The following is a 71,738-nucleotide window of genomic DNA, read 5'->3' as shown; positions in this document are numbered from 1 at the left end:
ACTGGTTTGGGGAGGTGGGACATTGGCAGCAGCCCCTGCCTCAGAGTAAAGGTAAAGGTAAAGGGACCCCTGACCATTAGGTCCAGTCGTGGACGACTCTGGGGTTGCGGCACTCATCTCACTTTACCTTGACCCAAATAATTACTGCAGTGTTTTTTTTAAAAAATGGCTCCTTGAAGACTAGCAGGAATACTCCACGCTGCAAGATTTTGTTGCAAGTCCCAGTCCCACTTATAAATTAAGCTGAGGCACCAACATGACATTTCTTGGGTGATTTCGGAAACAGCCTTGAGTGAAATGGGTGTAATATAACATTCAGGTACCTTGGCCTATGAATTCCAAAACCTTTTAGATTATTTGCAAATGGACCCCAATGACTTCATCCTAAAATACTCATGTGCATCAGCCACCTCTCTCCAATTTCTACCCTGTAGTCTTCCGCCATTCCCTTCTTTGCTACTGCAAAGCAATGAAGTCTTTTATTATTTCTTAGGGCCCTTCCACGATGGTGCAGATGTATTCTGCCATGTGTTCTTGACACAATAATAGTGTGTGTATGTTGTTGTTGTTGTTTTAAAAATTTGTATACTGCCCTTCATTTGAAAATCCCAAGGCAGTTGACAACAGAAAAATACAAAACGAGAATACAAAATACATAAAATAAAAGCAGAAACAAAAACAAACCAATAAACCCCCCTAAATAAAATTGATTAAGGCACCAGGCACTTCTCCCTAGCAAAAACATTCCACAAATGGGATATATTCCATTGTGCGTTTATTCTGCTATATTTGTTGTTCTGTGACGATACCATATTACTGCTCTTCGAAGGGACTATAGCATAAGAAAATCATGACACATTCATACACCCCAAGCGTTTGTGGTATGAAAAGTTACAGGATTTCAGCAGGAAGTTACAGGATACGTACTGAATGGAAAAGCATATGTTAGTGACAACAAAACACAAAAATGCATGATATTATGGGAAACTGATTTGTAAAAATGTGTCTGTTAGGGGAAATTGCACAGAAAATTGTGTATCCTGCATTAGGAGAAATTTGTACTACAAGGCTGGTGAAATAAATTACAAACTGATGTGAAAATGTAGAGAAGTGGAAGAAACAATAAAATGAGAGAAGTGGAAATGGAGAGATTCACCCATTCCTGATAGCGGCGTGGAAAAGCCCTCAGGCAGAGGCTGCTCCAAGTTTGCACTGGGTGAAAAAAGTAACATGGAGACAAGTTCCAACTTCCTCTCTAGAAAGTTACAGCTATAATGAGAAAGAGAACAAGGAGTCCTGTGAGATCTGAGTCATGGGCTTTAGCCCATGAAAGCTGATGCCGTCATGAATATATCCTTCCCTTCTTTAACAAGGGCTGAAAACCATGTACACCCTTGGCCAACTCTCCAGGGTAGTGGGTGTGGCTACACTATGCTCTCTTATGCACACACTCACAAGGCACACACACACACACACACACACACAGTCAGTGTCTCCCTTCAGCTCATCTATGGAGGCATCACCCACCTCCAACTTGACCAAATTACTAAACAACTGTGAAAGGGGTGGGCTATGCACTTAAATATACATAGTTTTGCCACTACCTTAAAAATCAGTGGGCTCTTGGGGTGGGTGGCAGGAAAAAAATGCCCCTGAATGAGGGCTTAGTCACTTCTGATCTTCAAGGTGACAGAAACCTTAACAAGGGCCCACAAAATTGAGATAGAACATCTGCAAAGTTGCAATTGCTAGTGACAGTAGTTCACCAGCAGAGTTTATGATGCTGGACACAACCATGTATAATGACAAAGACCTGGTGCTCTCAAAACAGCAATTGGGCAGGACAACCCAAATCAGAGAAGGGCAGAGCAGGGAATGATGGAGCTGTAGAGCAGAAAGTGGGGACAGGCCTGCAGCTGGTACAGCAACTAAGTCTGGATCAGGCTTAGTGCCAGCAAGTGATGGCTGTGGGGACAGCTCAGGATCTAGCAGAACTTAGGCCAGCTCAACCCCTCGCCAACCCCAGAACACCCCAGGGGGCTCCCACTGGTGATTCTTCTGCCCACACATTTGAGGGGTGGAATGCAATATTCATCCAGGTGGAGTGGCTTTGGCATCACTCCATGGGTGGAGGCTGGCAGAGCTGTGGGGGGCAGGGCCACCCAATCTAAGCCCCCTTCCACCAGCCCAACACGAAGGTGGTTTGGATTGTGTCTTGAAGTAATACCCATTAATTCTATTATAAATCCTTTATCACCACAGAATATCCTTTAGTAGTTGATCGGGTGGGTCTCCTATTTTCTGCAATAGAGTGATGCAGTTGCCCCTCTGGAAACTATCTTGCTGTAGCTGAACATAATCCTCAGTTCAGGGAATTTATAAAGTTCCTGACTGTGCTTAAGATGCACATGGGCTGCACGGAAGTACGGGCGTACCTGCAACACAGACTTAAAACAATTCATGATTCCTTCTTTTGGGAAGACTACAGTCCAACAAGGGAAGTGAGGTATCAGAGACAGATGGGCTACTTGGCACCCATCAGAATGTAATAAGGCGAGCCTGCTGGGTTGTGCCAGTGGCCCATTTAGTCCAGCGTCCAGTTCGTAGAGTGGACAGGGACCCCGCAAGCAGGATGTGAGCACAGCAGCACCTCGCCCACCTGAGATTCACAGCGAAAGCACAATGCCTCTGGTAGTGGAAGCAGAACAGAGGCATCATGACTAGTAGCCACAGATGGCCTTCTTCTCAGTGAATTTGCATGGATGTCCATGAGAGAAGAAGGAAAACTTTTCTCTATCCCACTTTCTCTGCCCCATGCGTAAGTTTATACACTTCCGCCATGTTGTCCCTTACTAATCTTTCCTTTGAACTAAAGTCCCAAACAGTGCAGCCTTTCCTCACTCCATCCCTTTGATCATTTGGGTTGCCTCTTTCTGAAACTTTTCCAACTGTACAATATCATTTTTGAGGTGATCTACTGGGGAGGGGTAGGAGAGGGGGGAAATCCTTTCCCTGGTTAAGCCATATTCTCCATATTGTTTTGCTTTGTTTTGTTTTGAAGTGCCTAACCCAAGATTTGAGGCAAAACATGCAGACGCTGTTTGTTTCAAGTGAAACTAGCCTCCTCCTGCCTTTCAGTATTTTTACCCAAAGCATGAAGAAGCCATGGCAATAATGACAGTTAGACAAAGAGAAAAGCCAGAGGGACACACCCGCTGCATGGTAAAGGAACGTCTTTCTTCGTTTTAAAGCCTTTAATTGTTCTTTGGTGGTGAAGCGATTGTCGCTCCTAAGAAAACATTTCCATGTACCTGTGATTGTAGCATGGGTGCCCAAAAACAAAAGGTAGTAGCAAAGACAGGAGTTCATCATCTTTCTAACTCAGGTCTTATTGCAGAATAAGTGTATTTAGTTTGGACCCATTAAAAAAAAAATCATGGGAGATAAAGCCTATATTGCAGAGGCAGGATAGGGGAGTTAGAGTAATAGCATATGACAACTGAAGTTTAGTTATCCTGGTGCCTTAATGTTTTCTGTTCTGTTTTACAGAAATTTGCTGTACCGGATATGGAGTACAAAACTGTCAAAAGAAGACAGAGGGTACAAAAAAAGGGGGGACAGCACCCGAAACCTTAGATGAACTTTTTCCAAGGGACAGGGAAAAAGGGTAAATTAATTTATTCCTGTCATGAATGTTCTCAAAAACAACCTAGATAAGAAGAGCAACAGTGTAGGAGAGTAGCTGGCAATTTTTCATTTTTGTATGAACCTGTGAGAAGCCAAGGAACAAATTCACAATGGCATTAAGGTGTTGATGCAAAAGTATCCAAAGGATGTTGACCTTAGTCTAGTTGATGAATTTTTGCTCTTCCACCTGTACGCCAAAGAAGCTCACCCTGAAAAAGAAAATGCCAAACACCAAGGTATGAATCAAATAATATTCCAGGAGAAAATTCAGACAGCTTTTCCAAATGTGGAAACAATGTTCAGGATGTTCCTGTGTTTAATGGTTACACACTGTTCTGACAAAAATCATTTTCTAGACTAAAAAGGATAAAGAATGATCTACAGTCAACAATGTCCCAAGATCGGTTGTCTGATCTAAGCATTCTCTGCATAGAAAATGATAAGCTGTGATTTACTGATTTTAATTATACAATTGCTGGGGAGCTGCACGTGTGCCCGGAGGGTGCTGGCAGGGCGCGAAGGGTGAAGGACCCCGCCGCAGCACCTCAGCCCTCACTGCTGATGTGACACTGCCCCACCCAGAAGTCAAGCAGGGCCGCACTGCGTCCTCTGCCCACCTGACGCAACTCTTGGCAGGCACAAACCAGGCGCCCCCATGCCAGCACCCCCAGGGCAGCCCGCCCCAGTGCTCCTCTTTGTGAACATTGGTTCTTCAAACCTGGGAGAGGAGCACCAGGCTGGGCTGCCCTGGGGTTGCCTGTGTGGAGGCACCTACCTCGCACCCCCTCAAAAATCTGTACCTGGGGCCATGCTTATGAGTAAATGCCTTGTACTCTGTCAGCTTGATTTAGGATCAGACTGCCAAGCCAATAAGTAGTCATCTGCAATACTTTGGATATTATAAAGCAATTATACTGATTCATGAGGAGATACCACCCCCCACTCTAGCAGAATGATATTTGCCTCCTCTCTCTTTTATTTTTTTTACCTTTTTGGAATAAAGAACGCCCATAAATCTGTCAGCCCTCCATCTGGTCTGGACTTTTTACATTCCTGTGGTATAAGAGATTAGCACATTGGCCTTATGTGTCACTACTTGGCCTGTCCAATGTGGGATTCATTACCCCATTAAATTCCCTATACAACTATAGTTCTCCTCCTAGAAGACCGACCACCATTTTTACAAACAAATGGTAGCAAAGTCCAAAACTAGTTCCATAAACTAGTTCCATAAACTTTTTCACACCAATGAAGCTATAAGCAATCCTGTATACCTTTGTCACCCTCTGTGGGGTTGTTAATAAGAAGGCTTACCACATGGCTTATTAATATTATAACATTAATATTATTAAACAGCCAGTATGGAGTAGTAGTTTGAGTGCTGGACTAGGACCTGAGAGATCAAGGTTCAAATCTCCACTCAGCCATGAAGCCACTGGGTGACTTTGGGCCAGTCGCTGTCTCTCATCCTAACCTACCTCACAGCGTTGCTGTGAGGATACAACAGAGAGGGGGAAATTTGGGATATAAATGTAATAGTAAATAAATATATAACGCCGCAACTGAGGTATTAAGAACAGTAAACCTGTCCTAGAATTGTACCACTACTGACTGTAAACAGGAGACCACTTCTCAGGACTGAATGCTTCTACTTATTAACAAAAATAAAATTACTGCACACAGAAAGCTAATTATGAAAGAATGTAATTTATATTTCCCTTTGGCAGGCTACAGGAAGTTGTTTTTGTTTTGAATAAAGCATTCCATATGAAATGGTACAGCCCACAGCTTATGACCTTGGTGAAGAACTAGGCCTTAGTTTTTATTATGTCACATGCTGCAAATCTTTGTCCTTTAGGAGTCCACACCACAAAAGAATGCATAATGTGGGGTTGATCTGGCAGAGGCTCAATGCATGCTCCTTCATTGCCAGACCTTCAAGATAGAAGGGATAAGCGAACATCCCAAACCACCAGCAGTTGTACGTTACAGCATGCTTACTGAAAAGTTAGTTACACAAGCAAAACATATGTAACTATTGCACAAACCTGTCAAAATAACATCTGGCCCATAGATTTTCATGATGAGGAAATGGCAGGGTTCCATTTGGCAGTTCCCTACTCCATACAGCAGTTAAAATGAAGAAATCTAGGCAAAGGGGGAACATATGTCTGTGTTCCTCAGCACTCTTTGGGTGCTGTACCTTAAAAACAAAGGGGCAGCCCATTTCCTTGCCCCACCCTCATGATCACAAGTTGCAATGCAATTGACAGATGTGTTTTTGCTTACAATTTGACTACTGATTTAATTGCACAATCAATTTCCCCTCCACAGCTGAAAAACTGCGCCAGAGATGGAGGAGGCACCTGACTGGCTCCAACACTGGTAGGCCCTCTGGTGGCTCTTCCAAGTGGGAGCCTCCCATGACAATGAATGGCCCCTTTTCCTCCTTACTCCCACTGGGTGCAGAAACAAATGGGTAGGCAAGGAGGAGGAGGGTATCAGAGAAACAGTGTGGGGGAAAGTGAGATGGAAAGAAGGAGCAGGTGGTCACAAAACCAGCTTGGAGTTTGCAAACTGTGGTTGTTAAAACTAGCATTATATCTGCAAAAGGCTACTAGGGCACTTTGATCCCTTGAAATGAACCATAGGAATGTTAGGAAAGACTTAGAGTCAGAGCTTGGAAAGTTCATTTTTAAAAGGAACTAATTAAAATTCAACATGTCCCCCAAAGCAATTTATTCCAGATCATTTTTGTCCCTTTACAAAACGATCTGATTTGTTTCACATTCAGTTCACAGTTTGATCCATCCAAACGATCCTTGGCAAAAAATGAAAAAACAACAACTTTCAGCATGTGGAATATTACAAGCTGCAGTGCTGAAGCATAAAATATACAGACTAAGAAAACAAAAGAAACAACAACACAGAGATACAGAGGAATGCGAATTGTTAGATTTATTTCCCCCAAGAAATATGATATTTAATCTTAAAGGCCCCAAATTTTTAACATATTGAATTTGAAGATGTTGAATGTTGACTATTCTATTAAGTGTTCTAGATTGCTCAAAGTACTGCCCCCAAAAGTTCAGGTCACTCAGGAATTTTGAGAACTACTTTCAGGTGTAGTTCAGAGTTCTGAACTAGGCTGCAAGACACTTAAAACCCTATTATACTACTTTAAAAGGATGTGGCTTCCCTCAAGGAATCCTGGGGACTGTAGTGGCTTAGCAGTCAGTAGCTCATTTCAGGAAGCTCTGAGAATTGCGGTTCTGTGAGGAGAATAAGGGTCTCCTAACAACTCTTGGCACCCTTAGCAAACTGCAGTTCCCAGGATTCTTTGAGGGAAGCCATGACTGTGGTACAACAGTGCTTTAAATGTATAATGCAGATGGGCCCCTGAAATTTGTTAAATGAAACTAGTTCATTACAAGCACTGCTAATAGTATCAGGATGCCTCTGCCTGGATGTGAGAAAGCAGAGCTCGTCACCGAGGGCAGAAGGCCAACCAGCCTAGTGACCTCATCACTGAAGAGCGGAAATTAAATTGGGGAAGCCCCAATGCAATCTCATTAAACATCCAGACATTTCTTGCACACTTATAAATCACCAACACCGCCCATCTTGCTTGGCACATAGAATGCCTCCTAATCACAGCCATATTGTTTAATAGACAAAGCATCGCCATAACAACCATTCCTTGAACTGCCTAATTGATGGTTAGCGTTCACTGGCACAAGAACGCCCAGGCCTATGAGATGCGGCGTGTGCTTCTGTGCAGAGAGCTCCTCTCGCTGCCCTCTGTCGGTTTCCCATGAACAGGGAGGTCCACAAGGCCATTCAATGACCCATTTTCCCATTTCCAGTCATGCACATACAGAGGAGGAAGGAAGGAAGGAAGGAAGGAAGGAAGGAAGGAAGGAAGGAAGGAAGGAAGATCTTCTCAGAATTGGAGGGTAGAAAATCAAGGAGGGAGGACCAAATCCAGTCCAGTTGTTTGTGTTGTCAATATGCATATGTTTGAATACGATTGCCATGCACACGCATGTGCTATGTTAGGATGGGACAATCTGTCACTATCAGTTTCTCCTTGTCCCAGTCATCGGTTCTCCACATCTCCATGTGTTTTTGTGATTTGATAATTTTTTCAAAGCCGTTCTGAAAATTCATTTTTGTGTGAATTTCTCCTATTACACATAGGTCCTGGTTTCTGCCTGCTCGCTATGCAAATATTCACTTTTTCGAATGTAAATAATTACCGTATGTCCAAACTTCACTATACCCTCCACAAATTCAGATATCTGAACAGCGGAAGTTTGCCCACTTCCTTAATCCCTCACTTATTTGTGCTTTGCTGGCCAGTGGCAGCCATTTTGGGGCAGAAATCATGTAGGGAATGGACAAGTGAATGAGAGTGAACTAATCCAGGGGTAGGCAACCTAAGGCCCGTGCGCCGGATGTGGCCCAATCCGGTCCCCAGACGGTCCAGGAATCAGCATGTTTTTACATGAGTAGAATGTGTCCTTTTATTTAAAATGCACCTCTGGGTTATTTGTGGGGCCTGCCTGGTGTTTTTACATGAGTAGAATGTGTGACTTTGTTTAAAATGCAACTCTGGGTTATTTGTGGGGCATAGGAATTCGTTCGTATTTTTTTCCAAAATATAGTTTGGCCTCCCCAAGGTCTGAGGGACAGTGGACCAGCCCACGGCTGAAAAAGGTTGCTGACCCCTGAACTAATCAGACAGAAGGAGAGATCAGTTTTCCTTTTTATCTCTCTTTTGCTGGCTGGCTGTTACTCAGAGGGGCAAGAGAGATCAGTCAAATCCTGGATTAGAAATGTTCTCAAAGGAATCAATAGAAATTGTGGACTCGTTATGTGAGTGTTCACCTAACGACCAATATCTAGAGAATGCATTATGTTTGGTAAGTGGGGACTGCATGTATATACATCTTTCTATGTTGTTTTGCCTAGTTTTCACATTTTACCAAAGCAATTTCCCCGTATATAATGATGCACCTTTGTCATTATTACAATTTGAATATATAATATTCCCCCTTTTTATGTTATTTTTACTAAGTGCATTTTTAGGTAACCTTTCTCCCATTATATGCATTTTCTACACATTACTTTATTGGAGAACTACATTGCATCATTTAGATGATTTTGAATTCTGAAGGACAGCTGTGTTTCACTTTGTGTATTGTTTTGGAAAGTGTGAATTAGGGAGATTGGCCTTGAAATTAAAACCAAATCACATTTCTAACTCATCGTTAGTGCTAAGACCCTAGCACTTTATGGTGTCAATCTAATTGTGCCTAGGAAACTAGATAGGGATGTAATTGGATGCAGTCCAAGAAGACTGCAAAGAAAGAGAAGAAAGCTGGACCAGTTCCTTCCTCTTCACATTTAGTGACCCTTTTGACACCTGAGATATGAACCTGCAGTGCCCACACTCTTTCAGCAATAAGGATTATAAACTCTCCCGTGTGTGTGTGTGTGTGTGTGTGTGTGTGTGTGTGTGTCTGTGATCTGACTTCTGAGATGTCAGTAAGCATTGGCTAGATACTGAACAAAAAAGGACTAGAGACACTTGCTGTGTGTTTTGTCCATGTGTCTGTACACACACACTGATTTTCTGCGATGGGAGAGAAATTTGATTCCTGAAGCAACATATACACCAAAACACAGATACAGCCTTCAAAATTTGAAAGTCTTTGAATTTTGCAATGCAGTTCTTGAGGAAGTAATGCATTTCTTTTGTAAAACGAAAAGCAAAACATATGTGAAGGTAAAGTGTGTGTAAAAATGCATACATTCATGAAACATGAAAAAATGCAAAAATGTGCATATTCAACAAATTGCATACAAATGTGTTCTCAAGGAGAAATCAACACTAGTGTGATGTGCTGGACTAGGACTTGGAAAATAAAGGCTCAACTCTCCACTCACTGAGTGATCTTGGGCCAGCCATTCACTCTTAGCCTAACCTTCCTCATAGGGTTGTTGTGAGGATAAAATGGTAAGCAGGAGATGCGCGTACAACCACCTTGAGCTCCTTGGAGAAAAAGTGGAGTATAAATATAATGTAATAATAATAAAATGCTGGTGAATTTAAATGATGGCTTTCCCCCCTTTTTTTAAAAAGCAAACTGATGTGAAACTTAAGGCTGGAAAAATTGAGAAACTGAGATAAACCAAAATTGACAGGTTTGCCATCTGTTCCCTTTACTTGAACAGAATTCACACAGCCTTATCTTTTCTGAGAGTTCCTCTACCGGTTAGACGGCCCTTAACCCTGCCATCTTCCTGCGATCTGTAGCTTTACTAGCGTCTCTTCTGTGTCCTGATCTGAAGAAGCCCCCCTACTGTTATGTACAATCCAAAATCTCAGTTGTTGGAGCCTGAGTTATACGGGCCTCCTCATAGGCAAAGCCAGATAAACAGGATCTGGAACATTCCATCTTGAAAGCTGGGCACGTTGGAGGCAAACGTCCTCCTTCACAGCAGCCCTTTCATTTTCTTTTCCCCTGATGGAATTGTGGCCTCCACAACTGTCAGTCGAGTTATGCTTTCAAGCAGGTGGAAGAGAAATCCAAATCCAACTGGCAAGAATCGCTCCTGGTCAGGAACACTGTTCAGTGACTCAGAGAATGAAGGGAACGGAAGAAAGGGAACATGGAAAGAGAAGGAAGGGAAAGAAGAGGGAGGGAGGGAAACGGGAAGCCACCTCTCCCTGTCTCGGTCATGTGCAGGTTATGGACAGGATATCAGGCCTTGCTCTGATCACATCTAGGGTTGCCAGGTCAGGAGCATCCCAGACCCTGAGGGGAGCTGTCTAACTGTAGCTGGGAGAGCTCCATAAAATTGGGGCCATCCAAGAGCCACAGTGGAGTGTGCCTCAGGGGGTGAAGTGACCTCCCCAGCGTGCAAGCCTGGGCAGTGTATATGGGGGTCCTGGGCTGCCCAGATAATAAGACTCCCCTCTCAGTCTCGCTGATGGGAAAGTAGTCTATATGTTTGGCACCAGCTTGGCTGCAGGTGGTATCAGAAGGAGGCGTTCAAGATATACAAGATAAAAGTAAAGGGACCCCTGACCATTAGGTCCAGTGGCGGACGACTGTGGGGTTGGGGAGCTCATCTCGCTTTATTGGCCGAGGGAGCCGGCGTACAGCTTCCGGGTCATGTGGCCAGCATGACTAAGCCGCTTCTGGCGAACAAGAGCAGTGCACGGAAATGCCGTTTACCTTCCCGCCGGAGCGGTACCAATTTATCTACTTGCACTTTAACGTGTGTTCGAACTGCTAGGTTGGCAGGAGCTGGGGCCAAGCAATGGGAGCTCACCCCGTAACGGGGATTCGAACCGCCAACCTTCTGATCGGCAAGCCCTAGGCTCTGTGGTTTAACTCACAGCACCACCCGCGTCCCACAAGTATAAGATAAAAGCAGCATAAACTAAGCAGGCATGCGTTGAAAGGGTGCAACATTCTTTTTACCCTTTAACCACTCTGCTTGCATGCTGCACAAAAATGGCGTTAATTAGGGGGTAGCTAATCCACCCATATTAAACCATCTTAAACATGCATTCCAATGTGGCAGCAGGGGGATATATCGTGTTGCCTCTGGTTTGGACAGCGAAGCATATCTTTTACACCCCTATATAACCATACAAAGTTGGAGTGCAACTTTCTCTGGAATCTGCAAGGCAGGAATGGGAGATTGTCCTGCATTGACGTCCATGCAGTGCATCGCTATTCCGCTTTGCTAGTATTCCAGCCTGTGTTAAGCTGTGGGGCGGCCTGGAGAATCTCTTACGCCTTGCTACTGACATGGAGGGCTTCCCCCATTGCCTTTCCATAAGAGGAGCTGTTCAGGCTGTGGGTGCAGAGGTCCCAGGCTTTCCCCCCTCAGCCCTCCCTTCTCTTCTTCTCCATAAGAGGAGAGGTGGACAGGAGAAAGAGAAAAAGGCCCCATCTTGGCACCCCAGCACATTCCATTCTGACCTGTCACTGACAGATATAGTCCCTCGCTTCACTCCCTGCTGACGTCCAAGATGCTGAGGCAGGCCGGAAGGAATTCGGCTGTACTGAGGGAGCCCTCAGTACAGTTCCATGTTCAGGGCCTTGGGGTTGCTAGCTACACCAGTGAGCTCTCTGGCATTGTGTCACTGTAAACCCCACCACCCCCTCACGCCTCCAATTCAGACAACGTTCAATTTCATACCTAAGTTTGCACAGATCTAAACAAGGCTTAAAGGTGTGGAATCTGCTTTAGCGACTTCTGGTGCTTGTCAGGAGACCCCTGCTGTTTAGTTTCTGGCAGCAGCAGCAGCAGCAGGCAGATTCCTAAGCTCCTATACTCTTTTCCCTATAGACCTCTTCAAATCAAGGATGCCATCCCTGGTGCCCACCACCTATGCCTCTGTTGCTCCACCTACTTTTGCCTCTGTCCCCACACACTGCTGACAGAAGGTTGCGAGAAGGGAACATGACCCTCAGTCTGAAAAATGTGCTCCGGCCCTGGTGTATTGGTTTGGTAAGTAGGTTTGCATTAAAATGCAAGCAGAATCAATTTCTTCCTCCATCCCTAGTGGGAAAGGTTGTATTGACCTTCCCTTTTCACCATAACCATGGCTGGATCTAGACACATCAAAGAAGTGTTTCTGTTAAACTTTGTATGAGAAATCGGGTTGGCAAAAACGGAACTCCACAGCGCCATCTGGTGTCATAGTGTTAGAATGCATATACAATGCATATGAAGTGCTTTTTCTTTGCCATTGTAACTGAATCCCCTGTCATGGGCCTGTATGTTCTAGCTGGCCATAAAATGCATGGGAATTAGAGGTGAAGGGAACTACTTGACCCTTTATGCTCTCAACAAATCTATGGGCCATCTCTATTGGCTCAAATATTTTCTCTAAATGTGTCTTGCCAGGAGGCATGAATGCCCCAAAGGCTGGCTGGCAGGAGCTGCTTAGCTGGCTGCTGCACAACCAACGGATTAGGGAAGTGGACAGAAATAGACATGGGGCGTCCTTCAGTGTATTGTGAAAAGGCTATTAATAAGAGATGTGGTCAAGTGTGTTAAACAGTCAGGAGATGAAGCGGTGGCGCTTTTAACCTGTTGAGCATTGCAGGTTCTGTGGCTTTGATCAGTGGCAAGTGTGGGGAAGGGCAGTAGCTCAGTGGTAATCCATCTGCTTTTCATGTACAGTATAAGAAGAACCTGCTGGATCAGGCCAATGGCCCACTCAGTCCAGCATCTTATTCTCACGGTGGCCAACCAGATGCCTGTGGGAAACCTTATGTTCCCTGACAGATAAATAAGTCATGGTAGCCTATAAATTTTAATAAGAATATATTTCCATGCATTGAACATGCAACATTAAATAATTGCTTCAAAAAATAAACCTTATAGTCAATAATAGTTATCTCTCTATGCATAATACACATTAGCTCCTACACACCCCAAATTGGCTTGGGTCAGGAGATGTCTAACCATCAAACAGTTAATAGACCAGGATGCAGGAAGGGAGCAAGGTCAGTCAGCTATCTTAATGTGCAGAGAGTAAAACAAACCGGTTTTCTGAGGTATAACTGGATCAATGATTTGAGGGGCTTAAGTAGAAGTCCCCCTTCATGGATCACTGCCTTGCCGTGGCGAAGGGGCTTGAAGAACTCAGAGAAGCTATGAGCTATGCCGTGCAGGGCCACCCAAGATAGACAGGTCATAGTGGAGAGTTTTGAACAAACGTGATCCACCTGGAGCAGGAACCGGCAAACCACTCCAGTATCCCTGCCAAGAAAACTCCATGGACAAAGACAACAGGCATATAAAAGTTATGACGCTGGAAGATGAGCCCCTCAGGTCGGAAGGCGTCCAACATGCTTCTGAGGAAGAGCGGAGGACAAGTACAAGTAGATTCAGAGCTGATGAAGCGGCTGGGCCAAAGCCGAAAGGACGCTCAGTTGCAGATATGCCTGGAAGTGAAAGGAAAGTCCAATGCTGTAAAGAAAAATATTGCATAGGAACCTGGAATGTAAGAACCATGAACCTGGGTAAGTTGGATGTGGTCAAAAGTGAGATGGCAAGAATAAATATTGACATCCTGGGCATCAGCGAACTAAAATGGACGGGAATGGGTGAATTCAGTTCGGATGACCATCACATCTACTACTGTGGACAAGAATCCCATAAAAGAAATGGAGTGGCCCTCATAGTCAACAAAAGAGTGTCAAAAGCTGTACTGGGATGCAATCTAAAAAATGATAGAATGATCTCGATACGAATCCAAGGCAGACCTTTTAACATCAAAGTAATCCAAGTTTATGCACCAACTACTGGTGCTAAAGAAACTGAAATCGACCAATTCTATGAAGACTTACAACACCTTATAGAAATGACACCAAAGAAGGATGTTCTTCTCATTATAGGGGATTGGAATGCTAAAGTAGGGAGTCAAGAGATAAAAGGAACAACTGGCAAGTTTGGCCTTGGAGTTCAAAACAAAGCAGGGCAAAGGCTAATAGAGTTCTGCCAAGAGAACAAGCTGGTCATCACAAACACTCTTTTCCAGTTACAGATAGGTAGCCGTGTTGGTCTGCCATAGTCAAAACAAAAAAAATTCCTTCCAGTAGCACCTTAAAGACCAACTAAGTCAGTTCTTGGTATGAGCTTTCGTGTGCATGCACACTTCTTCAGATGGTATCTGAAGAAGTGTGCATGCACACAAAAGCTCATACCAAGAACTGACTTAGTTGGTCTTTAAGGTGCTACTGGAAGGAATTTTTTTTGTTTTTACTCTTTTCCAACAACACAAGAGACGACTCTCAGATTGATTGTATTCTCTGCAGCCAAAGATGGAGAAGCTCTATACAGTCAGCAAAAACAAGACCTGGAGCTGACTGTGGCTCAGCTTCTTATAGCATCATCAGCTTCTTATAGCAAAATTCAAGCTTAAACTGAAAGAAAGTAGGAAAAACCACTGGGCCGGTAAAATACAATCTAAGTCAAATCCCTTATGAATACACAGTGGAAGTGAGGAACAGGTTTAAGGATTTAGATTTGGTGGACAGAGTGCCTGAAGAACTATGGATGGAGGCTCGTAACATTATACAGGAGGCAGCAACTAAAACCATCCCAATGAAAAGGAAATGCAAGAAAGCAAAATGGCTGTCCAACAAGGCCTTACAAATAGCGGGGGAGAGAAGGCAAGCAAAATGCGAGGGAGATAGTGAAAGATACAATAAATTGAATGCAGATTTCCAAAAAATAGCAAGGAGAGACAAGAAGGCCTTCTTAAACAAACAATGCAAAGAAATAGAGGAAAACAATAGAATGGGAAAAAACAGAGATCTGTTCAAGAAAATTGGAGATATGAAAGGAACATTTCGTACAAAGATTTCCATATTAAAAGACAAAAGTGGAAAGGACCTAACAGAAGCAGAAGACATCAAGAAGAGGTGGCAAGAATACACAGAGGAACTATACCAGGAAGAAATGGATGTCTTGTATACCCCAGGTAGTGTGGTTGCCGACCTTGAGCCAGACATCCTGGAGAGTGAAGTCAAATGGGGCTTAGAAAGCACTGCTAATAACAAGGCCAGTGGAAGTGATGGTATTCCAGCTGAACTATTTAAAATTTTAAAAGATGATGCTGTTAAGGTGCTACACTCAATATGCCAGCAAATTTGGAAAACTCAACAGTGGCCAGAGGATTGGAGAAGATCGGTTTACATCCCAATCCCAAAGAAGGGCAGTGCCAAAGAATGCTCCAACTACCGCACAATTGCACTCATTTCACACGCTAGCAAGGTTATGCTTAAAATTCTACAAGGCAGTCTTAAGCAATATGTGGACCGAGAACTCCCAGAAGTGCAAGCTGGATTTCGAAGGGGCAGAGGAACCAGAGACCAAATTGCAAACATGCGCTGGATTATGGAGAAAGCTAGAGAGTTCCAGAAAGACATCTACTTCTGCTTCATTGACTATGCAAAAGCCTTTGACTGTGTCGACCACAACAAACTATAGCAAGTTCTTAAAGAAAAGGGAGTGCCTGATCACCTCATCTGTCTCCTGAGAAATCTCTATGTGGGACAAGAAGCTACAGTTAGAACTGGATATGGAACAACTGATTGGTTCAAAATTGGGAAAGGAGTACAGCAAGGCTGTATATTGTCTCCCTGCTTATTTAACTTATATGCAGAATTCATCATGCAAAAGGCTGGGCTGGATGAATCCCAAACCGGAATTAAGATTACTGGAAGAAATATCAACAGCCTCAGATATGCAGATGATACAACCTTGATGGCAGAAAGTGAGGAGGAATTAAAGAACCTCTTAATGAGGGTGAAAGAGGAGAGCGCAAAATATGGTCTGAAGCTCAACATCAAAAAAACGAAGATCATGGCCACTGGGCCCATCACCTCCTGGCAAATAGAAGGGGAAGAAATGTAGGCAGTGAGAGATTTTACTTACTTGGGCTCCATGATCACTGCAGATTGTGACAGCAGTCACGAAATTAAAAGACGCCTGCTCCTTGGGAGAAAGGCGATGGCAAACCTAGACAGCATCTTAAAAAGTAGAGACATCACCTTACCAACAAAGGTCCATATAGTTAAAGCCATGGTTTTCCCAGTAGTGATGTATGGAAGTGAGAGCTGGACCATAAAGAAGGCTGATCGCCGAAGAATTGATGCTTTTGAATTATGGTGCTGGAGGAGACTCTTGAGAGTCCCATGGACTGCAAGAAGATCAAACGTATCCATTCTTAAGGAAATCAGCCCAGAGTGCTCACTGGAAGGACAGATTGTGAAGCTGAGGCTCCAATACTTTGGCCACCTCATGAGAAGAGAAGACTCCCTGGAAAAGACCCTGATGTTGGGAAAGATTGAGGGCACAAGAAGAAGGGGACGACAGAGGACAAGATGGTTGGACAGTGTTCTCGAAGCTACAAACATGAGTCTGACCAAACTGTGGGAGGCAGTGGAAGATAGGAGTGCCTGGCGTGCTCTGGTCCATGGGGTCACGAAGAGTCGGACACGACTAAACGACTAAACAACAACAACAAGTAGAAGTAAGAATCTGGCACAAGATGAGTTTAGCATAGTGACCTGATGAAGGGGAAGAAGGTAGAGAAATAAAGAAAGCACTGATCCTAATTCCTCAGTGGCTTGACCCCAGGAGAGAATAGGTCAGACATGAGGTCAGCCCAAGAGATTTTGCCACTTGGGGAAAGCAGCAGGGCTTGGATGCAGAGCTTTAAAATGTGGACCTGTACCTAGAAAGTGTGAGGCAAAAAGTAAGTGTGAATGAGCTCTGAATGTATAACCTCAAAACACAGCCCCAGTAAGGGAGAAGGCAGTATGGTGTAGTGGTTAGAGTGTCAGGCGAGGACCTGAGTTCGGATCTCAACCTGGGCTCTAGGTCACTAGGTGACCTTGGGCCAGTCACTGCCTGTCAGCCTAACCTACCTCACAGGGTTGTTGTGGGGATTAAATGAGGAGGGGAAGAACCATGTAGGCCACCATGAGCTTCTTGGAGAAAAAGTGGGGTGTGAATGCAATTAATAAAGGAATAGCTTGTGGCCCAATGGCAAAGCATCCACCCGCTAACATCCACTTAACAATAAGGATGGGAGAGGAAAGACAGGTTTTTCATGGGGCTCGTCCGCACTTCCACTTGCCCCACGCCTAGAAAACAAGGGGTCAGAGCGGTTTTCTGCTTGCTCCGTGCTTTCTAGGCACAGGTCTGAGCAGTGTTGCTCTTTCCCTGCCAGTTTCCCTGGGAAAACCTTCTTTAGGAGAAAGCCTGATTGATGTTTGCTCCAATTCAGCAATACAGATCAGGATTTCCTGGGGTGAAGCAGCAGGGCAAGGGCAAGTCTGGATAAGCCCACAGTTAGGGACGGGGGAGAAATTTGATTCACTTCATGTTCAAAGGCTAATGTGTCACACATTTTCTGTGGCAATGATGTGAACTGAAACAGAGCTTCCTTTAAAAATTCGCACTTAACTCTCGTTTTCGATTCACCCAGCAATGTTTACAAAGGGGAAAGTGTGGATACAAATTAATATACTGGTGGGGGGAAAACAATATACAAAAATGCATTCCATTAGGAAAAAATTGTTGCCATAATGTTTATTTTAGGGAAGCTTTTAATGTTTAATAGGTTATTATATTTTAATATTCTGTTGGAAGCCAGCCAGAGTGGCTGGAAAAACCCTGCCAGATGGGCGGGGTATAAATAATATATTATTATTATTAACGGGACGCGGGTGGCGCTGTGGGTAAAAGCCTCAGTGCCTAGGGCTTGCCGATCGAAAGGTCGGCGGTTCGAATCCCCGCGGCGGGGTGAGCTCCCGGCTTTCGGTCCCAGCTCCTGCCCACCTAGCAGTTCAAAAGCACCCTTAAGTGCAAGTAGATAAATAGGTACCACTTTATAGCGGGAAGGTAAACGGCGTTTCCGTGTGCTGTGCTGGTGCTGGCTCGCCAGATGCAGCTTTGTCACGCTGGCCACGTGACCCGGAAGTGTCTCCAGACAGCGCTGGCCCCCGGCCTCTTAAGTGAGATGGGCGCACAACCCCAGAGTCTGTCAAGACTGGCCCGTACGGGCAGGGGTACCTTTACCTTTACCTATTATTATTATTATTATTATTATTATTATTATTATTATGTCAAAAATGCACACACAAAAATGTGTTTATTAGGATAAATTCACACCCAAATGCTAATGAATTTTCATAAGGATTTTAAAGGAAAAGAAATCACAAATTGTTGAAGGGGTGTAGAGAATGAAATTTAAGAATGGAAAAATGAGAACCTGAGAGAACCGAAAATGACACATCTTTCTGTTCTTGCTCACTGTTGAACTATCTCATGCTAGATGGCAAGCAACTCAATTCTGACAAAGGTTACTTACTGAATGTTGATGTGTGGGTGAGACATATAAATATGTAGAACTTTACTGAAAGTAGAACGGCTGGGACTATTGCTAGCTCAGCCTTTTATTCTGTCATCTAAACAAGGTTTTTCCTTGTTCAGGAAAGGAAGCAGAAGGGACTTCAAACATCAACCGCAGGGCTGGGCTGAATTGTCATCATCATCATCCTAGCCCTAATCCCCAAGGCTGTGGGAGGGTTCCCTTCCTGCTTCCTCAGATGTCAAAAAAGGTTTTGCCAGCTATTTGTCTGTAATCCCTTGCTCACTTGTCACCTGGCTGCCAGTGACAGCTGTGGGAAGGTGAACTGAGACAATCCAGGTTGCCGTGGCTCATTGCACAGAAGCTCAGTCGAGGAACTGAAGCTCAAAATTCCTCCCGCATTTGAGCCCCAGACAAAGCACAGGGGCTGAGTCCTTTGTGGGAAAGTATTTGTGCCTGACTTTCATTTACATTAGGATTGCCAACAAATCAAGAGAGACAGGGTAGTGCAGTGGGTCAGACTGCTGGGCCTAGGCCTAGGTGGACCTGGGTTCAAATCCTCACACGGCCACGAAGCTCACCGGGTGACTTTTCTCTCTCAGCCTAACCCACCTCACAGGTTTGTTGTAAAGGGAAAATGGGGAGGGAGAGATTCACCCCGGCCTTCTTCGAGGGAATGTTGAAATTAATGTATTAATACATAAATGCTTTTTAGAAAGAAAGAAAGAAAGAAAGAAAGAAAGAAAGAAAGAAAGAAAGAAAGCCCTGCTCTTGTGCCCTTAATGGCAGCAAACATCAGCTGTTAAATGGTTTTCATAGGACATAGAGGTAAGCACTGCCACTGCCTACAAATCAAGCTGCAATTAAAGGCTCAGAAGCCCTGCCCTCTTTTGCATTTGGCTACCCTAGCACAGGAGCAGGGTTTGGGGGAGAAAGTTGGCAAGCCTAGTTTACATATGTCTTGAAAGCAAGAGAAAGTTTATTTCCCAGGTGTGGTCCAAGTTCCCTGCAAGGTTCTGAAAACCAGACATCACAAATGCAGAGATGAAAATGAAAAGGTACATTCTCTCAATCTTGGATCTGGATTCCTAGCTGGTCTCCAAGTATTCCCCCCCCCCCCATCTCAATGGAAGAAGGATAGATGTTGTCATGGGAGGGGGCAAGTGAGCAAAAGGCTTAATATAGAGCTTGATTCTCCTTTTTTTACTGGAGCCATGCCTTTAACAGCAACCTGAGTGCAGAAATTAAGGGGTGTTGGAAAATATGTTTCATACTAGAAAAATACTTTCTGTCTCAGACTGCCTTGAAGGTGCAGGAGCAGGATCCGTAAAATAAATGGCAACTCCGCTTTAAAGTGGAAGGTGGAGGTGTTGGGTGGGGCCAGGAAGACAACCCATCCCTTAATTCCTTGAATCCTCACACACAAACTGCCTACAAGAAGGATTAATTATTAGAGTCAGGCTTAGTCAGAATTTAGTCTTCCTGGAACCTGTTTCCAGTGCCAACACTCAGCTGAGCTCTAGAATATTTGAGGACTGTCATGAGGACTAGGGCACCCTCAAACATGTGCAGAGTGCCTTTTTCATTTTCGTTGTTTTTTTTTTAATATTGTGTTTTAATGTTGTATCCTGTCCTGGGACCTTGGGATGAAGGGTGAGATAAAAAATATAAATAATAAATAATAAACATTTTGATACATTTTTGGTCAACTTGCTTTTAATGTTTGGTTTTATTTGTAGTTTTAATGAAAAAAAATTGTTTTGTTTTATGCAAGACACTTGGAGGTTTTTTGGTAATTTAAGCAGCATATAAGTCCTGTTAAATAAAATAAGTAGTTATGAGTATTTGCTTATGGTGCCCAGCTAGGATAGCCATGGGTCAAAGTAGACAAGAAGCTAAACACATCATTACATCAAGTTTATAAAGAAAGAGAAGAGGAAGGGTGGCTCCTTGCTGAACAAGAACAAGAGGATTAACCCTCCCCCTCCCAGCAACAGTCCTGATTCAAATTCTTCCTCTCCATGCTAGGGGTGGGGGACAATTTTTTTCCCCAGTTCACATTTAATGGTGAATGTACCTAATTTATGCTTTCTGAAACAATACACAAGCATAAGCACAGCCATCCTTTGAAATTGCACTTGTCTGATTTTTGTAACGCCGTTTTCCGGCCAAATAATATGTACAAAATGCATCTACCAGGGTAAACTGCATTTAAATAGAGAAAATAACGTACAAAAATGCATTATATTCAGGGAAAATATGTCCTCAAAAATGTATACATTAGGCAAATTTGCACACAAAGATAAGTATATCAGAAGAAATTCACACTACAATGCTGATGAATGTTCATGAAGACCTAAAACAAAAAACTGGTGCAGAAATGTGGTGAACTCAACTTAAAACTGGAAAAATGAGGAACAGATGGAAACCGAAATTGACAGATTCGCTCATCCCTGTGCTATGCTGCTGTTAGAAAGGAGGAAGAAGAGACTTCCATTGGCTCCAGTGGGAGGTTTTTCCTAACAGATAATAACAATTCACAGGAGGACAATCAACAGCAAAAAAAGAGAAAAACAGAGTGCATAGGAAGGCAAGGCAACAGTCCATAGGTCCTTTTTTTTCTTTTCTTTTTCTAACCTTGGGGTGCATTTACAGTGGTACCTTGCTTTGCAAACAGTCTGGTTTGCATACGTTTTGGATTACAAACACGTCAAACCTGGAAGTGCATGTCCCGGTTTGCAAACTTTTTTGGGATTACAACCCATGGGGGGGGGGATTACAAAGAATTTTTTTTTGGAGGCCCCATTGGTGAAAGCGCACCTTGGGTTATAACCTGTTTGGGTTTACAAATGGACCTCCAGAACGGATTATGGTTGTAAACCAAGGTACCACTGTATTGTAAACCATCTCAGAGAAATAAAGCACCAGAAAGTGACAAGTTGGGAGGTTCACACTGATGGTGGGGTAGCAGGCATCTCATTTGGACTTAGCTCCACATGGCCTGCTGGACTGACACACAGCTGTCCTCACTTTTGGCACCCGTGTCCCTTCTTGTCCTTGTTTAGGAAGGAACTGAGTAAAGCCTGGGGTGCACCAGGATGTGTCAGAGTTGTTGATTTGAAGTCAGCTGATTGCCCCCTCAGATTAAAGCGTTCTATGTTTGGCTCTTCGTTTCTGGCACGGCTGACAGGTTTGCAACATTTGGAATGTAAGGTTTTTTGGTTCTTATCTGTAGGGTCATGACCAGTTATGACTTTCCCAGTGAGGAGGTCACAGAATGAAGCTTCCCTGAAGACTCTAGCAGTTTGAATGTAATGAGATTGATCAAAATGAGCAGGTGACAGCAAAGGTTGCAAGGTTTTTTAGCTGGGGCAATTAGAATAAGATCCACTATTTGACTATTGAATCAACACCCTAAAATGTATTTTATATAATTGACTTTTTATTTTTATTCTTTGTATATGATATTGTTGTTGTATTGCTATGGCCAATAGCTGACGCAAATAAAGATGCATTCAATTCAAGAAAAATGCGGAGAGCAAAACCAACCCCTGTATATGGCATTTATTGACCAAACTAAGGCTTTTAACACTGTAAATCGTAATGCCCTGTGGACTGTCCTTCTGAAAATTGGCTGCCCAGAGAAATTTGTGAACATAATTCGGCTCCTCCATGATAATATGACAGCAACAATCACAGGTAACAATGGCTCTCAAAGTGAACCATTGGGATCAGGTGTTAAACAGGGTTGTGTTATTGCCCCAACTCAATTCATTATTTTCATTGCCATGATCCTACACTTTGTCGAAGGGAAACTCCCCACCAGAGTAGAAATCATATATAAAACAGACGGAAAGCTCTTCAATCTGAGCAGGCTGAAAGCAAAGAGTAAGGTTATCTTAACTTCCGTCATAGAGCTTCAGTATGCTGATGACAACGTAGTGTGTGCACGCTCACAGGATTACCTCCAAACCATCCTAAATATCTTTACAGAAGCTTATGAAAAGCTTGGCCTATCACTCAACATCCAAAAAACCAAAGCGCTGTACCAACAGGTACAAAATAACCCCTCTGCAGCATCACAAATCCAATTCAAGGGTGTAATGTTGGAAAATGTCAATCACTTCTCCTACCTGGTCAGTTATCTTTCCACAAGGGCCGCCATTGATGCCAAAATCAAGCATTGCCTGAGCTCTGTGAGTGAGGCTTTCTCCCAAAAGAAGTGCAAAGTGTTTGAGGACCGGGACATTTGCAGGGAAACCAAAATGCTTGTTTACAAAGCTATTGCACTACCAACCTTACTGTATGCTTGTGAAACATGGACTATTTATAAATGCCATATCCAGCTCCTTGAAAGATTCCATCTACGGTGTCTCTGAAAAATTGTACACATCACTTGAGAAACAGGCGTACTAATACCAGTGTACTGCAAGAAGCAAAGATCACCAGTTTTGAAGCAATGATTCTTCAACATCAACTTTGTTGGACTGGTCATGTTGTGCGGATGCCAATTATTGGTCTTCCAAAGCAACTACTCTTAAAAATGGAAAGCATAATGCTAGTGGTCAACAAAAGAGGTTTAATGACTGCATCAAGGCAAATCTTTAAAAACGTAGTATAAACACCAACAATTGGGAAACACATGCCTGCAAACGCTCCAATTGGAGAACAGCCTTTACCAAAGGTGTCATGGGCTTTGAAGACACTCAAACTCAGGACGGGAGAAACACGCTAAGAGGAAGGCATGCTTGGCGAATCCAACCGTGATCAACTCCCGCCCAGAAACCAATGTCCCCATTGTGGAAAGATGTGTGTATCCAGAATTGGCCTCCACAGTTACTTACGGACTCATTGTTGAAACCGTGTTTATGGAAGACGATCTTACTTGGCTACGAGTGTTAGCCAAAGAAAGAGAAAGAAAGATTGCTATGGCCGATGGCTGACGCAAATAAAGATTCATTCAATTCAATTCAAGCCTGGGGTACACTTCGGAGCACTGACTCTAGACAATTCAAGCCTGGGGTACACTTTGGAGCACCGACTCTAGTCAGAAGTCTCAGCCTGCGGGATGACACTTGCAGCTGCATTGACTTCTGCCAGTGAGGCCATAAGACAGTTCTGATACTGATTCCGTGTGATCTGTTTTGGAGAGAGAAAGCAATTACTCCAGAAGCATACTGCCAACACCCAGCATGCACAACCAGACCTCACCTATCTATTATTATTACAATTTATTTAATTTGCTAAGCCACCCAACATAGGAGATTTGCAAAGGCCACCATGCTCTCGAGCAAAATACCAGGATGTTTCATTTTCCCCAGGACTTTTGAGGGCTATGCAATGCTACCCTCCAAGCCCTCACTATCTGGCCCTCAGGATTCTCCCCCAGGCCTACGCACGCTTCCCAGCCAGGTAAAAACACACAAGGAAAGTGCAGGCTGAGTGTTTTTGTCTGGCTGTGGTGTATTCTTGAACTCTGGTCATGGTTCTCTCTTGCCTGGATGGAAGAAACAGAGGTGTGTGAGAGAGGGGGGTAAGTAAAAACCAGCCTGGTGTATAAAAGGTAAACATTCACATTCGTTGCTCTGCCCATCACTGGCATGTGGTTCCAATAAAGTTGCCTAGAAGGGATTGAGGCCCTCTGACTGAAAGAGATTCCTCACTCCTGTCTTATGTCAACACAGGTAGTCTGGCCAGAAATGGTGTGGTGGGGGCTGCTGAGGTGGCAGCTCAGCCCCTTCTCCCACAAACTGCAGGCGGCCAAAGAATAAGCTGCAAAGAAGTCAGAAGTAGCAAACATCAAGTTTGCACCCACCTGCACATAGGTGTCTAAAGAGAAGCCTTATCAGGATGGTCAAATCAACTGCCCAAGTGGGAGGAGGCAGTGGCGGAGGAAGGGGGTGCAGGGGGTGCAGCCTGCCCCAGGTGTCATCCGTGAGGGGGTGTGACATCACAGCGCCACCCCCCCCAAAGATACAGCATGTGCGCTGCTCCAGGTGCTGGAGCAGCTAGCTCCGCCTTTGGGAGGAGGGAGACCCCCCACAATTCTGATGACCAGGGGCACATTTGGAAATCTGAGACATGGCCGCAGGTGCCAACAGCAAATGGCTGCCCTGAGCAGCATGGCTAGTTACAAAGCAAAGGTTGGGCCTGAGCGCCAAATGCTAAACCACACCTTTGACCTCCACCTAGTACACAAAAATATTCATTGGTGGGGCTATGGCCCTGCAAAAAGTGAATGCAAAGCCACAGTCTTATGCATGCTTACCCTGGAAGAAGTCCCATTGAACTCAGTGGAACTTATGTCTGAGCAGACCTACATAGAAGTGCTTTAGTCATGCCCCTTGCATCCCATTGCCTTAGAGGAATGTCCTGGGAGACCCAAGTCTTCACACAGGTCTGCTGCCATTACATTCCATTTGCCACTGAGAAAAGGAAATGGCTGTGAATCCAGCTGAAGCTGTCTTCTCAACTGAGGGCAGCTTTGGAATTTTCTAGATCAGAGGTGGGCCCTTCAGATGCTGCCAAACTACAACTTCCATCTTCCCCGATCACTGGTTAGGCTTGCTAGAGCTGATGAGAGTTGTCAAAGCAACTTCTGGGGTGCTAAAGTTTCCCCACCCTTGTTATAGATGAATGAATATACTTAGGAAAGTATCACCCTTCACCTCACCCAGAATCTCCTTTTCGGGGGTCAAACAAATCTGTCGAGGTCTCACCTTGATGTACAGGAGGTCAGTGAGAGCACGGACAGTGTAGTCTGCCATGTACTGTAGGCTGCTGCTGGGGAGGACCTGGTTGGTGCTGGTGATGCTAAAGCATTGCATATTGCTCATGCGAATCTGGGAGCCTATGAATTCCATACCTGCACATGGGGAAAAGTGAAGCAAGAATTGTACACTCCAGCCTGCTCCCCTCGGTCTTTTCCCCAGCTTCTTCCCTTGGCCCACCAAGCCCCCCCCCCCCAGCTCCATCTACTTTTGCTGAACCGCCTTCAACCATGTTTCCACCAACCCAAGGAAGCTAGAAATGCAAGTCACATTTATGTAGCAGGGGAGGGGCTCAGGCCAGGGTCCTGCCTAGGAAAGTGTATCCAAGAGAAAGGGAACAAGAGGGAACACAGAGACAAACAGTTCCAATCTGCAAGAAGCAGCCTCTGGGAACAGCAAGGGTGTGCTGTTGTTTTTTGGGTGGGGGGGAATGGTTCTGCTTTGCAGCTAGCACTGCTTATGCGCATGTGCTCTGTTGTGTTTCAGAGTCTCTCCTTGCCAAGGACACAATCCCTGTAAAGAGGCCACTGAAACAACTTGGGGAACTAGAAGCCATGGATGGAAGGATATAGGTCTGGAACCTGCAACAAAATGTTGCCTTGTGAAGTGCTGCTATTCAATATGCCGCTGTACTCCATTTCCTTCTCCCAGCTGTCAGCCCTCTCCCACAACAGTCAGTCCGGTTTGTCTCTAGGGGATAGATACTAGGCGGCTGCCTAGAGTGCTGGTCACTGAGAATAGCAGATCTGGGGAACAGGGGATGGCAGCAAGTACTGGTGGGATTGTTTTGCCTGCTTCCTTGGTTAAAGCAACATTGTGCTAGACTTTTCATGCCTATGCCTGAGCACTACTTGCTTATAGGACTCTTTTAACCAAGAGGGAGGGAGAGAGCAGAAATGATGAGCCAGAGGGAGTTGTATTGTCTGGGAAACAGCCGCAAGAAGGTCTGGCACCCTCAGGGAAACTCAAGGGCCCTTCCCTGAATGTTGTACTGGGGATGGATGAATTGTTCAGATTAAACCACTAGATGGCACCAGACTACGGCACAAACCAAGTACGCAATTGTCCAGCCTCCAAAAATGCACAGGGACAGATGACTAATCGCTGCCTCAGCAGCTTTGCACACACACACAATTTACTTTTCAATTCCATCACCACCAAATTTGCTCTGTTGTCCTGGCACAACAAATCCACTTTTAAAAACCAACCTGACCTTTTGCAGCCAAGAAAGTGAAGGGGGGAAGTGTGGACTGAATGGTTAATGGCAGGTGTGCCAACTCCAGGGAGCCGAGGTATCTTCGGCCCGCTCAATATTTGTTGAGGAAGGCCAGTGCGCATTACATGTGTGGGTTGTCATGCGTGTGCGGCGTCACAGCTTCAGTGCCCGGCTCCTCCAAAGTGCTTGGCCTCCTCCAGACAATGTGATGTTTCACATGCATCACATGCCAGAGTCCCCTCAGTCTCAGAGGCAACCTGGTGCCTCTGATTAATGAAAAGATTATAAAAAACCCATGAGCAGCGGCAGAGCAAGTCGATCAGGCGCCTGGGGCGGCGTGCGTGCCCCGTGCCCAGGGGCAGGGCCACATGCCCATGGGGTGGGACCAGGTGGGGCAGGGCACTCCGTGAGGCCTCCAAGGAGTCTGCCTGCCTCTTCCCCCTCAGCCACTCTACAGCTGGGGGGGAGGCGGTGGGCGGACTGTTTGGGGCAGCATGGAGCCTGCGGGTGCCCAAGCCACCACGTCACTCCCAGGAAAGATGCATGGCTCGGGCACGCTGCGTGGCTCAGGGCGCGCTGCATTTTGTCGTCCCCCCCCCCCAGTGGTGACACCTGGGGCGGCCCACCCCCACCACACACCCCTTCCTCCACCCCTGCCCATGAGAAAACTAGGATGCATGCTCTTTGTTGTAAACTGTTCCGTAAATAAATCAGACCAAATGCTCATAGGGCTCACCCATACTCCCACTTGTCCTATGCCTGGAAAGCATGGATCCAAGAGGTTTTCTGCTTGTCCCACATTTTCTAGGCATGGGTGAGAGTGGTTTTGCCTTTGCCCTGCTGGTTTTCCCACAGAAAACCCTTCTGTGCTCTGCCAACTGAACCTGGGATGTACTTGTGTTTCTTTCAGTCTGCAAATCATGGATACTTATCATTTTTTCCTGCCATCTGCATTGTGTTTCCTTTGACTTGAAATAAATGGGGTGGAATAATGTAATAGCAACGTAATTTATGTAATTTTGCTGCAGCAGAAAGGCAAGTAAGGCACTTTTTAGTGCAGAATTAACTGCTGTGGAATGGAAACAGTGATGCATGAGACAAATAGAAGACATAATGCAAAATGATGTATTCTTATCTCCTTACCTGGTAGTAAGCCCTATCGAATTCAGTAGGACTTGCTTCTGAGCATACGTGTTTAGGATTATAACCTAAACCATGGGTAGGCAAACTAAGGCCCAGGAGCCGGATCCAGCTCAATTGCCTTCTAAATCTGGCCTGCGGAAGGTCCAGGAATCAGCGTGTTTTTACATGAGTAGAATGTGTCCTTTTATTAAAAATGCATTTCTGGGTTATTTGTGGGGCCTGCCTGGTGTTTTTACATGAGTAGAATGTGTGCTTTTATTTAAAATGCATCTCTGGGTTATTTATGGGGCATAGGAATTTGTTCGTATTTTTTTCCAAAATATAGTTTGGCCTCCCACAAGGTCTGAGGGACAGTGGACCACCCCCCTGCCAAAAAATCTTGCTGACCCCTGGCCTAAACTATAAAGTGGGGAGAGTTTCTGACTGTGGGAGGAGAAGGAATGCAGATTACCTCCTTGGATGGGTGTACCCAAGGCCATGACTCCATAGTAGGAGAAGGGTCCGTTCTCAAACTTCATGTTTTCCTTGCACGCTTCAACCTCCACCTTTCCCTGGAACAGAGAGGCAATATTAGGACCTTTAAACTTGATTTGTCAGAGAAGGGTCAACCTGTAGCACCCAAGCCAATCTGGAATCTCACAGCAATCCATTCCATGGCAAGCAGAAGTAACTCCCAAGAAACCCAATCAAAGAAAACATTGCAGACAAGCATTATTCACATCTCTCAAACAACGGGCTTGGTAGCTTTGGCATGTGTAGGATAGGCCCAGAAAGAAGGCCTGCTCCTTAATTCTAAGTAGGGACCAGCTGCTATCACTCTGTTGTGCAGGACAGCTCAGTGGGCAGAGCATGAGACTCTTCATCTCAGGGTCATGGGTTCAAGATCCATATTGGGCAAAATATTCCTGCACTGCTGTGATCACATGGTCGTTGCCACTTTGTTTTTGGCCACATGGTCGGCGCCATGTGATCTGCACAAGCACGTTCGCAGTAGATGCCTGGTTTATCGCTTGGCATCTATAATGGAGGGTTTGTGCTCAGTGCCTCTTAAAGTTAAAGGTACCCCTGCCCGTACGGGCCAGTCTTGCCAGACTCTGGGGTTGGTGCGCCCATCTCACTCAAGAGGCCGGGGGCCAGCGCTGTCCGGAGACACTTCCGGGTCACGTGGCCAGCGTGACATCGCCGCTCTGGCCAGAGCCAGAGCCAGAGCCAGAGCCGCACACGGAAACGCCGTTTACCTTCCCGCTAGTAAGCGGTCCCTATTTATCTACTTGCACCCAGGGGTGCTTTCGAACTGCTAGGTTGGCAGGCGCTGGGACCGAATGACGGGAGCGCACCCCGCCGCAGGGATTCGAACTGCCGACCTTTCGATCGGCAAGCCCTAGGCGCTGATGCTTTTACCCACAGCGCCACCTGCGTCCCTGTTCAGTGCCTCTTACAAACTGCCAAAGGTGGCAGGTCCAATCCCTGTATGGGGCAGCTGCATATTCCTGTTATGGCACCAATTATTACCCTACACAGGATTACTAATAGAATTAATTTGGATGCATGCGTGTATGTTTGTGTGTATACTGGTTTTCCAGCTTGCTTGGTTGGACTAGATGTCCAGCAGTGGCCTTCCTATTGTATTATGTATGCCTGCATATATATATATATATATACATGTATGCTGGTGTGTAGTTATATATATCCTGTAGTGTGTCATGCCCCACTAGGGATGATGGTGAGTACAGTTCCTCCTATACGAGGGGGTTGATCCAGATGACCTCATGGGTCACTCCCCCTTTTATGTTCTGCAACATTGGCCTGTAGATGCTGTACACAGTTGCCGTAGGACACGCAGTTGCTACTGACATGCCACATGGAATGCCACCAGTGATAAGACTTTTAAGGTGGGCTCTGTTCCAATTGGCCTGTCACTAGCAGGGTCACAGAATCATAGAACTACAGTTGGAAGGGACCATGAGAGTCGTCTTGTCTGGATACATGACTATAGCCTAAGCATGGAGTACTTCTGCATCCATGGGCCCTTATGCCAAACCATAGAAGTTGTTGTGGGCCTCACACATGTGCTTTGCTCCCTAGCTGTAAACCCCACCCCCTTTGGCTAAAGAAGGCCTTTTTCAAGTTTCAGCACAAAGATGGGACCCAGCAGGCACCAGGAAGACATCTGTGGGCACCTTGGCTACCCAAAGTGCCGCATTGATGACCCACAGATCAGGTCATGCAGTTGCTGCTTCCTTGGCTGTTCGGAGAGAGTAGGAAGTGCCAACAAAGTACCTGTAAAATGAGAATGAAGTAATCTGCCGGCTTGTTCTTTTCATACAAGTTACATTCGGGAGATTCCTTGTCCTGCTCATCAATTTTCAGCTCACAGATGACACCAGGATGCTTGAGGAGACGTAGCAGGTACTTCTCGGAGATGAGGCTCGGGCAAAATTGCAAGACCTCTGCATGACAAGGAGAGGGCACAGGAATCAAAGGATGCTTCCTGGAAGCAAAATCCTTTCCCAGATCCATGCCACCATGAGGCAAAGTGAGTTAGCCAGCTGGAGGCAGATGGCGGGTGGCGTCAGATGGAACAGAGTAGGAGAGTGATGGCACTCACATATTATGGGTGTCAGCTACCTGAAAATCCTATTGTGCCTGCTGCACTGAAGTGAACAGGAACTGAGCAGGAGCACAGCTCATTGGGAAGATACTCTGTATGTGTACAGAGCTAGGAGTTTGAATATGCATGTGTGCGACTCAGGTAGGTTTGGCTCCAAGTTTCAGATCAGATGGGACATTCCTGACCCTATTTGAGGACGCTGGGGGCAGGGACTGAACCTGGGACCCTTTGCATTCAAAGCTCATGTCCTACCTCTCTTCCCCTCTGCAGTACTTTTATTTATGATAACTACTTGTTTTACATCTGCTACTAATATTTGCATTTTTATGGTACCTGACCCCATTCAATGCATTTTTGTGCACATTACATGGCTGGATAACTGGGCTGCAGACCTTGAGGAAGTACGAATGTTCTAGGATGGCTATGTTTCAGTTCTTGTATTGTTTCAGAAAATGTGAATCAGGTAGGTTTGGCTTTAAGTGTGAACTGAATCCATTTTCTTGTCCTTTCCTATTCTGAACTCCAGTTGCTGGGAATCACAAATGGGGAGAGTGCAGCTGCACTGATGTGCAATGAGCTTTTGGTCTGATCCAGCAGGGCTCTTTTTAAGTACTCATTTTCATACTAGTTTAGGATGTGCAGGGCAGATGATGTGGCACACACAGCTCTGTCCTCAAGCACCTCACTGCTCCCAGCATCTGCCGCCCGAGGCAGCCCCCTCACTCTACCTAATGGTAGGGCCAGGCCCACTTTGCCCATCAAGGTGCTGTCTGAAGCAGGCCAATTTATCCTGCTGCGCAGCAGGGTCAACCCTGCAAGGAGTTATCAAGAGATTTCATGGTCATGCTAGGTGGCCTTCTCCACCTTTCCAGTGGCCCAGGTGGTCCCTGAGGGCTCGTACCTGTAGAGAGAAAGCGGTGTGCAGCCAGGAGTAGCTGACGGGAGATCTTCAACTCAGTGTCATTGCCCCTGAAGGCAGAGAAGTCCCACTTCCTTGGGCTGGCATCTCGTCTTCTGGTACGATTGTAGGCTGCAAGGGAAGAAACCAAATAAGGAATCACTACACTGTGTGGTTACAGAAGCAGCCATGGGCACACTACGTGATGTAAGAGTGGAAGGAAATGGAGAGAACAGAATCTCGCAGTTGCATATGGATCTAAACGAACATATATGTTTCTAGTCCTCATGATCACTGAGGAAAATCTGAAAGCACATGGTAGCTATCTGCGAGATGGCTCAGAAACCAGTGATATGGAATTTGGGAGCTTCCTGTCTTGTCCCCCCTTCTGAGGGGGTGACCCCCCATCTCAACACCAATTTTGCTTCCCCTTTAGCCCTTGTCGAAAAGATTGCTAGATTCTACTGTGACTGACATACATTTGGATTTTATTTTTAAGAAACAAAATGTATATACCATTTCTTCATAATAAAAAGTGGTTTACAAGAAGTGTTAAAATGATCAATAAAAGAGTTCAAAACATGTAACTGGAAATAGTAAAGGTAAAGGGACCCGTGACCATTAGGTCCAGTCGTGACCGACTCTGGGGTTGCGGCGCTCATCTCGCTTTATTGGCCGAGGGAGCCAGCGTACAGCTTCCAGGTCATGCAGCCAGCATAACTAAGCTGCTTCAGGTGAACCAGAGCAGCACATGGAAACGCCGTTTACCTTCCCGCTGGAGCGGTACCTATTTATCTACTTGCACTTTTGACGTGCTTTCGAACTGCTAGGTTGGCAGGAGCTGGGACCAAGCAACAGGAGCTCACCCCGTTGTGGGGATTCGAACCGCCGACTTTCTGATTGGCAAGCCCTAGGCTCTGTGATTTAACCCACAGCGCCACCCGCGTCCTGTAACTGAAAATATTTAAAATTAAATAGTTATATTAAAACACATCAACATTCATGTATCTGGATAAAAGGTAAAGGTAAAGGTACCCCTGCCCGTACGGGCCAGTCTTGACAGACTCTGGGGTTGTGCGCCCATCTCACTTAAGAGGCCAGGGGCCAGCGCTGTCCGGAGACACTTCCGGGTCACGTGGCCAGCGTGACATCGCTGCTCTGGCGAGCCAGAGCCGCACACGGAAACGCCGTTTACCTTCCCGCTGGTAAGCGGTCCCTATTTATCTACTTGCACCCGGAGGTGCTTTCGAACTGCTAGGTTGGCAGGCGCTGGGACCGAGCAACGGGAGCGCACCCCGCCGCAGGGATTCGAACCGCCAACCTTTCGATCGGCAAGTCCTAGGCGCTGAGGCTTTAACCCACAGCGCCACCTGCGTCCCATGTATCTGGATAGCTTTGCCTAAATAAAAATGTTTTAAGCAGGTGCCAAAATGAGCACAGTGAGGGAGTTCCAAAGTGTTCCACAGGCAGGGAGTTCCAAAGTGTAGGAGCTGCCATACAAAAAGCTTGAAGTATGATATTATTTTGTTTTACATTTTTGGATGACTTTATACTCCAGCCTTCACAAGTACATTTACGGCAGCTAACAAATCCAGATGTTCCCCCCGTACACCTTTCATCCTCACATCAGTCCTGCATGGTAGGCTAGGCAGAGAGATAGTGACTGGCCCAAAGTCGCCCAGTGAGCTTTATGGTCCCTGGGTGGGTCTCCCCAGTCCGAGTGATCAGCAGAGATAAAACAGCTGAGACCTTTTGCCTGATACTGAAATGGTATCAAAGTCAGTATCACCACTGAGGTGTCTCCTTTCCTCCCTCTGCAACACCACCCACCACACCTTTGGTGGCAGGGACACCCTAAGTTAGGCTTTTATTGAAATTTTCCATGATGGAACCCAAAATGGCATCCACAGGACTCCCCATGTGGTCCCTCGTCAAGGCGCTGAGCAGCCCCAGATCTGCTTAGCTTGAGCATGTTGGCTGCATCATGTCCCTTCAGAGCACACCAAACAAATACGTTTGTATAAATATCATAGAATCATAGAGTTGGAAGAGACCACAAGGGCCATTGAGTCCAACCCCCTGCCAAGCAGGAAACACCATCAGAGCACTCCTGACATATGGTTGTCAAGCCTCTGCTTAAAGACCTCCAAAGAAGGAGACTCCACCACACTCCTTGGCAGCAAATTCCACTGTCAAACAGCTCTTACTGTCAGGAAGTTCTTCCTAATGTTTAGGTGGAATCTTCTTTCTTGTAGTTTGGATCCATTGCTCCGTGTCCGCTTCTCTGGAGCAGCAGAAAACAACCTTTCTCCCTCCTCTACGTGACATCCTTTTATATATTTGAACATGGCTATCATATCACCCCTTAACCTCCTCTTCTCCAGGCTAAACATGCCCAGCTCCCTTAGCCGTTCCTCATATAATAACACCAATATAAATGTGTTTAACTGGCAAGATCAAGTTCAGAGTTGATATATCCATGGAGTTTAGCCTTTTTTGAAAATACCGGCAACACGCAACCTGGATTGTACTTGGAATTTCTCAAAGCTTCTCATTTTTCCTGGCAACGCAGAGGGCTAGGTAAGGATAAATGGCAGGGCTCTATACCTGTCTGCAGTTTAATGAGCTGGGGGCCCCAAAGCGGGAACTAGGAGTTGCACAAAGGGATCAGAGTCCAGGGGCAAAGCCAGCAGTCAGGACCAAGGAGGTGGTTGGAACTGGAGGACAAATCAGGAAGCAAGGTTGAGGAGCAAACCAGATGCCAGGACTGAAGGGCAAACCATGAGGCAAGACTGGGGAGCAACTAGAGAGCGCCCCTCAAGAGGACAAGGTGGGGCAGTGCCTCTGAGCCTCACCGTGTTGCCTTCCATGAAATAGGTTGGTGGAACTGTTTTGTTGCCATAGAAAAGACTATTCGCTTCGCCTATTGTTTTCCCCGGCTCTGTTTGCAATGCCCTGAGCTCCACCAGTCACCATTGGGAGCAGGTCAGAAGCAGTGGTGCAGTTAGGTAATGATTATTCAGGAGGGCTCCTCAGATAAATGTGTATTCCTTCACCTGCTTCTGCTGAGTGAGGTCCTGGACTTCTGCACCACCTTGTTTTGACAGCCCATAATTTCCTTATTTTAATTCTGCCTATTGGTGCTTCATAACATTGCAGCTTGGAGCAATTATTGCTCCTGCAACAGTAACTCAGTAACTTTAAACCCAAGGCCAGAGTCCCAAATTACCTCATGACACTATTGTTTCTAGGCAGACTGCAAGAGAAATGAGCAAAATTCAGTTGGAAACAACTAGTGCCGATCATGATCTTTTCCCTCTTTCGTTCTTCTCAGAGAGTTTTCTGCAGAAATGGCAGTGGTCCAAGATAGGCTAGCTGAGTCACCATTGCTGGGAACAAAATACAGTTGCACCTGAAGACAGGTGAGGAATACAAGGCCTGCCAAATATTGTAGGACTCCCATCATCACTAAAAATTGGCCATACTAACTGAGGCTAATGGAAGTTAGAGTCCAACAACATCTGTAGGGCCATAGCTTCCCCACCCATACCCAAGATGAGGAAATATAATGCAGTGATTCTGTCTGTCTGTCTGTCTGTCTGTCTGTCTCTCTCTCTCTCTCTCTCTCTCTCTCTCTCTCTCTCTCACACACACACACACACACACACACACACTGCTGTTTCATAGGTAGAAAAACAACTAGGAATAAACCTAACTGTAGAGATCTGATTCGTCCAGGATCTCTGACTTGATTATCTCTTCAATGACATCCTCCAGGGTCACGATACCCAACACTTCACCTTCATCTTCATGTTCAACCTCATTCTTCTTTTGGACAATGGCCAGGTGAGATTTACCTGTGGGGCAGACTTTGGTTATATCACTGAGGCATGGGCATAGCCAAGGGGAGAAGCAGAGGGCAATTGCCCCCCTAGATCAAGTAAAACAATGGAAGTACTTAACTAACTGACTAATCACATCAGTTCTGCCCCCTAACAAAGTCCGCCCCCTCAACAAAAATCCTGGCTACACCCATGCACTGAGGCGAAGACATCATTTGATGGTGTTTTTAAAAACAAACAAATATATATATAAATTAGTTTCAAAAAAGTTTTAAAGAGTTATCGGTATATCCATTAAATAAAATTCTTATATAATCTTGGCTTTGGCCCACAGATGTTCTTTCATGGAGATGGGGAACCTGTGTCTCTCAAGGTGTGCCTTACAGCTATTCAGCAAACTTATCTATAGGTCTGACCATTTGTCCACCTAGCCCAACCTATTCTGCCTGGCAGTAGCTCCCCAAAGTCTCTGATGGGAAATCATATTCCACATCTCTGCTATTTGACCCTTTTAAATGGAATGTGTCAGGGACTGGACACAGGACTTTTCTACTTTCAATGCAATCTCTCCTCCGACATGCCTTTTTCTTTCATCCTGTAGATACCCCGCTTCCATTCTGCTTTAACTAAGACAACTGTTGCATTTAAAGAAGAGTCATAGTATATATGCCTTCCCCAATTTGGTGCCCTCGAGATATTGTTGGACCACAACTCCTGGCATCCCTATTCTGGCTGTGAGTTAGAGAAAAACAACACCTGGAGATTGGCACCAGGTTTGGAGAAGGCTGTAGGAGATCCTTCTCCTGTTCCTTCAGGAAAGCTGCCTGCAATCCTTAAAGTGCCTGTAGCTGATTCTGCAGTCACCTGCTTCTGCATAGGATTCACCAGTTGCTGGGAAAGACAAGTGGAGAGAGGGCTGTTGCATTCAGGTCCTGCTTGCAGGCTACCTATAAGCATGTGGTTGGCCATTGGGAGAAAAGGATGCTGGACTAAGATGGGCCTTTGGCCTGATCTCGCAGGGCTCTTCTTACATCCTTATGGCTATGGAGTGCGAGAAGTTACAGGACAGTCATCCCCAGAGGCCAAGAGCGATGACAGAGCCATGTGCTCAGGCCAGCTCACCCATGAGGCAGAGTGAGGCAGCCGACTCAGGTGGCAGAATCCAAGGGGTGCTGCCATGGGTGCCCCCACTGGCAGAGAAGTAAGGAGAAGTGGCTGAGACTTCTGAGTTATGGCAAGATCTTGCGAGGGCCCTGCGAGAGCTCCATGAGGTCTCGTGGGGCTCCTACAAGACTGTGGCAACGCGGGTGGCACTTTCCTGTTTCACCTCAGGTGGCAAAACAGGTTGGGCTGCCCCTGACAGGGTGCTATATAAGGGGGTGCTGAACTCTTCACTCACCCCACCTCCTGTGATTCATCTGAATTCTGCCTGGGGAGACACTGGGCCTCAAATGCTAGGGTCATTTCTGTCATCCATAAAATGTTGGCACCAATCTATGCCATCACTTTCTCTGGATGATGACCAACCCCTCTGGCCTGTTCTAAAGGTAACCACTATTTTAAAGTTGCTCCTTCTCCAAAAAAGAAACAAAAAGTTAACTTTTAAATGGAGGCTGAAGCTGACTCGATCTCCACCTTGTTACCTTTTTTGAACTCTTCAAGCACGGCATCCAGTTTGGTATTGTGGCAAACAAAATGCACCGGATGGTTGTAAAATTTAGTGATCGTCTTCAGCGGGGTGCAGTCATCTGGGTCCACAAAGGCTAGATCCTTGACATACAGCATATCAACTATATTCGTCCTCTCCTTATCATAGATGGGGATGCGTGTGTAGCCGCTCTCCATGATCTCCGTCATGGTGTTGAAGTCAAGGACGGCGTTGCTGTTGAGCAAGAAGCAATCATGCAGGGGGGTCATGACGTGCTCCACTGCCTTAGTCCTCAGCTCCAGTGCTCCTTGGATGATATTCAGCTCTTGCTTCAGGAGGTCCATGTACGGCTCCGTCAGCCTCAGCATCTCCATCAGCTTCTCTCGGTTGTACCTGAGGCCCATTTCTTGACCGAGTACATAGTCCAGTATTTTACTCATAGGGTAGGAGAGAGGGAAAGTCAGCAGCATGACAAACTTGGTGATGACAATGGTTTTGGCACCCACTTCCAAGCCATGGCGGCAGCAGAGGGCCTGGGGGATTATCTCCCCAAAGAGAACAATGCCAAATGTAGAGGCCACTATAGCCAGAAGGCTTGCGCTAACCATGGAGTCAAACAGTATGGTGAAGGAGGCGTTGACTAAGACATTGCCAAGGAGCAAAGAACAGAGCAGGTAATTGCCGTGCCGCCGAACAGGCTCGATCATGGTGGCATACTTCTTCTCCTTGGGTGTGCCACAGTTCTGGACAATGCGCAGCTCCATGGGGTCCAGGGACATCAGGCCCAGGTTGAGACCACTAAACATGCCTGACAACGCCAGCAGGATGACCACCAGGACTAACTTCAGCCAGAGAGGCAGTTTGAAATTATCTCCCTCGATCACTTGGATCACCAAATCGCGGTCGCTGAACCAATACCGTGGCTTGCCCGAATGATCTTCCAAGCACATCACATAGTTCTTGAACTCGATTTCCTTCCGCAGGATCTGGACTGACACATCCACCAGGGCGGTGGTGTTCCGTACCTCGTGGCAGTATGGGTTCACCAGAATGTCACTGCTTTTCTTGATGCAGGGGTCCCCATGAGCATTAGCATCTGACACATCAGGTAAGTCAGCAAAGTATAACATCTGGCAAGTAGGTCGGTGGATGCCCTGGCCGAAGATCCGAAGCCGTATGCTGCTTCCTTCCACCACTTGGATGATGCCGTTTTCCAAGACTGTAGTACCTGGTTTGGTGCTGTTCTCCACCCTCATGCCTAAAATGACTGTTCTACTAGACATCCCATTCCCAGCAGTGGCTATCAAAGGGAACGTCGTCAGCAGAAAGAAGAGATACCTTAGCAGCAGCAGTACCAGTCCAGCATCCTCATCCCTCCAGCTCAGGCAACTCCCCAAACCGTTCATTGTGGACAGGTCCCTTGAGAGCTCCTTTGATCAGTACCACCATATGGTAGCTCCCTCCAGATACTCTCTAGGCGCACACACTGGGCTGTACAAGCACATGTCATAAACCCATCTCATATGCAGACACACTCACCTCATTTGCATGCCACACTGTTTCCTAGTGGCTTAAATAACTCCACCCTTGAAGGAGATATTTGATATATTCTTCCATGGTGTGGGGAGAGGGGAAGGTCCTGTCAGAGGTCAGCACCCGAAACAGATGGCCAGTTCTTGCTCTGAGGGAGAAATTGGCCCCCCAGATCTCTCTGGTCTTCAGGTCATTCTCTAGGCTACACATTTTCCTCAGCCATATTTCCTCTTCCCAGGCCACACCCTCTTCACCAACCATAGTTTGCCACTTCTGTGAGTGTTTCCTCCTGACTGGAATGTGTCCTTGAACTCTGATAATGCATAAAATAAGCCTACTGTGTGTAAGATTAAGAAGTATATACATTGCTCCCCTCACATTTGTTTCTGGCCCTGCCCATCACTGGCATGTGGCTCCCAGAAGGTTACCCAGGAGAAAATATGGCCCTCAGTCTGGAAAAGATTCCTAACTCCTGTATTAGATATTGGTCAAAAAGAAAGTTATCACCCTACTAGTATTATTTTATTTCTTTCTTTCCTGGGCAGAGGAATTGTTTGTTAAATCAGTCTGGGAACTGTAGTTCCATGAGGGAAACAGTGGTCTCCTGTCAACTCACAACACTAGTTACAATCCACAGTTCCCAACAGTTCCAAAATGCAAGCATCTCATGTTAAGGGGGGGGGGGATGCACAGTCTAGGGGGGATAAATGTCTACTAAAGCTTATGTTGGTTGATCTCTCTATCTCCCAAGTATGCATTTGTATCATTGTATTCCAAGGTCCTGGAACAGATCTGAGTTTGTGCAGGAGGTGGTGGTGGTTGAAGGTGGGGCATCTTTCAGGAGATTGATCCTGTCTTTGGAGTTACATTAACATCCTCATGGAGTAATGCTGTGCAATTTATCATAAAAAGGGCATGTTACCCTACTGCTTCCAGAAATACTATTATGGGCTGAAATATTCACCCCACAGTTCTGTTCCTGCACTTAGCTGCTGTCTGGCTCTCAAGATATACACTCTCAAATGTATCTATGAGTCTATGATTCTAAAATTCAGATGGAAGTGGTTGCTACACAGCTTGTCCTCCATGCTGTTTATCACCTATATGAAGCCGCTGGGAGCTGCAATCAAGTAGTGGTCACCAACATATGACTGACACCCAACTCTTTCTCTCTGTTCCATCTGAATCAGGTAAGGCAGTTGAGATGCTAAGCAGAGATGCTTGGAAGCAGTGATGGGCTGGATGTGGGCCAACAAATGGAAACTGAGAGCCAGTGTGGTGTAGTGGTTAAGAGTGGTAGACTCGTAATCTGGTGAACCGGGTTCGCGTTTCCGCTCCTCCACATGCAGCTGCTGGGTGACCTTGGGCTAGTCACGCTTCTCTGAAGTCTCTCAGCCTCACTCACCTCACAGAGTGTTTGTTGTGGGGGAGGAAGGGAAAGGAGAATGTTAGCCGCTTTGAGACTCCTTCGGGGAGTGATAAAGTAGGATATCAAATCCAAACCTTCTTCTTCTTCTTCTTGAAAAGACTGAGGTATTCTACAGGTATGTTCCAAGTTCTCAAGTCCAGGAGGTGGGAAGGTGGCCTGCTCTGGTTGGGGTTGCACTTCTCTGGAAGGAGCAGGTTCACATCTTGTGGGTACACCTAGATCAAACATTGTGTGATGGCCTGGGATTCTGATTCAGAGGCTGAACCAGAGGAATCCCAGCCTGCACAGGAGTCCCCGCCTCCAGGGCCGGCTGAATTGGGGCAGGGCTTGGATTCTGAAGCACCTGCACCTGTGTTAGATCCTCAGGAGCAGGCATCAGGTGATCCCACTCTGGCTCCAGGAGTGGTTGAGGATTCAGTGCCTGCAGGTGAGTCTCCCCCTGGGCCCAGTAACCCTTTAGCCTCTCCTGATCTGCAGAGACTCAGGGCAGAGAGGCGAAGGGAACTGGTTGCTCCCAGGAGGAGTGCTCGCCTTAAGGCCAAGAGAGGCGGGTCTCCTGGGGGCCAGGACCGCCCCTAGCCTCAGAATAGATAAAGGCTAGTCGGCCCGGTCCCAGGTTGTGGGAGCAACATCGTTGTTGAGTTCCTGTTCCTGCCCGGACCCAGACCTGACTCTCCAGTGCTCCTGTTCCCCGCCCAGCTTCCTGTTTCGGACCTCGCCCCGCTCCTTGTGGACTGATTTCCAGGCTATTGACTCAGTACCGGACTTTGACTACGCCTATGGTAACCTGCCCCCCGGGATCAGCACAGTTTGCTCCCACCAGCCCGCACTCCCCCTTCGTTGGGGTGCGTTCGGGAAAAGCCAGAAGCCATGGCCGACCAAGCAGCTGCCCTGGTGGCATTGGCCCAGGAGAACCAGGCCTTGACCCACATCGTGCAGCAGCTCAGCGATGTGGTCACGGCACTTCAGCAGCGGTTGGACGCCCTACCGGCTCCCGGGGCCGACGCCCCGGCTCCTGGCAAGTACCCAGTGGCTTTGCCAGAGAAATTTGATGGGGACCCGGCCAGCTTCCCCATGTTCCTTGCCCAGGCCAAGTTGTATATTCAAGGGAGAGCTCGGAACTTCCCTGACGACCGCACCAAGGTACACTTTTTGATTAGTTTGTTAAAGGACCAGGCGGCCAAATGGGCGTTGCCGCTGCTCAGGCAAGACTCCCCCTTGCTGATAGACTATATGGGGTTTTGCAATCTTTTGGAGGCCGCGTTTGGTAACCCCCAGAAGGGGAGTCAAGCCAACCGGGCAATCAGGCGGTTGAAACAGGGCAAGTCCACTGTGGCCGCATACACCACGGAATTCCGGCTGCTGGCACAGGACTTGACCTGGAATGACTCTGCTCTTCGGGACCAGTATCTCGAGGGGCTTTCAGACGAGATACTGGACCAGCTGGCCACAATGGAACGCCCCACCACGCTAGACGCCCTCATTCAACGGAGTCTGCAAATAGATGATCGGCTGGAGGACCGTCGCCAGGCCCGGGGTCGCCGGCACTTCCAGTTCTCGGCGCCAGTTTCTACTAGCAGCTCCACGGCCACAGCCGAGTCATCAGAGGAGCCTATGCAGCTTGGGGCAGTGCGTCCATGCCTCTCCCCCGCGGAGAAGGTGCGGCGTCGGGAGGGGAATCTATGTTTCTACTGTGGCGGAAGCGGACACTACGCCCGGTCCTGTCCTGAGAAACGCCAGCCACAGGGAAACCGCCAACCCCCAGTAGCTGATGACCCTGGCTACCTGGGGTCTCAAACAGCGCAGAATGGGCCCGCACCAATTGAATTGCAACACCTTATGGTTCCGGTACGTCTATACCCTCCAGGTGGGCCCTGGATCCTTACCCATGCTCTGGTGGATTCGGGGGCATCCCGCTCGTATATGGACGCTGCCTTTGCTGCCCATCATCGGGTGCCACTTCAGAACAAGCCAGAACCGGTACAGGTGGAGGCAATTGATGGACGGCTCCTGCGTTCAGGTGCCGTTACTCAGGAGACCCAGCCCTTGGTCCTGTGTCTCCAGCAGCACCGGGAGATGCGAACCTTGGACATTGCCTCCATGCCCCGGTTCCCCCTGGTGCTCGGGATGGACTGGCTGGAGGCTCACAATGTGCAGATTGACTGGGTCAAACGGACTGTGCACTTCCCAGACCCAAGCTCCCACGCCCAAACCAAAATGCTAGCAGCTGCGCCCTCTGAGGAGGCTGCATCTACGCTCCCCGCTGAGTACCGGGACTATCACGACGTGTTCGAGGAACGGGGGGCAGACCAGCTGCCGCCGCATCGGTCTTTTGACTGCGGCATAGACCTCCAGCCCGGAGGGCCTCTACCGGTGAGTCACTTATACTCTCTTACAGAGCCAGAGCGCGAGGCTTTGCAAGACTTCTTGCGCAAGAACCTGGAGCGTGGTTTCATTAGGCCTTCTACCTCGCCCACCGCTGCGCCAGTGCTCTTTGTTAAGAAGAAATGTGGGGAGCTCCGCCTTTGCCATGATTATCGGGCCCTGAACAAAAATACCATCCCAGACCGGTACCCCTTGCCCCTTATTTCGGAGTTGCTGGAGCGGGTGCAAGGGGCGCAGGTGTTCACCAAGCTAGACCTCCGGGGGGCCTACAATTTGATTCGGATCCGAGCCGGTGATGAGTGGAAGACAGCATTCGGGACCCGGTACGGACAGTTCGAATACCTGGTGATGCCCTTCGGTTTGAGCAACGCGCCCGCTGTGTTCCAACGGTACATTAACCATGTGTTCCAGGACTTGCTAGACAAGTACGTGGTGGTGTACTTGGATGACATTCTGGTCTTCTCCCGTGACCCGGCTCGCCACGAGGATCATGTCCGGACCGTGCTGCAGCGCTTGCAAGAGCACCGCCTGTATGCAAAGCTCAGCAAGTGCGAGTTCCATCAGCGGTCAGTGGACTTCCTTGGTCACCGACTCTCTCCAGATGGGGTGCAGATGGATCCTGGAAAGGTGGCAGTGGTTCGGGAATGGGTGGCACCTCGGAACCGCAAGGACCTACAGCGGTTCCTGGGGTTCGCCAACTATTACCGGACCTTCATTGCAGATTACGCTCATCGCACCATCCCATTGACCCGGCTACTGCGCCCCAAGACGCCGTTTTCCTGGGACAAGGAGGCAGAGGAGGCCTTTCAGGGGTTGAAGGCCTGTTTCCAGAGAGCGCCGATCTTGCAACACCCTGATCCCTCTCGACCCTTTGTGGTAGAGACCGATGCCTCCAGTACGGCTCTCGGTGCCGTCTTGTCTCAGCAGTTCGGACCTGATGCGCCACTCCTACCCTGCGCCTACTATTCCCGCCAGCTCCTTCCAGCGGAGCGTAACTATACCGTGTGGGAGCGGGAACTACTGGCCATCAAGGTGGCCTTTGAGGTCTGGCGCCACCATCTTGAGGGGGCACGACACCCGGTGGAGGTGAGAACCGACCACCGGAACCTGGAGTACCTCCAGACCACCCGCAATCTGAACCAAAGGCAGATCCGGTGGGCGTTGTTCTTTTCCCGGTTCCAGTTCCGGATCCGCTACATCCCGAGTTCCCAAAACCAGAAGGCGGATGCCCTGTCCCGGAAACCCGAAGACAACGCAGACACGGTACAGCAAGCAGCACCTACCACGATCCTGCCACCGGCGGCTTTCCTGGCCACCCAGGAGGTGGAACCACTGCAGGCTCGGGTGCTGCAACAGCAGCGGGTCGATGCTTGGGCCCAGGAACGACTCCGGGAACTGGCCGAAGGGTCATGCCCTCAGTATCCAGGGCTGGTCTTGCATCAGGGCCTTCTGCTGCACCACGGTCGCCTATACATCCCGCCTGGGCCACTGCGGGCTGAGGTTCTCCGGATGACCCATGATGCCCCAGCCACGGGACACTTTGGACGGTATCGGACCACCCATCTGGTAAGCCGTGAGTTTTGGTGGCCCCGCCTGAAGGCTGACGTGGCTCGCTACGTCGCTGGTTGTGATGTCTGCTGGCGGGCCAAGGGCCCATCCAGGCAACCCCCCGGCCTTCTTCAGCCGTTGCCAGTTCCACCACGTCCTTGGCATACAGTTTCTCTTGACTTTGTAGTGGGCTTACCCCCGTCTCGTGGCTATACCTGCCTCCTAGTTTTCTCCGACCATTTCACTAAGCTGGTGCACTGTGCTCCCTGCCCATCCGTACCCTCAGCTAAGGAAACCGCTCAGCTGTACCTCCAGCATGTCTTCGGCCTGCATGGCCTACCTGAGCGTGTGGTGTCCGACTGGGGCGTTCAGTTCACATCCCGGTTCTGGCGAGCTTTGCACCAGGCCCTCGGGACAGAGGTCTGTCTCTCATCAGCCTACCACCCACAGACCGATGGCCAGACGGAACGGGCGAACGCGGTGCTGGAGCAGTACCTCTGGTGTTACTGCAGCTACCAGCAGGATGACTGGGTCGACCACCTAGCATTGGCGGAGTTCGCTTACAACAATGCAGTGAATGCGTCCACCCAGCAGACCCCATTCCAGGCCAGTTACGGTTTTCATCCACGATTGTTTCCGGATGTGCTGCCGGCATCCGCGGTCGCTGCAGTGACAGAGTGGCTCCAGGAGCTTCAGTCCCAACAACAGCTATTGATGGAGCAACTGCGCCAGGCCAAGGAGGCGTACAAGGCCCAGGCCGACCGCCACCGCCAGGTGGGGCCGGAACTCCATGTCGGTGACCTAGTATGGCTCTCCACTCGCCACCTCCACCCCTCTCGACCTTCGCGGAAGCTGGACGCCCGTTTCACCGGCCCGTTTCCTATCGTGGACCAGGTCTCGCCTGTGGCATTCCGTCTCCGGTTGCCCGCAACCCTGAAGGTTCACCCGGTATTCCACAGGTCCCTTCTGAGTCCGGTGGCCCCACCCGATGAGTTCCACCCGGACCGTCCCCGACCGCAGCCAGTTTTGGTTCAGAGGGAGCCTGAGTACGAGGTGGAACGCATTCTGGACTCCCGATAACGCAGGGGAAAGCTGCAGTATCTCATAGACTGGAAGGGATATGGACCGGAGGACCGTTCCTGGGAACCAGCAGCCAACGTCCACGCGCCTGCTTGCCTCCGAGATTTCCATGCGGCGTACCCCAGCAAGCCGGGTCCAGACCCTCGATTGAGGGGGGGGCTTGGGAGGGGGGATGGTGTGATGGCCTGGGATTCCGATTCAGAGGCTGAACCAGAGGAATCCCAGCCTGCACAGGAGTCCCCGCCTCCAGGGCTGGCTGAATTGGGGCAGGGCTTGGATTCTGAAGCACCTGCACCTGTGTTAGATCCTCAGGAGCAGGCATCAGGTGATCCCACTCTGGCTCCAGGAGTGGTTGAGGACTCAGTGCCTGCAGTGAGTCTCCCCCTGGGCCCAGTAACCCTTTAGCCTCTCCTGATCTGCAGAGACTCAGGGCAGAGAGGCGAAGGGAACTGGTTGCTCCCAGGAGGAGTGCTCGCCTTAAGGCCAAGAGAGGCGGGTCTCCTGGGGGCCGGGACCGCCCCTAGCCGCAGAATAGATAAAGGCTAGTCGGCCCGGTCCCAGGTTGTGGGAGCAACATCGTTGTTGAGTTCCTGTTCCTGCCCGGACCCAGACCTGACTCTCCAGTGCTCCTGTTCCCCGCCCAGCTTCCTGTTTCGGACCTCGCCCCGCTCCTTGTGGACTGATTTCCAGGCTATTGACTCAGGACCGGACTTTGACTATGCCTATGGTAACCTGCCCCCCGGGATCAGCACACATTGTCACTTGAGGGGTCCAGGTGGTGTCGATGGCCACGCTGGGGGTGCCTATTACCAGCTCCTTCTAGTTCACCAACAACCACCACTTTTGGACGGAGATGACTGCATGCACTGGTAATACCCAGACTGGGTTAATGCAATGCACTGTACAGTGGTACCTCGGGTTAAGTACTTAATTCGTTCTGGAGGTCTGTACTTAACCTGAAACTGTTCTTAACCTGAAGCACCACTTTAGCTAATGGGGCCTCCTGCTGCCGCCGTGCCGAGTGGAGCACGATTTCTGTTCTCATCCTGAAGCAAAGTACTTAACCTGAGGTACTATTTCTGGGTTAGCTGAGTCTGTAACCTGAAGCGTATGTAACCCGAAGTACCACTGTATATGGGGCTGCCCTTGAAAATGACTTGGAAACGTCAAACAGCAATCATGCAAGAAATAAGCAAAATAGCTAAACAGGTACTTAGAAGTCACCCCAGAACTCGCCCTACTGAACATCTTCCAAGGTAACAATGCCTACTCATACTATAAAGAGCTCATAACCCACCTACTCTCAGCAGCCAGAAACATCATAGCCTGTCAGGGACCTGTCAGGAATAAACATGGAACACTGTTATCAAGAAACAGCCTTACTAGAAATGCTAACCAATAGACTTAAACTGACACGGGGACAAATAGAAGACGACGCCTTCACTCTGGTATGGCTCCCCTTTATCACATACACAGCCCAACAAGACAACAACATGAACCTACCGACAGCATTCGATTCAATATGGCTAACTTGACCCAACAACCCACACCCACACATAAACAAATTCCACTGCAGCCAACCAAGACAATCAACAACACCCTAGGCCACACCAACCTCTCTCATCACCAAGGAAACATCATAAGCGAATAGAAAGAGAACATACCCAAATGACGCTGTCACAAAAACCCCACACATACACTAAGTAAAAGAACATAAGCTTTGCCGCCACCCCTCTCCTGTCCCCACCACTTTTCTTCCCAGCCCTATACTTCATATAACACCAATGTCTCACAACAAATGTAACTGATCTGTAGAAAACACAACCTGAAGAAACAGACAATGCATGTGCTTTTGTACATGAGGAAAATCTTTAATAAAAAATAATTTTTTAAAAAATGCAGATTACTGGCTTGAGTTGCTTTTAGAACTCATATAATCACTGCTCTAAAAAAGCTGCATGGGTTGCCAGCTCATTTCCAGGCCCAATTCAAGGTCAAAATCTATCTGTTTGACCAGGCATATTACAGTTGTTATTTTACTCTGCTCCGATTTGGCTTTTTGTGGTCTCTAATTGTACTTATATTCGTGTTATTTCTATATCCTAGTGTCTCCTTTTGGATATTTAAAAGGGGTCAAAAAGGGAGGCAGACTGCATTATCTTAATCTTTGTGGGTTCCTTTTTTTTTTTACAGACTCTTCTTTTCAATTCTTTTAAGTAGGCTTTGCTATAATAGGGTCAAAAGCTGATTTGAAAATAATCGCTCATTGGGAGTGAGGAGAGAGAACGGGAGGATTTAAGACCAAGCTGTGCATTTCATACCATTAATTGAAACCCTCTGTGAGATAATATGTTCCTTCTCCTGTCTGAACCCTCCTCCCTCCCTCCCTCCCTTACACTGCTATTAAAACCATCCTCTCCACTTTCCCTTTGGCCAACTAGACCCTGGATGAGATTATGGCAACAGTGAGAAAGGAGGGGGTCTGCTCTGCTTTCCCCTCCTCCACTTCCTTTATGGGGTCTATGGTGCCATATCTGTCTTTCACTTAAAGAAGCAGCAGCAGACTGTGTTTTAGTAATAGTTAAAAGATCGATGAAATAAAAACAAAACAGGGTCAAAGTGGCACTCACCACTAGGGATAGGGGAGATTTTAGATTCAATTTGCATTTAAAGATGAATCTACCTACGGTAATTTGAACTTTCCCAAATAATACAACAACCAAAACAAAACAAAAAATTCACTTCTTTGAATTTTGCACCACAATGCTGCAGCCAAGCCATGTGTACAAAAACCGCAAAGTGAACATAGTGAAAATAACATACAGAACTGGATAATGTTAAGGGAAAGTTTTTTGCAAAAATGTATATATTAGGCATAACTGCATACCAAACGTGTATATCAAAAGAAATTCACATTAAAGTGATGATTAATTTTCATGGAGACTTTATAAACACACACACAATTATGTGGAAATGTGGAGAACTGAATTTGAGACTGGAAAAAAGAGGGAGAGAAACTGAAATGGGCAGATTCTCCAATCCCTATGCACCACAAAAGAATCAGCCCTCTGGTATGGACAGAACCAAGTCAGATGTACATATAGAAATAGCGCAATACTCCTGATAGTGTTGGGAGCAGCCTCATGGCAGCAGAGTCTCTAACACTTGCCAGCAGGGACAGGCGCAAGGCAGTGGCAAAGTCAGGGCTGTGGGGATGAACTAGTGGGAGCACCAGATTGGCTCCATAGATGTGCCTCTTAAAATGTGCATGCAGGGTTAACACACAGCTTGGAAGCCGAAGAGAGCACTGGCTCCCTGCTGGATAAGCACAGCTTACCCTTGGTTATAATCGCAATGAGACCCTCAGTTTTGTAATGTAAGAATGCTAAGTTTATCTAAGGAAATGCATACTTGTTAGGAAAGAGCCTGTCTAATCCAGGTGGAGAGATGCAAAGAGCCATGTGCCTGCACTTTGCTCTCGGCAGGAGAGACATAAAAAGATGTCTCCTCTCCCAATGTGAAGATGAATGAGAAGGGGAAAGGAAATGAGGAAAGCAACCCAGAGAGTATCAGTCTAGCACCCAAAGAAAGGTCAGCACATGTTGAAGGACAGCCCCAGGGCATCATGGCCAAACTTGGCCCTCCAGCTGTTTTGGGACTACAATTCCCATCATCCCTGACCACTAGTCCTGTGAGCTAGGGGTGATGGGAGTTGTAGTCCCAAAACAGCTGTAGGGCCAAGTTTGGCCATGCCTGGTCTAGGGAGCTTGGAGGTTCCTCTCTCTCTCCTCTTTCTCCCCATGCAGACACACCAGTATTCAATACAAGCTGACTTGCAATCCAACACTGAAAACATAGACCTTGCATTGGTCTCCCACTAAGCAGCAGCTATTGTTGCTGCTCTGCCTACCAGCCAAGTCGCTGCTGGGCAGCGTTAGGGGCCACCCATCTGGAAACAGTTCTTAAGGTGCAGGAGCACCTTTTTTCATGTGATCACCCTACTGAAGACATCCAAGATTGTTGGGGTTTTTTTAAAAGAAAATATATTGTTATAATTTTTTGGTGCTAGAGCTTGTGGGTGCAGAAGATCTAGATTTAGTGTTAGATTTTAATCAAGGTTGGGGTAGTTAAACTGCAAACACTGAACTCCCAGATCCAGTAAGGATTCAAGATGGAAATAACACACGCTGGCTTCCTCCTGAAGTAATTGACTGACAATGGCTGAATCGTTAACCTAACAAAAGATGAGTCATCATGACGTTCAGTGCCAGACAGCAAGAGGGATGCAGCCCCTCCTCCAGCTGTGTGTTAGTGGGCAGAGACAAAAAATGGTTTAGAATTTCTGTTTGGATGATGGAGGCTGGAGGGGGGTAGTTTCACTGGGTTAGTGGTGAAAAGGAAGAAGAATGGGGATGAAAAGCACCATGTGGGCTGACTGCAACAGGCTGCAACCAAGAGACAGGGAGCATGGCTGATTTCTCTGTTCTTAGACCCACAGTCTGTGCTATGTCTATGGGAGAAGCAAGTGACCCTCTTGGAGTGCAATGCATTGACCCAGGTATACTCAGGTTGTATATATGTGTAAATAAACCATATAGCATAAAGACACCAGAGTCCCCGCAGTGCCCCATTTTCCAAAAGGAAACACAGACAAAGCGTGCTTGCAACCCTGTTGGCTGCAATTTTATAAACAGTTTCTTATGAGGACTACATCTTGTTACTTATCCTGGGCCCATCAGTTTGATGAAGGGTGTTGAGATATAAACATTCCACCAAATAAAACAGATTATTAAAAAAAAAACTTGTGGAAGCACTGATCTTTGTGATCAGTTCCTTGGCTTCAGTTGGCTTTCCTCAGACTTCATCTGAGCTCAATCCCCCGTGAAGCCTGAATCTGACACTGGCAGCAGCTGACTTACATCCTGTGGTCAACTTCAACAGCACCATATCTCCCTGGACATTGTCATGGCTCAGTGTGAAGTTTGGAGCAAGTGGAGGGATTGAGAAGGAGCTCGTTTTCCCCATTAGCATGAAGAAAGGCAGGCAGCATGAGTCAGCTGCAAGCTAGGCCTCTTGGCATTTCCACAGTATGAGCTGGCACCGTGACGCACAGCGTTGGTACATTCTGACACAGCAGTAGGAAAAGTCACCAGGCTGGTTAAGGGAAACAGTACTGGCTTGGGGATCACTGCCAGGAGTATTTCAAGCAGAGGTGTTTTTTGTTTTTTTTTAAAGAATTGCTTGCTTATTTGGGTTGCCTCCTCATGGAGCATCTCAGTAACTTGTCACACTGGGGCAACAATGGCATAATGGCACTTACTTCTGCGGAAACGTGTGTAGATTTGCATTGTACATCTAAAACCTGCCATCCAAGTACTTTGAGGAAAGGTTGAAGGAGTTCCGTGTGCTGCAGGAGAAATGACTGAGAGGCAACAGAACATAAAAAGAGCCCTGCTAGATCAGGTCAAAGGTCCGGCATCCTGTTCTCACAGTGGCCAACCAGATGTCTCCTCCAAGAAACCCACGAGGAACAGAAGGAACAGAAAGCAACAGCAATCTCCCCACTTGTGATTCCCAGAAATGGATATTCAGAGGTATACTGCTTTCAACAGTGGAGGGATAACAACGTAATCATGGCTGGGGTGGTGGGGATGACAAGACTATAGTCCTGACCAAAGCACACCAAGAACTCATCCAGACTTACGTTTGTCTCCTGCCTAGAAAGGACAGGTCCTAGTGGTTTTCCAGTTGCACCTGTGCCTAGAAAGTGTGGGACAAGTGGTTTTGCTCTAGCCCCGCCACTTTCCCCCAGAAAACCTGCAGAACCCGATTGACGTATACCACTGAAGATTGGGCTTTTTGGGAGGAAAGTGTTGGGGCAAGGGCAAGTCTGGATGAGTCATATGTTCTGATGAAGTCAAGCAGACTTGCTTCTGAGTAAGCATGAATAGGGCTGCATCATGCAGGGGTGGTTCTCTACGTTACAATTTTCATTCACGGGCTGCTCCTGTGAGCCATTCCCATCACACACAAGCACTCTGTGACACTGTGCCATAATTTTGTTTGCTCTTAAGTCAAGCAGAGATGCTTTTGAATTGTGACTTGAGGCTTGGTGTGCCCATTATTGACTCTTTGACAGTGTTCTAAGTGCATGACACTGGGGAGTTTTATGTGTCAGTTTTGGTGAGCTGCAGCATCAGTTTCCTCCCACTCCCAGATCTTACTAAGGTGCACACTGCAAATAAATGGTGTTTGTTTTTCCTTAAGAAACATTTTTCAAAACATATTGGGAACAAAACATACCAACCTGTGTGTCTGCCATTAGGTGTACTTTCTGTTGGCCTCTCCAAACATTTTTTATTGTGCACTTGCAATGACTGGTGTTCATTAAGGTATTAGGAGGCATTCACAGCTTCTGCACTGTGCTGCAACCCTGATCAGATTCATTCCCAGCCCATATTGCTACCAGGATGTGGCTTTGGGTTGTTTATTTGTTTGATGTGATGTCATGTGTGGGGCAGATGAAGACACAGCTGCATCAGCTACACAACAATTCCCTGTGGCAAACTCAATCCCATGCAAATAGCATCTTTGCCATCCTGCTAGTGGTCAAGTGCTTGGGAAGTGCTGTCCAAAGCACTTTGCAAGCCCTGTGCTCAGCAAATCCTGAATGCTGAGCAAAGGGCTTGCAAAGCCTCCTGCACTGCTCTTCCCAAGTGTCAGACAACCAGCTGTCTGCTGGGTGCTTGGGAAGCACCACAAGGGATTTATGGATGATTGACAGGTGGGTTGTCCCACCCTCCTGTCAACATTGACCCATGAAGGTAGGGACAATGATTCCACCAGCCTAAAAGGTTTCTCCAGTCTTTACTTACCAGCTTCTCAGCCTACTTCAAGCATCTGTCAACGCCTTACCAGCACACATTCACGTTCCCATAAATCAGTCAGCCTCCACTTTGCGTCATGTGCCTTTATTTTATTTTCAGCTGCAGAAATCTACTCAATAAGCACTTTTAATTTCAATGACACTCCTCCAGATTCATATGATTTTGTGATCGTGGCTATTCAGCATTCCTACACATGCCCTCTTGAAAGCAATCCGCAATGAGACTTACTCCCAGGTAAGCATGCACAGGTGTTCAACCATAGGGAGGGAGAAAATCACACTTTCAAAGTATTTCCCATTGTTTATTTGCAAAGCTATCACCCAGGTGCTGGGATGTGCTTTGTGTGTCTCACCTCTTCCATCTGACTTAAGTCAACCACCTTCAAAACAACGAACACAATGTTTATTTGGGTATAAACTATGTGCTTTTTTCCAGCTGGTGCCTGTAGCAAAATATGTACATTTGTTCCAACAGAGCCCAAATGCCGCATCAGCAGGGCAGGAGCCCTTCGCCAGAAACATATGGGAGGCAAAGATTACGTAACAGACCAGCTGCCTGATTATCTCTTCCACATTAAGGTAGTCCCTGCAGCACTTTCATGAAATAGCAATTTATTTATCTATTTATTTCTAAAACAAACACACCAGCAAATACCTTTGAGTTCCTTTATAAAAGAGGAGAGTGGACATATCCTTTTATCCCTACTAGGCAAAGATAACAGGAGTCCCATTCTGATGCCAAAGGTCGGGGTGGAGGGGAGAAACAGCTTCAAAATTTCCTATCCTTTACATTCTTTAAATGGATTGCTGTACAGGAAGGGGAAATGTTATAACTGAATAGGGTACCCAGATGCAAAAGAGAGGGCTCCTGCACCTTTAATAGCTTCATGACCAGCTATAGTTGCTGAAATTCCCTTTTCTACATTGCTACTAAAAGTACAGGAGCCCTGTCCTCTTTTGCGCCTGGCAACCATGCAAGACAGCTAGGTCAAAACCAGTACCTCTCACACCCTCATTATCCAAACCACGTGAATCCCAATTTTCTTTGCTCTATGTCAGGGCTGTCCAACAGGTCGATTGCGATCTACTGGTCGATCACAGAGTGTCTGTGGTCAATCCTGGTCGATCGCGAGACACTGACACCCCCCCCCCAAAAAAAAAAATCAACAAATTTTGCTCCCTAAAAGAAGTTCAACAACTAAGGTCAATACAATGGGTAGATCACTGCCAGTGTTTTTTTAGTTCAAGTAGATCAGTGTCTCTCAGAAGCTGGACATCCCTGCTCTATATGAATGCAACTCTGTGGTTGAAAGCATGCATTTATCCAAATTGCTAGTGGTTGGCAGCCTGGCCCTTTCTTAGGCTGCAATCCTATCCACACTTGAATACAGTAGGACTTACTTCTGAGTGGACCTATATAGGACTGCACTGTATATGTTCCAGAGAAAGAGAAGAGGGGTTGAATATTTGGATAATGGTCATTCTTCATACGGGGTCACTCTTCAATGCATTTAACCCATTCAAGATGTCCTTCCAGGGTTTCAACCTGGGGAAAGTGTGGGGGTAGCGCTGGGACACAGTGCTTTAAAGTGTGGACCTGTGCCTAGTGTAAGTTTGGGTGAGCCCTTAGTGTGTATTTAAAGCTTCTTATTTCAGAAGCTTTAAATACACACCAATATTTTTTTTTAAATACTACGTCAGTCTCTTGAGAAATCTGTGTTCAAAAATGAGAATGTTAAAATTCCTCTCCTGCTGTCCCCACTATTTTTATTGTTGTTCAAACAACCTCTTGTTATCCTGGTGGTTATGATAACATCAGGTTAAATGCAGTGACTTTATTTCAGTCCTGATTTTGCAATCTCCCTCCTTTTTTTCTTAAAGGGATTTTCTACCCCTCTTGCTTTTAGGTCTGGCTGTTATCAAACCCAAGTGGTTTCTCTGGACACTCACATTTCCCCAATGAGCTCATGCCTCTCCCTGAGCTCCTTTTCTTCCTACTGCACCACTCTGCCTACTATCTCCCCGTGCTTCATGCCTCAATCTCCTTCACTGCTCCAGTTCCTGCAGCAGCACAGCTAGGTAATTTTAGAATGCAGTTCTAACCATGCCTACTCAGAAGTAAGACCAACTGAATCAAATGGGGCATGCTCCCAGGTACGCGGTGTTAGAATTGCAGTATCTCTGGAATTAATGGTCTTGTCTCCCTACCTCTTTTGATGGCAATGCCTGTTTACTTCATTTACTTCAGAATGTGATTAGCCAAACCTGTGGCGTAGGTCCCCCACCCCCACCCGATGCCCATTCGGCTGAGTGCAACCCTGGACATTTGCCCCAAAGTCCTACCTGGATGGCACCACCTAAAGCTTAAACTTGGTGAACCTCACAGGTGCCCAAAGCTCCTTGTTGCGTTTGATGCAGAAGAGAAACTAGGCTACCTCGCTAGATGCAAAAGCAATCCGAATTCTAAAAGAAAACCCCTACAGTTATTTTTGCAGTAAGAAAGTTGTGCAATTTTGTCCAGTATTACTTAGACTGCACAATACATTCCTGTTACATAACGAGTATTTTAGTTTCGAATTCTAAGCACATACTGTAGCCCTACCTAAGAGAAATGCAGCCTGGCTTCGTTTCAGCATTTTCAGAGCCCTGTTTTGACCCCCGTTTTGAAATCTGATTCAATCTGTTCCTTTGTCAAAGCAGCTGAAAGTGGAACTAATACAAAAGTACAAAGCTGGCATTTCTTCACCCCATATACCCAAACCTGTTGGATACATAGGATCAAGGGCACAATATCCAGTGGATATTCTGCACCCATTCATTACCCTGTAAGATTCTAAATGGCAAAGCAACGCCAACATCTACATTAAAAGTGCAATAAAAGTATTTCAGAAGTTCCCATCAGCTAACGAGCAAGAGGCAAAATCTAGCCCCCATAAAGACCAGGATAGATTCTCAATATGAGAAATTATAGTGTTTCTGATGTTCAGAACAGCAGGTCAGTCCAACTCAGGTCTGTAAGTGCTAGACAAGAGGCTAAAGAAGAGCTCTAATACAATCATTGTAGGAAGTTCCTGCTTAGTCCCCCTTAACGCCATTGTCCAAAACAGCAGGAAGGAGCAATTCGTGGTACCTCTTGTCTTGGTTGCAGTTCGGTAGCAGTTTTCCCCTGGTGTACAAAGGAAGCTTTTGTTATGTACAAGGGCAAAATTAAGGCCAATTTATTGGATCCAGTAAGCGGAAATGTGATGGTGAGGGGAGAACAGAAGCCAAGCATGACCAGCAGCCTTGCTGGGTAAAAGAAGCACCTGTGTTGAGGAAGATCTAGCAGCAGAGTGTCAGGTGAAGGTCAAGTCTGTCAAGCAGGTGCTTACCTTTGGGCAAGCCTACTCCTCCACATCACTAAAGTCCCATGGCCGGACAAGCAACTCCAAGGTGGAATCTTTGGCAGACAACTTGGAAGCCAAGCCAAAAAAAATCAGAGGGATGGGACTTGCTCTTTTCCTCCTGAACCAAAATTTCTTTCTTCAAAGCCCCGTGGGTACTAGCAGAGTTAAGGAGGGGCAATGTCAAGTCACAAAAAACTGTCTGCTTTTAAGAGTTATGCAAAGATGAAATGTTTCCAAGTTCTGCAGAATCCAGAAGCCCTCCCAGGCCCTGGACTAAAGAGGATGAGTTTCTACAAAACAGATGGGTACTTTTCGCTTGCATAAGAACCAGCAGACTCAACAGCCTCTCTCCAGCTGCTGCCAAAATGGCTGCCTAGACATATCCATGCCACCCATTTTGCTCTGGGTCCTCTCTAGAATGCAGTGCGGAGGCCTCCTGTGGTAACAGACATTGCTAAAAGTCAAAACTGAAGCACCCAACTGCTCGACTCCTGGTAAAAAGGACTCATTGGCTTGGGGCAGAGGTGCTGTTTTTTGCTTCCTAAAGGCCAGCGGTCTGGGACTGGTTCTCACCATCATCTCACCCTCTGACCGTCAGAGCAAAAAAGCTAGTTCTGGAACAACTTCAAAGTTTCAACAGACCAGTTCAAGAGCAGCAGAGCAGCAGCTGAATCTGGGGCTGGTTGGAAGCCAAACTTATCCAAACCAAAGGAAAGTCAATAAATGAGATGGTCATGAGAATCAGATGTCTCCTACAGTTGAGCCCAAGGCCAAGAGATCTGATGACAACGAGCAGCTGGAAAAGAGCCACACTATACATCTGAAGCATATTTAACTCCCCCCAAAGAATCTAGGAACTGTAGTTTACTCCTTCACAGACCTTTTCAGCACCTTTAACAAATTATAGTTGCCAGGATTCCTTGGGGGAAGTCATATACTTTAAATGTGCATTAAGTATGCTTTAAATGCATAATGTGGATCTGCCTTGAGAGACCTGTTTGCCACAAGCAGATGGGGACGGAGGGAAGGATGCTCACCAACATCATCATCACACCCTTCTGCTCTGGGGGGCTCGGGAAACGGTCCCCATTCTTGGAGGAAAATTCTGCACGGAAGACCCTCTGAACGCTTACTAGCACCCGTCGCCTTCCACCCCACCCTCCTAGCGACACCCCCCCCCCCCAGCGGGTGGCAGAGGGGTGCAGCGCCCCGCCCCACTTCTAAGGCCGGGTTCGCCGGGGCTGATGGGGAGAAGGAGCTGCCCCCTGCTGGATCCTCTTGAAGGGGGACTCGGGCGGCTCCGGGGCGCCCCCTCGGCCGCGGCGCGTTCTGCAGTCAGCCCAAGGCACGCAGCTGCTCAGTCCCAGCGCCGAAGCCAGCAAGGCGGGCGGCCTGGCTTTCTTGCAGCGCCGCAGGCTCTTCTTCAGGCGCTGCCCGTGCGCGGTCAGGTAGAGCTCGGCCTGCGCCACGCCGCTGCCCAGGCGGCCCAGGCTCTCGGCGCGGTTGGCCATGCGCAGCTCGGCCTCGATGAAGACGCGGTGCAGCTGCTCGACGCGCCTCTCCAGCTCCGACACCAACTGCCGGCGTCCTTCCGCCTCCAGCAGCCGGCGCCGGGCCTCGGCCAGCTCCAGCGCGCCCCGCACCGCCGCGGGCAGGGACGAGGCGGAGGCGCCCGCTCCGCGCAACTCCAGCTCGCGGCTGGCGGCGGCGGCGGCGGCCGCCTGCTCAGGCTTCCCGGCCTCCGAGCGGCTGTGCGGCGTCATGGCTTCGCCGGCAGAGGGCGCGGGTCCGCAGCCGGGCATCCAGGCGCGCGCGCTTCCGAGAGCGAGAGGAGCGCCCTGCCGCACCTTGGAGAAGCCGCCGCGGCTGCTGCTGCTGCTGCTGGCGAGGCGCCCGGGGCGCGCCGGGCTCCGCTCTCGACGGGGCTAAGGAGCTTCTTCCCAGGTTCGCCTCGGGGATTCGGGGTGCGCTTTCTCTCCCCCGATCCCCCGCCCCGAGGCTCCAGCCAGGGGACCGGCGGCGGCGGCGTTGCTGCTGCGGCAGCGAGGCGCAGGTCTCGCCGGTCTATGATGTTGTGGCGAAGTGGCGAATGGCTCCGAGCGCTCTTATAACGGGACGGCAGGGCGGGCGGGGTGTTGGCAGGGGGGCGGCTGAGAGATGCCGCCCTGAGCCAGTCATCGAAGCGGCGGGAGCATCACTCAGCCGGCGAATCCCCGCCCGGTGCCTGCCCGCCCACCCGGCTGCAGCCAGTGCGCATCCCTTCGCCAGTCCCGACCCCGGCTCCCCTCTTCCCGCCTGGCGGTTGCATCACCTTCGCGCACGTCCCCTGGGGACTCTCCGTTGTTTGTCCTCCGCGGACGTCCCTTGCCTCAGTACGGAACAGCTGCCAACCCAGCAGCAACCTGCCGCAGGAGCTTCTGGCCAGACACGTTTTCACTCTGCTTGGAGGCAGACCAGACCACGCACAAACACACCCCTTTCTCACGACGCCCTTTCCCTCGACGGATACACACGTGCCAATAGCACACTTTTACTCGAGGCTTCCTCCCCTGCTGAGGGCAAAGTACATTCTTCTGGCAAAGGTGGACAGGCACATTGACTTAACACACACACTTGCTAATCATGGCAAATTCCCATCCCCATGACCATAAAGAACAGGGAGCGGGTGGCATTGTGGTCTAAACCACTATGCCTCTTGGGCTTGCTGATCAGAAGGTTGGTGGTTCAAATCTGTGTGACGGGGTGAGCTCCCGTTCTGTCCCAGCTTCTGCCAACCTAGTAGTTCAAAAACATGCTGGTGCAAGTAGATAAATAGGTACCGCTGCAGTGGGAAAGAAAATGGTGTTTCCATGCACTCTGACTTCCGTCCCGGTGTCCCGTTAACACCGGCTCACCACAGGGTTGTGTGTTGAGTCCCCTGCTCTATACTCTCTATACGTATGATTGTACAGCCATTTATTCCAGCAACAAAATCATCAAGTTTGCTGATGACACTACGGTGGTGGGGCTCATTTCAAGAGGGGATGAGTCCGCCTATCGGGACGAGGTGGAGCAGCTTTGTGCTTGGTGTGGAGAGAACAATCTGGCTCTTAATACGACTAAGACCAAGGAATTGGTGGTGGATTACAGGGGAAAAAAGGCGGACATTCAGCCCTTGTATATCAACGGGGAACGGGTGGAGAGGGTGGCGGAATTCAGGTTTTTGGGAGTGACTATCGATCAGGGCATGACTTGGAGCGCAAATACTACTGCTCTGGTGAAGAAGGCCCAGCAGAGAATTTATTTCCTCAGACTTTTAAAGAAGAACAATCTGAGTGAGAGACTGCTGGTGTCCTTCTACCGAGGCTCCATAGAGAGCATTCTCACATACTGTATTTGTGCCTGGTTCTCCAGCTGTACAGCTAGGAAGAGGAAGGTGCTCCAGAAGGTCATAACCACAGCCCAAAGGATTATTGGTCATCCCCTCCCATCTTTGGAAGAACTGTACGGTTCCCGTTGTCTTAGGAAAGCAAACAATATCCTGCAGGATGCATCTCACCCGGGACACAGTCTGTTTGTACTACTGCCTTCTGGCAGGAGATACAGAAACATCAAGTCAAGGACAAATAGACTGAAAAATAGTTTCTATCCAAGAGCTGTGGCCTTCTTAAATGCAGTAACTCGATAGTGTGACCTGGGAGTTTGATGGGTGTGGGTGTGGGTGTGGCTGGAATGTGGTTTGTTTGGTTGTTGTTGTTGTGTTGCTTTTGTTGTTTTTAAGGGATGGCATCCAATTTCGTTGCACTTGTGCAATGTTGCACTTGTGTAATGACAATAAAGAATCTATCTATCTATCTAGAAGTGGTTTAGTCATGCTGGCCACATGGCCTGGACGGCTGTCTGTGGACAAATGCCAGCTCCCTCAGCCTGAAGTGAGCTGAGCACCACACCCCATAGTTGCCCTTGACTAGACTCAACTGTCCAGGGCTCCTTTACCTTTACCTTCCACCCATTAACAACTAGGGCTGATTAAAGAAATCTTAATACAATCCTATCTGTACAAAATTGATTGTCTTATTGCAGTCTTATTGTTCATTGCAATGCATTAGGAATTTTACTATAGTAGTCACAGGCCCAGTAAACCCTGTAAAGATATTAGCTTAAGTTTCATGGTCTATACATTTTCCAAGTAAATGTATTAATTAAACCTATATCCTAAACCTATACTTACTTCTGAGGAAATGAACATAGGATTGCACTGTCAATCCAATGAGCTTTCATTGATTAATCAACCAATGATCTACAGAAGACAAATAATGCGGAAAATTGTTCCCCTCCCTTGGTATGCAGCTTCCTCTATTGTTTTTAGCTGCCTCTCCAATATTTTAATGAATTGGATGTTTTATTGATTTAGTATTATAATTTATTTTTATGTTTTACCCCAATCTAGTATTTGGGGTCTCAGTGAGTGGTAGGCTTTTTTAAGAAATAAAAGTGAAATAATAGAGTAAGTTTCTGCTTTTGCCTATTTTGTACTCTGATTGGTTTCCTTTGAGATTTACTATAGAAAGTTACATATTGATTTTACTTTTTTCCTATCTGTATTTCCAGCACCCCTGAGGAGGACAACTGTAGCAGCATACTGGACAATAAATTATCCAGAAACTGCTTGAAGCTTTCCTTTCATTTTTATGCCATTTTGGTGCCATCTTTTCTTTTTCTCGTTAACTTTTCTTGCAGATTTTAGGAATGTTGGGTTATATTCGAAGTATCACTAAGTGAATAGTTTCTTTGGCTCAATGATTTTGTCTTGCACAATGAAACTTTCCCCTCCTGGCTTTCCCTGTGCCCCTCCCTAATCTGTTCTGGGAGTCCCCCCCACAACCCTCTGGAGCAAATTTGGGGAGGGTACAGGAAGAGAGGGGGAGTTTTGTTGCACAAGCTTAAATCTTTTCACCGGCAGGGTGAGTTAGATGGATACTGCCCTGTGTATATAATATATCATAATACTAACTTTCTGCATTCGCTGCTTGCATTTTTGTTGTTCTAGAAGGGATTAATCTGCAAACTTCTTTCTTCCCTTGCAGCTGGTAAAACACAGTGCAATCCTCCTCATGTCTACTCAGAAATTAAGTCCCACTCAGTCAAGAGAACTGACTCCCTGGAAAGAGCTTTATCGGATTGCAGCCGAAAAAGCATGACTGGGGGCTGGTTCAGCTCCTTCTCTGCAGTGTGCAAAATGCAGGTGACTCTCTTTGCCATGCCCACCCCACCCGCAAAGGCAGCTACTGCAAGCTTGAGTCAGTTTCATCAAAGAGCCGCAGCTTCATCTGTCTCAGTCATGCCTCCTGCGTGAATTCAGAGGGGGTAACGGATGAGAGGGTGAAACCTTGGCAACATCCTGCGGGAAATGTTTCTATAGTAATCCAGACAGGAAAATATTGACCTTAGGGACACAGTGCAGCCCAGTGAGAAAGGAGATAATGGGTGGTTACTGGAAAGAGGTGCATATTTACTTGATTTCCTAATCCTGACAAGGACAGCATATACAAATGCTGTTCTTCTCCAATGGAACTTAGATTCATCAACCCCAAAACACCCAGCCTTCTATTACATGAACCAGGCAGATCTGAGTGGGGTATGGAATAAATGCTTTAATTTATATTATATATTAGCTCTTTAGGGGAAGGGCTGTGGCTTAGTGGTCAAACATCTTCTTTGGATGCAGAAGGCCCCGGGTTCAATCCCAGGTAGGGAGAGCTGCTGTCAGTTAAGTGGCGATGGACCAGTGAACTGGCTCAGTATAAGGCAGCTTCCTCTCTTCCTATGTTATGGGGGAAAGACTTTTATTTTTATTTGTTGGAAAGTTTTAACAGCACTCGGATGGGCTGGAGAATTTTGGGGCCAGGGCCAGGGGAAGCGAGAGACTGGAACATGCTTGGAGTGACAGTTCTAAATATGGGAGAGAGAGTTCTAAATATGGGAGCTCACCCCGTCACAGGGATTTGAACCGCCGACCTTCTGATCAGCAAGCCCAAGAGGCTCAGTGGTTTAGACCACAGTTCCACCCGCATCCCTTTGGGAAGATGCCTGGAGTGACAGCTGGTTGTGCCTGGGAGAATGAGGGCTCAGAGGTTCCTACCAAGAAAGCAGAACCTGGCCCAGCTCTGTCTGTTTACTTGCTTCATCCTTAGTGGCCATTCCATATACAATTTAACTTTCCCCCCATTTTCGCACTTCTCATCCCAAGGAACCGTCCCCAAGTTTTCCTGTTCTCTCTGAGTTGTTTAATCGCATTACTCCCCCTCACATATGCACATAACCACCATTTCTGCACATTCTCTGAATTACAGCATCCTTCCACTAGATGTTCCACCTGATACTGCAACGTGTCTGCCAACAGCACGCTTACATAAGGCTTTATTAATAAGGCTTAAAGTGGGATGGGTTGGCAGGAAACCACAGGAAACCCACTCAGAACAAGATTGAGAGCTGTGTGGCAGCGAAATGTCATCCATAGAGCTGGCTGTATCCTGCTAAACAGGAGGTAGCGCTGGCAGCCTACCCATTGGGGATGTTCTTGTTTTCTAAATTGAATTTTTTTTATTTGATTTTTTTTCTGCTTCTGGTTAGAACTGGAACAGACTGGACACTGGTGAATTTGCAGTATGAATTTGGGGACTTGGGGGCTTCATCCAATATGTTTGTTTGCCTGTTTCAGCTTATAGCTTGACTGACTCTTCAGCTTCACGGCATATGCTGTCAAATGAAAAGAGTACAAACAGATCCCTGCTCCCCAGCAGGCTTGCAATATGAAGAAGAAGAAAAGAGGGAGAGAGAGGGCTCAACGCCCTTTCTTCTCCCAGAAATGTTGTTCCCTCCTTTTAAGAGCACCCAGCCTGATAATAATTGGATATAAAATCCCGCATCGTAGCCAGCATTCTTATCCAAATCTCCATGTTCAAGAGGAGGGAGGCTCATTTTATGCAAATTCCACCCATTCAATTCTGTCATTAGGTTTTAAAGCAGTACCTGGGTGTAAACCTCATGTGAGTACAATTGAGGTTTATTTCTGAGCAGGCAGAACTGCACAGCTAGAAATGCAAACAGGATCACTATCCATGGTGCAAGTAGCAATTCTTTTTTGGCCCAAGGACCACAGTCACACTAGGGGAAACTGCCGGGAGATGCATGTCAGGTGGGTGGGACCAAAGACAAAAGTGAGTGGAGCAATGTGACATTCAGGCCCCCAAAAAGTCAAGAGTTTTTGTACACACAGACAAGCTGCATGTGTACTGTACATTTAAACACATTACTTCCCACCCACCCCCAAAGAATCCTGGGAACTGTATTTTGTTAAGGGTGCTGGGAGTTGTAGCTTGTGAGGAGTAAACTGTGGTTCTCAGGATTCTTTGGGATAAGATGTGCTTTAAATGCAATGGGCATTGTCACAATTCAAGGACTAGCCAGGTAAAAGCACTTGAGGAAGGCATGGAGCAGGACCGGTGAAGGGCATGGCCTCGTGAGAGTCCGAAGGGAATCCTGGGGGGGGGGGGGCTGCATTCAGCCGCCAGGCCTGAGATTTCCCCACCCCAGTATAAATGTAACATGTTTTGGCTTCTTGCAGAAATGCAGCTCTAAACATCTCCATTTCTGAGCCTCAGCTCAGCCTCTTTGCTAAATTATTTAAAGACTTTTCATTCTGAGCTGATCTCCTGATAGCACCTTGAAAAGCTGACAAAGGAGGGTTGGGTTTGGGGGGGGGGGGAGTTAACATCAAAGAGATTTATACCTGTCCTGGAAGGAATTGTTCTTTGTCCTCTGAAGACAAAGACCAGGCATGAGGATACAGACCCTTCCTGCCTTGAGGCAAGATATATTCTATTGTGCATAAACATAATATAGAACACATGAAAAAGAAAAAGAAAAAGGCAGACGCTGCTTCATTTGCAGTTTTTCTTTTGCTGACTCATAAGGTAAGCTTTTATTCCTGTGTCTGAATCAAGGACCATAGCTTGCAAAAAAAAGGGGTCCTGTACATTCAGTTGAACATCATTGTTACTTGTTATATCTTGCCCTTCCTCCAAGGAGCTTAGAGCAGCATTCATGGTTCTCTCCTGTCCCACTGCCAATTTTATTTTCACAGCAACCCTGTGAGGTAGGCTAGACTGAAATATGGCCCAAGGTCACACTGAGATTCATGACTGAGTGGGGATTTGAATTCAGATCTCTGTAGTTTGCTGGGGGCTTTCAGTTAGAGACCTGCTGATGTGATACCCCCTCACATACCTACCACTTCCAGCATTCCCTGGGGAGAGGAAATTACTGTTTAACCCAGAGATGGTGAGCCTGCAGCCCTCCAGATTTTATGGGGCTCCAGTTCCTATCAGCCCCAGTCAACATAGCCAATAGTCAGGGATGATGGGAATTATAAGCTAGAGATCCTTGTGTTCCCTGTTTCTGGTTTAAGTGTTTTAAATCTGTGCTGTAGACTGCTCCACTGTTTTGAGGTGCACTGTGGGGATTCTCAGTACCCTTCAAAAGGCGTGTGTGAGAGAGGGTATATCTGTAGGGAAGGGTCCCTGGTTCCGGTTGGGGTTGGCAGAGTGCAAGGCAGGAGGTTCACTGTAGGGGGCATCAAAGCCATTGACAGGCAGAGCGAACTAAAACTACTTTTGTCCCCACCTTCCTCCCTGCTGGGTTCTACAAGTGCAACACGTAAGACTAAGGTTGAGGAGGTAGCTGACAACCCGTGCTACTCTCTGATCTGGTTGTAAGAGGACAGACAGAGGATGGGCTGGCTGAGGGCCCTATTTGTCCTAAAGGATCAGCTTAGCCTGCCAAGAAAACTCCATGGACAAAGACAACAGGCATATAAAAGATATGACGCTGGAAGATGAGCCCCTCAGGTCGGAAGGCGTCCAACATGCTACTGGGGAAGAGCGGAGGGCAAGTACAAGTAGATCCAGAGCTGATGAGCGGCTGGGCCAAAGCCGAAAGGACACTCAGTTGCGGATATGCCTGGAAGCGAAAGGAAAGTCCAATGCTGTAAAGAAAAATATTGCATAGGAACCTGGAATGTAAGAACCATGAACCTGGGTAAGTTGGAGGTGGTCAAAAATGAGATGGCAAGAATAAATATTGACATCCTGGGCATCAGTGAACTAAAATGGACGGGAAGGGTGAATTCAGTTTGGATGACCATCATATCTACTACTGTGGGCAAGAAACCCGTAAAAGAAATGGAGTGGCCCTCATAGTCAACAAAAGAGTGGCGAAAGCTGTACTGGGATGCAATCTCAAAAATGATAGAATGATCTCTATACGAATCCAAGGCAGACCTTTTAACATCACAGTAATCCAAGTTTATGCACCAACTACTTGTGCTGAAGAAACTGAAATTGACCAATTCTATGAAGACTTACAAAACCTTATAGAAGTGACACCAAAGAAGGATGTTCTTCTCATTATAGGGGATTGGAATGCTAAAGTAGGGAGTCAAGAGATAAAAGGAACAACTGGCAAGTTTGGCCTTGGAGATCAAAACGAAGCAGGGCAAAGGCTAATAGAGTTCTGTCAAGAGAACAAGCTGGTCATCACAAACACGCTTTTCCAACAACACAAGAGACGACTCTACACATGGACATCACCAGATGGGCAGCATCGAAATCAAATTGATTATATTCTCTGCAGCCAAAGATGGAGAAGCTCTATACAGTCAGCAAAAACAAGACCTGGAGCTGACTGTGGCTCAGATCATCAGCTTCTTATAGCAAAATTCAAGCTTAAACTGAAGAAAGTAGGAAAAACCACCTGGCCGGTAAGATACAATCTAAGCCAAATCCCTTATGAATACACAGTGGAAGTGAGGAACAGGTTTAAGGATTTAGATTTGGTGGACAGAGTGCCTGAAGAACTATGGATGGAGGCTCGTAACATTATACAGGAGGCAGCAACGAAAACCATCCCAATGAAAAGGAAAAGCAAGAAAGCAAAGTGGCTGTCCAATGAGGCCTTACAAATAGCGGGGGAGAGAAGGCAAGCAAAATGCGAGGGAGATGGTGAAAGATACAGGAAATTGAATGCAGATTTCCAAAGAATAGCAAGGAGAGACAAGAAGACCTTCTTAAATGAGCAATGCAAAGGAATAGAGGAAAGCAATAGAATGGGAAGAACCAGAGATCTGTTCAAGAAAATTGGAGATATGAAAGGAACATTTCGTACAAAGATTTCCATAATAAAGGACAAAAGTGGAAAGGACCTAACAGAAGCAGAAGACATCAAGAAGAGGTGGCAAGAATATACAGAGGAATTATACCAGAAAGATATGGATGTCTCGTACACCCCAGGTAGTGTGGTTGCTGACCTTGAGCCAGACATCCTGGAGAGTGAAGTCAAATGGGCCTTAGAAAGCACTGCAAATAACAAGGCCAGTGGAAGTGATGGTATTCCAGCTGAACTATTTAAAATTTTAAAAGATGATGCTGTTAAGGTGCTACACTCAATATGCCAGCAAGTTTGGAAAACTCAGCAGTGGCCAGAAGATTGGAGAAGATCAGTCTACATCCCAATCCCAAAGAAGGGCAGTGCCAAAGAATGCTCCAACTACCGCACAATTGCACTCATTTCACACGCTAGCAAGGTTATGCTTAAAATTCTACAAGGATGGCTCAAGCAGTATGTGGACTGAGAACTCCCAGAAGTGCAAGCTGGATTTAGAAGAGGCAGAGGAACCAGAGACCAAATTGCAAACATGCGCTGGATTATGGAGAAAGCTAGAGAGTTCCAGAAAGACATCTACTTCTGCTTCATTGACTATGCAAAAGCCTTTGACTGTGTCGACCACGGCAAACTATGGCAAGTTCTTAAAGAAATGGGAGTGCCAGATCACCTCATCTGTCTCCTGAGAAATCTCTATGTGGGACAAGAAGCTACAGTTAGAACTGGATATGGAACAACTGATTGGTTCAAAATTGGGAAAGGAGTACGACAAGGCTGTATTTTGTCTCCCTGCTTATTTAACTTATATGCAGAATTCATCATGCGAAAGGCTGGGCTGGATGAATCCCTAGCCGGAATTAAGATTGCCGGAAGAAATATCAACAACCTCAGATATGCAGATGACACAACCTTGATGGCAGAAAGTGAGGAGGAATTAAAGAACCTTTTAATGAGGATGAAAGAGGAGAGCGCAAAATATGGTCTGAATCTCAACATCAAAAAAACGAAGATCATGGCCACTGGTCCCATCACCTCCTGGCAAATAGAAGGGGAAGAAATGGAGGTAGTGAGAGATTTTACTTTCTTGGGCTCAATGATCACTGCAGATGGTGACAGCAGCCATGAAATTAAAAGACGCCTGCTTCTTGGGAGAAGGGCAATGACAGGCCTAGACAGCATCTTGAGAAGTAGAGACATCACCTTGCCAACAAAGGTTCGTATAGTTAAAGCTATGGTTTTCCCAGTAGTGATGTATGGAAGTGAGAGCTGGACCATAAAGAAGGCTGATCGCCGAAGAATTGATGCTTTTGAATTATGGTGCTGGAGGAGACTCTTGAGAGTCCCATGGACTGCAAGAAGATCAAACCTCTCCATACTGAAGGAAATCAACCCTGAGTGCTCACTGGAAGGACAGATTGTGAAGCTGAGGCTCCAGTACTTTGGCCACCTCATGAGAAGAGAAGACTCCCTGGAGAAGACCCTGATGTTGGGAAAGATGGAGGGCACAAGGAGAAGGGGACGGCAGAGGACGAGATGGTTGGATAGTGTTTTCGAGGTTACCAGCATGAGTTTGACCAAACTGCGGGAGGCAGTGGAGGACAGAGGTGCCTGGCGTTCTCTGGTCCATGGGGTCACGAAGAGTCGGACACGACTAAACGACTAAACAACAACATCAGCTTAGCCCTCTGCAGGCTTGGAGACTTCAAAAGGACAACAGCTCTGCCAGGTGCACATGTGACTGGAAGATGTGATGATTGTAAATGAATGGCCCTAAGGAGCACTTGTCTATGGGGTACAGCTTTTGCACAATGAGCCCCAGTGGAATTGGTTTTACCAACACACAGAACACCAGTAAGAAGCAGGAGGTGATCAAAGATGGCCCTGAGGCAAGGCTTTTCTTGGCACATCACTCTAATGATCAGCTGTGCTTCCCATCTGCCAGGTTGCCTCAGGAGACCAAGAGGTACACCTACCCATTACTCTCCAGTCTTTTTCCCTAAGGAAAATAGCATGAAGTTAAGCCTCTCAATAGGGAACCTTAAAAAGGCTAGGGGAGGGTGAGTTTACAATACCGGAGGACATGAAACAGACCCGTGCTCTTTATTGTAACTGTGTCATGTGTTAGCAATTGCCCAAGCTCATGGAAATGTGGAGTGGTCAGGGATCCCCGAGGGTCATCCAGTCCAACCCTTTGCAATGCAGGAATCACCGCCTTGCAAGAGCTCTGGGTACAAGCGTCATTTATATGAAAATGCTTGGGCCCTCAGCTGTACAGTGAAGAAGCCAGACGTACCTCTGTGGGGAAGGAATTCCACAACTTAGGGGCTGCCACAGAGAATGCCCTCTCTGGGGTTGCGCCCAACATTTCCTAGGAAGGGAACTACCAAGAGGATCCCCTCTGCTGATTTAAGACCCAGGAGATTCTGTGGGGAAGGAGATGTTTGCGGCCTAAGTTGTTTGTAGCTTTAAAGACTAGCAGAGCGCCTTAAATTGGGCTCAGAAATGAACTGGCAGCCAATGTGTCTGCTTTAGAACAGGAGTTATACGAGTTCTAAAGGCAATCCCATCCAATAAGCTGGCTGCTGCATAGAATCTTAGAATTGTAGAGTTGGAAGGGACCCTGAGGATCATCTCGTCCAACCCCCTGCAATGCAGGAATATCCAGCTGTCCCATATGGGGGTTGAACCTGCACAACTTTGGCATTATCCGCACCATGCTCTAACCAACAGAGTTATCCAGCTCCGTTTTGGGGCAGTTAATATTTTCAGAGTCCTTTTCAAGGGCAGCCCCATGTAGAGTGTATTGCAATGATGCAATCTGGAAGTTACCAGAGTGTGCAGTACCATGGCCAGATCGCCTCTGTCCAAAAGGGGCTGTAGCTAGAAAACTAGCCAGAGCTGGAAATAGGCACTCTTGTCTGAAAACTAACGGAAATGCTTTCTTAGAAAATTGACTGTACATATGGGAAGGCAAAGAACAATGTACGGTCATTCTGGGGAGTGCTACAGAAAATCAGGAATAAATTCATTGCTGGGCTGCACATCACTTGCTTTTTTATTATTATTTAAAAAAAATTATTTATACAACAAGAAAAAACAAGAAAACACACACACACAAAAAAAAAACCACAAGTATCAAATTACACACAAATTACAAAAATAACCATAGACGCATAATTTTCTTGACAAACAATAAAACATCTATTGGTCTTAACACTAAAGACCCAACTTCCCGTCTATTCCATATTTCAAGTTCAAATTACTTATTGCCAATACACATTTTTTTCATAATTAAACTTATTCTCAATAAATCTAATTTCTTCTCTCTACCTAGCAACTATTGCTGAAGTTCCTCGAATGCTGCAACAGAATTTAAACTACTATATTTATTTTTCAGATATTCTTTGAAAACCTCCCATTTAGAAACAAATTCCTGTTTGGATTTATTCTTTATTTTTTCTGATAAACCATCTAATTCGGCATATTCTGTCAGCTTTTGGATCCAATCTTGTATAGAGGGGATTTCATTACTCTTCCATTTTGCTGCGATCAAAACTCTTGCTGCCGCCGTCGCATATAAAAAGATACCCTTCCTCTTTTGTGGAATATCCAAATCTGTTATTCCCAGGAGGTAGGCCTCTGTTTTTTTATTGAATGAGATCTTTAGCATTTTTTGCAGTTCTGCGTGTATACTCTCCCAGAATACCTGTATTTTCCTACATGTCCACCACATATGGTAGAATGTTCCTGAGTCTCCGCATCTCCAACAATTGCTTGACACATTTTTATACATTTTTGAGAGTTTCCATGGTGTTAGATACCATCGATGTTGCATTTTTTGAAAGTTCTCTCTAATCGTGTAACAATTTGTGAATTTCCAATTGATCTTCCATAAATTTTCCCATTGGGCCATGGTTATTGAATGGCCAAAATCCTGAGACCACCTCACCATTGCCACTGTTACCTCCTCCTCCTTGACTGTCCAGTCAAGGAGGAGTCGGTAAGTTTTGGAAAGAGTTTTTCTTTTAGAATTTACAAGATCAGATTCGAATCGGGAAGTTTCTACTGAGAACCCCTTTTGTTTGTCAGATTTAAATTTTTCAAATAACTGATGGTATTGGAACCAGTCTGAAATGTGTTCTCTTATTTCCTCAATTTTTTTTAATTTTATTTGGTTATCTTCATTTTTTAGAAGTATTTTATATGTTGGCCAGCTTTCCTGAGTATTTTTCCGTTTTACTGCTATGGCTTCCAGGGTGCAGAGTACTGGCACCTCTTTTGTTGTTGTTAAAAAGTGTGGCGCTTACTGTAACAGCTTTATGGTGAGTACTGGCACCTCTTTTCCTAGAAAAAAGCACTGCTTGTTTGCTAAGCTGACACTGGTTAAATATCTATGAATATCCTCCCTCATTTGTCTCCAGTACAGGGTTTTCTCGGGAAGCTCCAGTTCATGGGTAGGCAAACTAAGGCGCAATCGCCTTCTAAGTCCGGCCCGCGGACAGTCTGGGAATCAGCGTGTTTTTACATAGGTAGAATGTGTGCTTTTATTTAAAATGCATCTCTGAGTTATTTGTGAGGCATAGGAATTTGTTCATTTTTTTTTTCAAAATACAGTCTGCCCCCCCCCCACAAGATCTGAGGGACAGTGGACCGGCCCCCTGCTGAAAAAGTTTGCTGAACCCTGCTCCAGTTCTCTTTTCCAGCTGTAGTGTTTCCTTAGCTCCACACTCCTGAGATATGGATTCTATGGGTACGTTCAAATTAGTGACTTAAAACTCGGCACGAATAGAGTTCCATCACTTTCCAAGGCAATCCGTTTCACTGTCAAGCAGCTCTTACCGTCAGAAAGTTATTCCTTATGTTTAGTCAGATTCTCCTTTCTTGTAATTTGAATCCCTTGGTTCGGGTCCCACCCTCTAGGAGCAGCAGAAAACAAGTTTTCTCCATCATTCATGTGAAAACCCTTCAGATAGCTGAAGATGGTTATCCTGTCACCTCCCAACTTCCTCAACCGTTCCTCCTAAGGTTGGATTCCAGAGCCTTTATCATCTTGGTTGCCCTACTCTGCACATGTTACAGCTTTTCAACATCCTTCTTAAATATCCTTCTAGTCAAGCTGAAGCTGATTTGAAGGGGAAAATGCATCAAACAACAGTATTTCTCAAGAAGCCATAAGCTTGATATGGATTGTGACTAACATCAAATGTAAAGGTAAAGGTACTTAGAGCTGCAAAAACAGTTTGCAAGCTTCACCTATTGAAGATTGCATTGACTTGCCTGCAGACAGGTGTGGACCAGCTTCTTCATATTTTGCCACCTTGGAAGCTGCTGCACTGGCTGTCAATTTGCTTCCAGGCCCAATTCAAATCGTTGCTTTTTATCCTTTAGGCTGCAATTGTCTCCATACTTACCAGCATTTAATTCCTGCTGAACTCAATGGTGTTCTTTTTTGTATATAAATATCGAGGTTTTCAATTTAAGTACAAAACAGATAATGTCTGAAAACAATAACAGACATGCACATAATCTGAAACATAAATTAACATAAACATTTATTTTGCTGGAGGCAACAGGGAAGAAAACAAAAGTGGATCTGGTTGGAGAGGAAGAGATGATACAGTTCTGATGCTCAGTGGCCCAGAAAGAGCAGTTACCTCTCTAAAATTAGAACTGCAACTTTTAACTTCTGAGTGGGCATGATTTGGATTGCATTGTTCCAGCCCTAAATGGCTTGGGCCTTGATAATTTCAAGTCTCCTCATACTGGTGGATCCCTAAGATAAATTGATATTGGGGAACTATACTGGCATAGCACCAAAGTTACCACAGGGTTGGGTACCTTCCAGCATTAGGAGATGAAAGATTCCTCTGTCCAGGTGTCCATCCCTGACAACCTTGTAAGGCAGGTAAATATTTAATTCCCATAATGCATATTGCAACTGCAGGAGGATTTTGATCTGGGCTGAGAAACTTTTTTGAGACTGAGGGCTGCATTCTCTTCTCATCAACCTTTTGGTGGCCAATTGCTAGTAGGGGATGAAACCAGAGGCAAACATGGATAAAACAACAAACATAAATGTTACTTTGTGCAGCAGGCTTATTGCTACACATACAAACAAACAGTTCTCCAGGAAAGCAAAAGGCATTATCGGAGAGTTCAGGGGCACATCCCAGCTGGGCAAAAACACTGGAAGAAGGTGCAAATTAGGGCTGATGTGGGGTGTGGCTAAGGAGAGTGCCAAGGGCCAGACAAGTAGGCCTGGAGGGTCACATTCAGCTTCCCCACCACTGCATTATAAGCTGAGGTTCTCTGGTTCATAACTCAAGCTGAGAAGCCACTATACATTTAAAACACATTCAAAGCACATTCTACCCCAAAGGATTCTGGGTACTGTAGTTTGTTAAGGGGCTGCTGGGAATGGCAGCATTGTGAGGGGCAAACTCATACCCTCCAACATTTCTCTGATGAAAATAGGGGTGTCCTATTCCTATTATTATTATTATTATTATTATTATTATTATTATTATTATTTGCAATTAATACCCCCACCTATCTG

General features: G+C 46.8%; 2 protein-coding genes across 2 annotated transcripts; both read right to left on the bottom strand.

Annotated features, from left to right (window-relative positions):
* Positions 1 to 23,547: 23,547 nt before the first annotated feature.
* Positions 23,548 to 38,351, bottom strand: LOC310849877 (metal transporter CNNM4-like). The gene is made up of 7 exons (XM_083750763.1): positions 36,731 to 38,351; positions 34,962 to 35,102; positions 31,249 to 31,377; positions 30,017 to 30,186; positions 28,188 to 28,287; positions 25,327 to 25,472; positions 23,548 to 23,746 (listed from the first exon to the last, which is right to left on the bottom strand). Exons 1-7 carry the CDS (start codon positions 38,139 to 38,141, stop codon positions 23,651 to 23,653), a joined length of 2,193 nt encoding a protein of 730 aa, XP_083606889.1. The 5' UTR covers positions 38,142 to 38,351; the 3' UTR covers positions 23,548 to 23,650.
* Positions 38,352 to 51,665: 13,314 nt separating this feature from the next.
* Positions 51,666 to 57,719, bottom strand: TRNP1 (TMF1 regulated nuclear protein 1). The gene has a single exon (XM_083751002.1). It carries the CDS (start codon positions 56,782 to 56,784, stop codon positions 56,203 to 56,205), a length of 582 nt encoding a protein of 193 aa, XP_083607128.1. The 5' UTR covers positions 56,785 to 57,719; the 3' UTR covers positions 51,666 to 56,202.
* Between the last annotated feature and the right edge of the window lie 14,019 nt (positions 57,720 to 71,738).

The sequence above is a fragment of the Podarcis gaigeae genome (assembly GCF_964106915.1).
Source record: "Podarcis gaigeae genome assembly, chromosome: 8".
Taxonomy (NCBI): domain Eukaryota; kingdom Metazoa; phylum Chordata; class Lepidosauria; order Squamata; family Lacertidae; genus Podarcis; species Podarcis gaigeae.
This window is presented reverse-complemented; position numbering and strand designations above follow the sequence as displayed.

Excerpts from the sequence above, each read along its gene's own strand:
- LOC310849877 (XM_083750763.1), bottom strand. The coding sequence starts at position 38,141 with ATGAACGGTTTGGGGAGTTGCCTGAGCTGGAGGGATGAGGATGCTGGA. Across the intron at positions 35,103-36,730 it reads GCTTGAAGAGTTCAAAAAAG|GTAAATCTCACCTGGCCATT; the intron begins GTAACAAGGTGG and ends TCTGCCCCACAG. Across the intron at positions 23,747-25,326 it reads CTGACCTCCTGTACATCAAG|ATCACACGGAATCAGTATCA; the intron begins GTGAGACCTCGA and ends TCTCCAAAACAG.
- TRNP1 (XM_083751002.1), bottom strand. The coding sequence starts at position 56,784 with ATGCCCGGCTGCGGACCCGCGCCCTCTGCCGGCGAAGCCATGACGCCG.